Below are 72,089 nucleotides of genomic sequence, written 5' to 3'. Positions count from 1 at the left end.
CTTTGAGGAAAATATGATATAAACTGTATGTAGTGTGAACCTTTATCCCTTTTAAAAGGGAATTTCATGGTCGTGCCACTTGGGTTCTACTTCTGTTAGCTGGTGGATTAAGCAAATGAAATGGTCACTCAGTAAGGTATGAGGAAAGCAGAGCAAGCATCTCTTCTTGTACTGTTATATGTGTAGGAAGTCAGTTCTGATTTACAAAGTTGTAAGAAGGAAATATTTGGTGGGCAAATCTATTTCAGTCCACTCTGATTTTGAAAGTATTTAGTTGGCTCACATACCAGGAGTTGTTGCAGGACATACAGTGAAGCTGTGGAATATGAAATTACCGTATTGAAGGAAAATAAAGAGAAGGCCTCAACCTAGAGATATACTAGCTATTGAGAGTCAAAACATCTCCCCCTCCACCCCAGAGGAAGTAAATGCTTTATTGCCTGTGGCGGTAGGTATATTATAGCTTGCTGTAGCTGACTACGAATTGCATACGGGAAGGTCAGAGAAGGATTTTGGCTGGGTGAGCTACTGGGAAATGCAGTCATCAAAAGAAATTTTAATAGAAGATTTACTTTTAGTAGAAGATGAGACAGTGATTAGAAGAACTATCCTCTTACAGCTTTTCTTAAAGAATCAAGGCTTACACTGTTACAGTGTGTCTCTGTTTCGATTCCTGACAGAGCTGTAAAGATCTCAAGGATATTCAATTCCTAGGAATAGGTGTTCAGAAACAGCGTTGTAATCGCTTCAGGGAAAGGCTGCAGCAGAAGCGCAGTCTCCTGTAGAGACCAGAGACTTGCAACGGCTGAAGGGGTCACAGGTGCCCCCTCGGGGCAGTAACTCCAGCCAGCTCCACGCTCGCAGCTCGCTGTGCCACCGGTACCAGGGCCCAGCAGGAGTCGGCAGAGCCTGGAGAAACGTGGCTCGGCTAGTGACCTTGTTTGCACAACAGCTCGTTGCTTTTGTAGCGTGGTTCACTAGTTAGCCCTTCTAGCGTTTTAAAAACTCACCGTGAGATATTTGCCTTGCGATTTGGTAGAAATATGTGCAGATAAAATGTTTTTTCCTTACTCTGGGCATTTCCGAGTGTTTCAGTGTGCTTAGACCTTACTGGTTTTGGATGAAGAAACTGCTGTGCAGCTATGATGAATACTAACACTTGATACTGCGAGATGTTTTAGACTGGCCACATTAAAACCACCAGTGTATGCTTGACTCAGGCCCCGAGAAGTGCAGCTGGACTTCTTTTTGCTGGACAGGAATTGCTGTCTTCAACTGGAGAAACAGCAGCACTTCTGAAGAGCTGTAACTCCGGATCTGGCTGTAGGAAGGTCTGTTTTGGTTGGAGAGGTCCAACTGTGTGTGCGTTTGGTGTTGGTTGTCAGGTTCATGATTAATTTGGGGCATTGTTATACCAGCAGTAACAATGAAGGCATTGTCACCACTAATATTTTCACTTTCCTGTGTTGCTGCGGTGCTCGTTTAATTATTTTTGCAAAAGCGGTAGATTATGGGAACCTTTTCATGTGCGAACCGTGGGGAAGACGGGAATCTCTTGTTAAGAGTTGCGTACGTTTGTCGTTCCCATAAGCGATGGTAATGATGAAAACTTTTAAAATCGGTTCATTGGCGTTGGCAATCGGTACGTACTGGAGATGTATTATACTTCTCAGGATCACTTCCCCCAATCAAGGCAGTACTACTGTTTGGTTTTTGTTTGTATTTGTTTTGTTTGTATTATGTATTTGCTGGAAGGAGAGTGCTATTGTGTGTTTTTTGAGGGCGATTACAAACATAAAATAGATTCTCTTGAGAATGCTTTGTCTACACTTATCACAATTGGTAATTGTTTTGTGTTGTGTAAGACTTTGCATGCTGCGCTTCTTATTTGGCAGCGTGTGTGTGTGAACCTCAAAATGGATTCCCACCTCCAACCTTTTATCATTGATGTTTTAAAGGTGTATCCTAGAACAAAGCATAAAACTTCTCTGAACTCATGTATTGCCAGATGATGAATGTTTACCAGGTTAAGGCCCATTTTTTCAGCCATTTTGGAAACAAAGTTTGCTGCATTTTAATGGATGTCTTCTCCAGGTAGGACCTGGATGAGGTAATTCTCAAAAATGCAAAAAACCCCAATTACTTTCTGCATGGAAGCGGATTAAAATAGTATAGTTGTGTGTGAGGTGGGTGTCATCTTTTTGCGCCAAGTCAGCTTGCAGTGGTCGTTCTAAAATGCCAAGGGAAAAGGAATCCATAACCCTCACATATCCTATTAGCAGAGTGCCTGGAGGTAGAGATGGGCAAGATGCGTGGAAAACATGAGGCTTCTGCCAAACGTTTTCTTTGTAGGTCACTTATTGTAGTTGAAATTACAGGGCGCGTAAGAACAAGCGGTCTATTAGCAAAGCCATGAAAACAAACCATTTGCCACTTCTAACAAATGTTGGACAAAAATATGCTCCAAATTTTAAAAATAAGTGAAGACTTGGCGAAAAATAAGACTCAGGTTTATCTGCATTTCATCAGGTACATGGCGTCCTGGAACGTAGCCCACTGGCAAAAACATGGGGAGTGTTATCCTTTGCAGCACTGGGAATGTTCTCTGCTGAATTTGGCGCCAATGACCGAGCTTTGCTTGTTAGCTGAAGTTCACACAGACTCCTTGCCAGGCCTGCCCAGAATGCTGTCTCCTCTGACTTCCTGTGGTCTTGCATAATATTTCCTTGCTTCTTGTATAACTGCGGCTTGATCTGGTCACTGCCCAGTTTATACGGTTGACTTTTTAAAAGGCCAGTCCTGCAAACGTGCGGCTGAGCCATGTCAGTGGCAGGAGGCGTCCCGGCGGTGACGCCAATGGAAGTGCCCTTCCGTGGGGAAGCCACCGGCGGCGGGGGCGTATGGCGATGCCGACATGTCTGAAGGCAATAAAGTTGACCGCCGCAGCCTCGTGACCGAGATAAGCGCGAGGCACGACTTCGAATTGACTGCGCCTTTGAAATATGCACCGCCGTTGCTCTAACTTCTGTAACAAATATAGGCGTTAATTAAGAGGGGGGGAGGCAGCACCTCGAGCGGTGTATTGACGAATGAGCACGTTTTCAGAGCACTGTGAAATTCTCACCATTGCTAGTAGTCACTCAGTTAAAAGTCCTTACATTTGCCTTGAAAATGTGCTCCAGGTATCCCGAGTATTAATTTTAAGACAAGGATAGCAAGTCAAGGTGTTTAAGAAAATAGTCTTTTCATTCTGCTGATTTTTAATGCTTTCACACAAGTTGTTTCTGCAATTGTCTGTTGTTAAAATGTGCATTAATTTAGCATTACTGTTGAAGCAAACGTATTTATTAAGGTTTACCATTTATTAGCCTGGATTATTTGTATATATGTTTTGGAAGTGAATTTCGTAGCAGTTTGTGCCACGTAACTCTGCATTTATACTGATTATCTTTTAAATATTTGTGTTTGCGCCTGTATTTACACATAACACTGCATGTAATTACAGAGGTTTGTCAGTAACTCATTTTCAGAAAGACACTCATCTGACATGACACTTTCTAGGACCCCCTTTCTAAATGCAGTTTTCGAACTGTTACTCATGTTCTTTGGCAACCCCGTTCTTGGCTTTGTTTTGAAAAGCTGAAAAGCAAAGATTACACAATAGTCGCTTCAGTGTGTTTGTAAACTTACTCAATAGACTTTACCGATTTGTGTGTTACAATTCTCAGATCTTGTGTGATCTTCCCGTTAAATGCTATCTGCTGTGAGGAAACAGAAGAATCATTTTAAGGGAAAGCATTAGAATTTACTTAGTCATCACAGTTATGCGGGATTTTGTTTAAATCATCTCATACTGTCATCTCTTCCATGAATCCAGGTTATCCAGTTGTCATAGTAACTTTGACATCAAAAAGTTCGTGCTGCCTACACATGACTTGTTGCAACACTGTCTATTAATCTGATTAATTTAATGGAAAATACACTTTTACTGTTTAATGTGTTTTGAGGCAGCTTTTCTGGTCATTTAAAAGTGGTTTATTACCTTGTATTCTTAGGAGCAACATTTTAATGACTGCAGTCTAGCTAATATAATGCTTGCAGAATTGTCAAGGTAATACAGTGGCGATACTACCGACATCTAGCAGACCGTTTTATGGTATTATGAATACTAACACTTCTGGGGGGCGTGTATTGAATATACTGCATTTTTGGCAGATGGATGCAAAGCCAGAGTTCCTGGTACGTTCACCTCAACGTGGTTTTTCCGGTGATGGAGAAGCCACTTTATGTGCCAATACCAAGCTTGCTTCTCACTGTTGGGTTTGGTGTCCTGGATAAGCCATACAAATGTGAATTGCACGGTAGGAGTAGACTGATGCTGGGTTGGCCCTAAGATTAAGGAAGAAGCGTAAGAATTACAACAGGTAATGGGCTAGGCATCGCTTAGCCAGCTAGAGAACACAGTTCGTGGTCAATAATGAGGGATTTCCCCTCTGAATGGAAGCAGTTAGAGAGAAATTTTAGGACCCATCAGTCTGTTTCTTTTAAAAAAATATTTGCCCCTCCTGTAAATCATCTGAGCAGTTTTAAAAGATTTCAGAAAAAAATATTTTGGCTTATAAAGTCACAGAGTTGGAAATTTATTCAGCATGTAGTATAAAGAGGTTTAGAAACTCTTGGTCAAAATAGATGGGCTCAACCAAGTAAAGAATTGCAAGCCTTGATTTCTAAGTGAGCTGTAGTACGTGTATCGGCAATGTTAGAGAGGCACACGTGCTCTCTGAATCCAAATGTAGCCGAGGGTTGGAAAGGTCCACAGTCAGATGGTCATATCCTCCCTGCTTTTCTTTTTTTCTTTTCTTTTTCTATGATGATTTAGAAGTGTGCAAATGGGCGCTGCAGAAGATTTAAGGGTTTATCCTCAGCTGCATAGGCAGACACATACCCGCTGCGTTCAGTGGGAGTTTTGTCTGAATAAACAGCATTGTGCGCTTGTATATGTGTCTAAATATGGATCTCGGTCAAGTAAACAAGCGTGTAGCTGTACGTAGTAATCTACTTTCGAAGCTGGGGAACACCCTGTGTTGCTTGTGTGGCTGAGTACACGGCCACGTCTCGAGCTTCATGGGAGCTCGTGTTAAGGACGCTGATCGCCAATCCACATGTGTCTCGCCACAGGAGGGGAGCGATAGATATCTCTGAGGGGTATAGCAGCCTCCGTCACTCCGCTTTTGGTGCGGTGAGATACCGCTCTCCTTTGAAGGACGTGTTAGGGCAGATACGCACTTTCAGAATGCCTGTGCTCACAGATAAAGGCAGAAGGGAGCAGCTTGCCTAGCGCTGGGTGTTTTCAGCCCTACACGCCTGCCCCTTCCTGAAGTTGAAGATCTTGCTCAGTGTTTCTCAGGCTGACCTTTTACAGGAGCAAGAATAAACTTCTTATCTGCGGAAGAGACTGTGTAAAGACTAACTGGAAACACTAGAAACGGGGTTTTGCTTACCATGCCAAAGACCATTAGAGCATTTTTCGTGAACTGCATTCTGCAGCTGGCAAAGTGGACGACATCTGTTGTGCAGAGGGGAATGGGACATGCTTCTGAATTTATTTACATACTCCTCATAAGGGTATCACAGTTGAGAAAGAGTTGCTGATATTTACTTTATTTTCTTCTTATAATTTTAATTTTTTTAATGAACTTGCTTTTTCAGCAGGAAAAACCAAGCTTGTGACATCACCGCAAAATGCGCCACGTCTCATGCAATATTGTGACTTGTATGCTGTAATTAGGGAGCTGTGCACATGAGGGGATGCTGTCGGTGTATAATAACAATTTTATTGTACACAATAAAATCCGGTCTTGCTAAGTACTGAGGACCTCAGGAGTTTTGGAACAGCTTCTCCTACTGTCTGAAGTAGTAATGCAGTATACTTAGCCTCTCAGAGGATAGATCTTAATAACAACAATTACTACACTTGTGTGTTTAAGTATGCTTAAAAAGCTTAAATGGATGTGGTTTGAAAAAGTGAAATGCAAACTGTAAAATTAACATTAAAACCCAGCATATGCTATGTGAGGAAGTGTACTCTTAGCCATATTACAAAAAATAGAGATCTGAAAAGCTCTTTGGTTGTCAGATCTGCAGAACAAGCAGAAGTGAATAGTAAAGTTACTGTCACTTATGGTGCATCGGTTTTTGTTTGGTTTTTAAAAGCATTAGGGGATGATGGGGGAGGGGGGCAGAATGAAATTATGAAAATGTACCTTTTTGAAATGTCCACAAAAAAGTCCCAGAAAGAACAATGACATCTTACGCAGTTTTCACACTTCAGTTTCTCTAAAAAAAAAAAAAAAAAAAAAAATTTCTGTTTCCTTTAATAAGTAAGGACAGGAACATTTTTGAAACAAAGCCAAAGAAAAGCTTAATGCAATGGGAGCCTCGACAGAGGACAAGAGGTACACTTTTCTTTTGCTGGTGCTAGGGCTCCTGCAGGCTTGGTGAGGTTGTCTTTAGGTGGAGGTGGCATATGCAGCACCAGTGCTGCCTGGGGGCTGGGAAGGGACAAGGGGGCTCTGCCCTTCTTGCAGAGCCCTGTTCACCAGCACAAATTTCTCCTGATGAGACTGCTGTAGGTTACCTGCTACGTGGGAGGGCTGGCAGGACCAGGACCATGAGCAGTGAAGAAAGCTGATGAGCAGTTTCAGCTCTGAGTGTCATGCTGGCCTTCCACAGCATGTAGTTTCAGAGAGTTTTGCTGAGGCTTGGGTATATGCTAGACTTCAGTCATCAAAAGCATCTGTAACCACTAGAGGTTTCACTGAACTGGTCTTCTTGGGGACAGTACTCAGGTGAAGGTCTATGGACAAGCGTGTGGAGGCTGGGAGAATGTTTTGGGGAAGCATCGCTCTGCTTTCTGTGTCCTTCTGTAGGTGCCTGCTGATTGGAATGGACTGATGGGAAGATGCTGGGCTACCTCAACCCCTCACCTGGCCCACCAGGGCTGTTGCTGTGTACTCCTCTGTAGACAAGGATACCCCAAAAGGGTAGAAAGGGTTGAAGAAGCAGGGGCACAAATTCCCTTAAGAGGCAAACCAGCTTTACTTTCATTCTATCCAAATCGTCAGCAAAAAACCCTCCTGCTGATTTCAGTCGCCATATATGCTTTTTTTGGGCAGACATCCTCATCATTGTGTATCTAACATTAATATGTGTATGAATCAACTTTCAGTCTGATGGTTTATAAGGGCTCTTACAAAATAAGTATTTTTGTTGCTTTCGCTTTGCTTGTTTTGCAGGAAAATAAACACTTGCCACTAGCAACCATAGTTTTTCCAAGAGTTATTCCGCCTTTTCTCCAAATGGCATGTATTTTTTTCCACAGCAAAGCACATTTTACCCTTAGCACAACTCTAGCCTTGGCCTAACACTAAGGGATTACAGAGATAAGATACTAGCCATGGCTAGCATCATCTCCTGATAAACTGGAGCATCATTAGTGTGCAGAGTTAGAGCCTTGGAAGGCAGAGAAAACAGCATTTAGGGCTCTTTGAAATTCTTGTTTTAGGGATTGAATAAGAATCATGAACAAACATTTTTGCAAGGATTATGGGGACCCTGTTGTTAACTTTTGCAACAGTTATTGAACTCCTTTCTTGTTGCTTAAAAATTGGTGCTCTCATTTGTTTGTTACTGTTCAGTCAATGGAGTGAAATGCTTGGTAACAAATTGCAGCATGAGGAAATAGTAACATAGTCTATTTCAAGCAACATTTGAATACTGCAGACAGGTAAAATGAAAGGTGAAGGTTAATGATTTAATAACAAGGTCCCCAGGACTGTACCTTGTATATGGAAGGCAGTAATTTGCATTTGCTTCCTGTAGGGTGACTTTACTGAGGAACTGAGGGCATTTAGCATATGCCGATGCTGAGACTCTTCTATGCATCTGTTACTATTTGGAAAGTGTAAAGTCTGTGATGGAGACTTGTAGGGTGTTGCAGGAGGAGGAGTGAGGCACTGACAGGCAGGAGAACACTGGTGTAGGCAGGGAGTGAAGAGGAGAGGAGATGGTGATGTGCGCTCCAAAAAGCTGGGGGTGCACCAGGGTAGCTGATGGGGAAATAGGCTCTGTTTAAGAGAGGGATGTTTATGTGCTAGATAGAATTGCATATACAGCAAATAGCCTTAAATATATTTTGCGGTTACCACTACTTATATACAAAGCAAAACCGTAATTACAATGCTGTTCTTGTTTTTGAAACATCATCGTGTGCCAAACAAGTTTGGATATTTGTAGGGCACAGTAATGTCAAAGATCGCCTGAGTGTGAAAAGGATAGGTTTACAGGTACCAACTATATTCACAAAACCAGCTGAAGCTAAATTCTCATTCACATTGTACTGTGAAGACTTTAACCTTCAAGTGTTTGACGATGGCTTCTGCAGCACCTGCGTGCCCACAGCAAATGCCGCGGGGGGTGGGTGGCTGGAGACGGGGTGGCTGGTGGAGCAAGAGACTTGCGTCCTCAGGCCCTTCGACTCTTCCCTGATCCTGGTCGGGCTGTGCAGCACGTGCAACAGCATCATTAATGTCCCTTTTTTCTTTCCCAATGCTGTATGAACAGCTCGGGGCAGAAAAATCTCCTTAAATTGAGTTTGCTGATGATGACAATGTCTTGTGAAACTCAATATTTCTCTTTGCCCTTTTGATCGTGCCGGTAGCTCCTTCTGGATCAATCTCCAGTATATTGGCTCTTTGGTTTTTTTAAGTGTTTCAAAAAGTTCAAGGAAAAGTTTATGTTATTGGTTGATTGGAGGCAGTTTTAGAAGAACGAGTCCTAACTGCGGTTGGAATGACGATTTCCTAGACAGTTCAGCACACTCGTTCAACAGCCCTCCCTCTCCTACCAATTTCCCTGCTGTTGTTTTAAGATAAATTATAGACGTGGAATAGCATACAGGTCAGATGCCTGGCGTAAGAGCCAAAGGCTTCAGCTTTGGTGGAGTGGCCAAGCTCCCACCAACTGTACGTCCCCAGGATTCCCCCAGGTTAGCCGTAGGGTATTGAACTTGCTCCTCCAGTCCAGCTTGCAGAGCTCACAATCTCAAATTACTTAAATTATTCATTGGACCTCTGCTCAAAACAAAAAAAAAAAAGTGAGCACCCTCAGTCCCTTTGTAATGCTTAATCATTACTAATCATTTTAATACATTAGAAAAAAATGCACTATTTATGACAAAATATCTGTATGTTTGCAGTAAAGGATTTGTTTTGTCATCCTTTCACAGCATGTTTTAAAGAGCGTAAGAAGCACTAACTTTTGCAGGCACGAGTAAAGAAACTAATTGAAAATGTGGAGATTTCATGCTTTTGCCTGCCCTGCTTATGCCCTGTTCAATACTAATGGGACTGTAGGGGATGTAAATGGCCACAGCACTTTTGCTGTTATAGATAAACTAAATTTGGGGAACTTGTAGTGTTTGTTATGCAAACCTCTGGGAAAGCTTCAACCTTTAACCTCTGTAGTGGGTTATGACAGGGAAGAATCATAAGAGCTTGATTTAGACCCATCTGTGGAAAGCTGGTTAAAAATATTCAACTACCGCGTTCTTCCTCCTCCCCCCTCTCAGTAAAGGTCCTCTTAAAATACATTCTCTGTGACTTCATTTTTATCATTGCTTTGGGAGCCCTGTAGCCAAGCCTGCTTGTAAGGAAATGATTAAATTATATTCATGTTTGTGCTTGGAAATTGCCTTGGTGGTAGTCCAAGAAGTATTTTCTTGCTCTTCCAAATTTCCATGTGCTTTAATAATAATCTATTTTCATCAATGTGGCCTGCCCCAGCAATAAAATTTGTTTGTAATTGGTCAGGTAATGATTGCTGAAGGGACATAAAAACTAAACTAAATTTATCTCAGGCTTTTAAAAAACTTATTCTAAGAAAAATTTTTATTAGAAAATGAAATGGCATTTGACAGTATCAGCGGGTAATTTGTCACAAAACTGAATAGTCATTAAAGAAATTATGGTAGCAGAACTCTTTAATTTTGCTTTTATAAAGTAGAATATTCTTTCTTTGAAATACTTTGTCACTAGCTTTTAATTTTGCATTATATGTTAATAAATGTTTATGCTTGGGTTGTGGTGGCAATTTCAGACTTAACCAGTAATGACATTATTTGTTGCCTTTGAGAAAGTACCCTTTTATGTGGTCTGTATATCACAAATTAAAACTATCCCACATATCTAGAATTAAAGATATGTTTATTTTTTTTAATGATAGCACAGGCAGTCTTCGAAGCAAGCCAGAACACCTGGCTGTCTGTTCAGACTTTGAAATTCTGTTTTGCCAATATGACTTTTTCGTTAAGTAGGGATGGAAGGATATTTCATGCAAGAACAGAAGTGACTTCATTTCTTAGGAGAATGACTATTACTAAGGACTATTAGTTGCATTTTTAGAGCAGTTGATAATATTTTGTTGTTTTTCTTACGAAGTTGTTTGTAATCAAAGCCATTATACTATCACTTAAATGGAAAGGCCACCATTTGCCTAGAACGGCTGTGTAGTTACATTAGCTTCTATAAATAAGTTTATTATTTTAGATGAAAGTTATAAAGCAATCTGTTTACCTCTGTTGAAGTAAGTAGAATAGCTGAAAACATGCCTTAAAACAAGGATGAAGAGCAGCATTGGAACAACATAACATCCTTCAAGGATTCTTTATGCATATTTAATATTTTAATCAAACACAATTTCTCTGTGGTTTTGTGGTCTTAAGAAAACTGGAAAGAAGGAAAGTGCTATTTCACTCTTCAGCTGACTGAAATGTAGTAATTTCCTTGTTTAAAATATTGATTCTCCCCAGTTGCCCTGAGATGTTTTTGGAGGCAGACAGAACTGAATGGGGAAAAAATATGAAATATGAAAATACGAAAACTTCCATTAACTGTGTGGAGAGAATAAAAGCATTAGCATGCACTCTGTTCGCCTTTAGAAACACATATTGGTTAGATACAGAGGTTTCAGTACCACATATGCTGAAAATGTGGTCTAAGAGCTTTAATTTACCTTCGTCTGTCAATGTTAATGGACAGAGCAAGTGCTGGAGCTGCTGTAAAACAAATCTGTTTTCCTTTTGTCTGCTGTGCCAGATAATGAAATAAAAGCTAAATTATCACTGATAAAAGTAATTTGCAGAAAAGCAGTGATAAAAATATAACAGCAGAGCTTGCCATTAGCAGTTTAAATAGATAATGTTTGCTAGCGCTTGTAACCTACTTCTATCTCTGGTTTTTATTGTCTTGTCCCCCTTCCCATGCTAGCAAGGGCCTTTTCAGTAGAGGCTTAGAGCAGTAAAATTATGGGTATGCTAAATCCCGGCAGGGGTAACTTTCTGAGGGATAACTACTATTTTTTCTTCTTTTTCTGTACTACAGTATTGCCAAGGCAAAGCATGTACGCAGTCTGAAGTGCTGTTATCAGTATAATTTTATCCATCCCAACTTGAGGAATGTACTTGCTAATGATGGAAACTGAGAAAATGGTTTATCTTATTGCAGTGCTGGTAACTCTTGTAAATTTATCATGAGTTATACGATATTTACTGTGAAAGCCTTAGTTCTTGGAGTCATGTGTTTAGGTGAGACTCATACTTTCCTTTCTGTCTGTCTTTCTGTCTGTCTGCGTCTTTTTCTTTTCTTTTTTTTTTTTTTAATTTAATTTTTTAACTCTAAAACTTCTGGAGAAGTTTGAAGTCATGTCCCAGTTGTTCACAAAAACTCAGCAATGGGAAGGCAAATGTACAGGCTTCTGAGCCCCGTGTGTTTGTGTGTGTGCATGATGATTCTAATGTGTGCATGTATAAATGTACACACACATGCACAAATATTTAAATCTTATAATTTCCTTGTAAACCAACCTTATCTGTCTTGAAATTGAGTCATCATTTTTTAAATGCTTGGAATTCAGATTACTTTTATGACGGGAAGCCAGCGTCCAGAGTAAAACATTAGCCATAGGGTACTTGAAGGATGATGGGTTTCTTGTAAGAGCTGGACATGCTCATTGGTACATTTGTAGTTCTTAAAAGTATTTATTTAAAGACATGCAGTTGTGAATGACTGAATAGGGAACAACTGCTAAACTCTAGCTGCAGTACCTGGAAGTATTCTATGTTTACAGCCTGGATGCTGCTGTGCAGCGCTTGCCAGTTTGCAAATGTCAAGGGCAGTTACCCTCTCACATTCCTAAATGGTTTGCCTCTGACCATCCTTCAGAAAACCTGCCCTTTCTCCAGCTCTCCTCCAGCTATTGCTGCCAAGTGTTGTTTTCCTGTGCGGCTGCAATGGCTGTAATCCATCCTGGGAAGGCCGGGCCTTGTTGGCCCAGGTGATCTGGGAAGGCGCATGAACTCCCGCTCCTTGCCCCCAAAATAAGACAAGGGCACCTTGAAAGCTGGGGTAACTCTTTTCATGCGTGTGGCAGTGCAGAGTATCCGCTAGAGCACACAGTCTTGCTGCTGCTGGTCAGACAGTTTCTTGTACAGGCTTGTATGAGGTGCAAAGCTGCTATTGTTTTAATATTTTATTGTGCATTAATATCTTGATTTTTCCTGTGTAATGTAGGAGAAAATATCACATGTATGAACTTTCTAAAGTACTTTTATCTGACAAAAACCTTTGTGTTAGTCTTGTAAGTGAGGTCTGTATTGTTCTGAAGTGCTTTACTATTTATTGTGGCTGAACACTGTTGTTATAAAAATAGAACGTTATAATACTTTGAGCTTTGTTTCTGTGTTACGTCCATTCTGTGTGTCATGCTTTATTCCCTCTGCAGCTTCAAAGTGTTTAGAAAAGAAGTGTGCTATTAAAAATGTGTTTGTAGCAGAACAGATAATTAGGTTCTTCTTTTGCAATACTGTTCAAATAGGTGAAAGGTGCCTTCAAAGATGCATTTAGTGGCATAATAATTAGATATCAATACAATGGAATAATAATGATGCCATAATGGAAGAAAACCTAAATTTTCGTTTACTGATATAAACCCAAGTTTATGGCAGTAACCTGAAGCCACGGTGGCAGAGGTGTGCTTGCTGGTGCACAGTAGCAGCTGCACTCTGGCTTTTAACAGGCAGGCAGGCACAATGCGATGCACAAGCTGATTCTGTTTATGGCGTGTTAAACACAACCTCAATGAAGTAAAACTTTGATGAGTAACATCAAAGCTGTATCACCGTAGCTGTTTACGTACTGGTTAACAAAAACATCAGAGAACAAAATGGAGTAGCAAAACTGATGCTCATTTAGAGACAAAGGCCAGAGCGTGAACTCCAATGTACAAGTAGAAATAGGGGTAGCTCTACTGTTTGTCATATCTACATACATATGTGTGATCTTCTAGGTACAAATGGATGTTGGACAAAACAATTTCGCTGCAGAAAATGGTCTCCTATTCCCTGATGACAGAGTGAAATAGAGGGTAGACCACAAAACTACAGCCAAAAGCAGCATGAAACATTGAGAGCTTTAGGAAAATGGTGCCTCTGCTGAAAACTCGGTGTGAAATACAAGCACGCTACCGCATAATTGAATCCTGTGAATGGCTGGTCTTAGACTAAGCTCTTGTACTTTCCATCTATCTTTAGGGAGGAGGTTGCAAATGCTCAGCACCTCCTGGCCTGCAATGTGATGGCCGGAGACAGAAGCACACTAGAAAATTAGCCATTTTAGGTAGTTTAGGTGAGCAGTCAGACCAGAGATAACGCATGTAAGACCTGAGGTGTTTGGACAGAGAGCCACGAAAAGTTGTTTATTCAGGCCAGAAGTGGAAGAGACAGTGCAAAGGGCTTTTCAGTAAATGAAATTGTTGCTGCTTGAAGGGAGAGGTGTCCTCATCAGGAGAGTGTGTCCCTTTCTGAGAAGGGCTAGGAGTGGTCTTGAATGTGCAAGTGCTAGCATGGGGCTCATTGACCAAATAATCATGGGAGCTTGGCACGCGTGAGACGGAGCAAGTTGGTGGGCAACAGCATGGGGAAAAATATTTGAGTGAATAGAAAAGAGATCCTGATGGAAGATTTATTCTAGATTTTTTTCAGGACTGAGTTGTATCTGCACAGTTGTAGTCATATATGTTTTTATGAAGGTACTGCTTAATAGTGGGTGTATTTTTATCCTTTTTATAAAGTTTTTACGCAGTAACTCTTTTTTACAGTATCCTTGTGGGGATGAGAATTGACTCCTCCTTTAAGACCACTTCTGATCTACTAAGTCTGGATACATGAGGCTGATGAAGCTACTGGGCAGCCTGGGCCCTTTTGTTCTTAAAAGTGTTATTCATGGAATTAAACAGAATTAATCTTTGTCCTTCTACTGTTCTCAAAGCTTGGTTAATTAAGATGATCAGTGCTTGCATAACCGGGACTTAACAGAGTCCAGATGTTCCTGTATTTCAGCCACACTTGCACCCTTTACCCTGTGTGAAGCAAGACACTTAGGGTGAAAAGTTCTCCACTTCTCTCTTTATCTCATTCTAGGTCTGCACTTGGAAATATTTTCCATGCTCTCTAAGTCTTTCTACACCCATGGGATTTTTTTTTGGTTGTCTGCTTTCCCTTTCCTCTCCCTAAATCTGCTGACAGCACTCCCAAATCTTTCTCCCATTTTCTGAATTGTGTTATCTACTTCCTCCAGAGATGGTTTGATAAAAATCTGGTTTCCAGTTCTCTCCATGCTTCAGGCCTCTGTGTGGTAGAGAACATCATTTAATGAAGCTCTGTTAGTGGGCTTTCTTGCTTTCCTTAAAGTGGTATCCATTTCAAATGGTCCTCAATAATTTTTTTTTTTTTTAAATGAAGTGTAATTTTGTTGAGACATTGGAAATTCTATACCATAAACTAGCTAGACATTCATTCTTTCTTGGCCTATGAAATTATGTGAAATTTTCATTGCTTTTTGTAATAGACTTGTAGAAAGAGTCACTTTTTCCATGCAGACCCCTTGTTTTGTTTAAACTTCCCCCAAAAGTGTTGTTTCTACCTACTTTCTTTTTAAAAATCTTTATCCTCCTCTCTTGGCAGCCAAGTAACAGAACTCTCATGGAAATTTGGATGTTCCTTCCCATGCCAAAAAGTGACTGCCTACTAGTAGCTGGCCTGGTGTAAGGAGTGTGACATGTCCCAGGAGAATCTGAGAGCAAAGTATTTCCTGTTTATTGGCATTGACGCAAGACAAGAAAACATAAAATATAACTTATTTTGAAAAGCTGTGTTCTGATCTCCCATCCATGCAAGTCAGGATAACTTCTGATTTAAGTTAAAGTAGTGAGGTGAGAATTGGACCGAGGGACAGGCGTGATGTGATCCCCCAGAGGGAGACTTGCAGAGAGGAGACTTTGCCTTTAGTAGCTGCAGGCTAGTCCTTCATCCTGGGCTCTGTTGTGTCCCCATTGTGTCCTCTTCCTTTGTACCGCAAGTACCATTGTTCAGATGGAGTTTCAGATGGTTTTTGCTGTCCTTTGTGTGCTTGGGTTCCCTGTCTGTGTGTGGAGGTGAGTGTTACTACTGGATCCCTGCTCTGAGTTGGAGTTTGGTGGGGGGGCAGGCATGGGACAACCCACTCCCCACGTCAAAGATGTTTTCCCCAGTCATTTTGTTGCTGTTTTGATTTTAATGCTGAAATGAGGAAGTGAGGAGTTTAACATTTCAAGATGACAATTTACATAGCTGCAGCTCCCCAAAACATGGGAAAGGCATGTTTTGAGACTGGCCATGCAAAGCTGTTTTGAGTCAACCCTAAATCAGAGGGTATATGCTCCACGGCATTCAGTCCTTCCCATGTAAACACTGGGGAGAGGTCACGCAGCAACAGGCTTTGCAGCTGCTGCCTGTAGCCACCCTTCGGTTTTTAGCATCCAGAGCAACTCATCTGTAGAAATACTCACGCCAGACAAAGTTGTGTGATGGTGAGTACTAGTGGACAGTGTAATTCTAAAAAGCACTTAAGTAACGATTTGCTGTGGCTGGTACATACGTAATGCAGAAAGAGAAATAGCATTCACCAGAGTAGACACGAACACTATTTTTTGGGAACTGGGCCGGGGTTGTGAGGTGTTTGTGCGTGTGGGTTTTTTCTTCCCAAACCCCATAGCTTATCTTGCTTGTTTCTCTGTCTTTCCTCTCCCCTCTGGCCAGATTCCAGTTTGTAATTCTGCATTCTTTCCTACTCAGCCTGAAGTTTTCTCATGTTAAATGTTTGTTTTGAATTTGCACCCTGTTTCTGCACAGAACATATCAGTGATGCAAGACCTGCTGGTTAGGAGATTTTTCAGCATATAAAACAGAGGCTGAAAGTCAAGTGGTATTGGGTTGGCACGCCTATGTGCCCAAAATACCTTCAGACCTATAAAAATAGGTAGTAAGAAATTAATTCTTACGGAGGGGAAAATAAAAACTGTGCAAATATTTTGACAGTGAAGGTGACTGACCAGTAGAGCAACCTACTAAATGTTACAGTGGGTTGGTTCTCCATCCCTGAAAGTTGCTTAAATTGACCGGATTGTTCTGTTAAAGAAATGCTCAGATTCAAACTGTATTAATTCAAGCAAATCCTGCAACCTCTGATTTACAGGTTAGACAGGTTGTTGGCATTCTTCCTTTCTGGGCTGATGAGGTTTGACGCTGTCATTCATCCTTCTCCCAGAGCTGTTAGTAAGTCAGAGCTTCAGGGAAACATGTCTTCCTTCAGGATTTTAATAAAACATGCTATAATCATAGTGAATAAAATCCCTGCGTTCTGCAGAGGCATGGGCCTACACCCTACCTCCACTCTGATTTGAAGCCTAATTAAAAATATAGCAGATCAGTGGACTTTCCTATTTCTTGTCACACTGTGGGTCAATTTTACTCACTGTACTTTCAGAAGGGTTTCTTCCAGCTTTTGTTGGTTAAAGCTAAACAACCTCTTCTCAGCTGTGGTAAACATTTATTGGTAGATAATAAAGTTTTATTTAGTATCATTGATGAAAATCACCTATTTGATTCTTAGTCAATGATCTGAGATCTTGGACCCCTCTAAGTGGAGAAACTGTGGTTGAAACGTTCACCCATGTGGGTTTGTTCTTCTAAAGACTATTGTTCTTTTAGAGCCCTTGGAGATTTTTTTTTCCAATGTTTTCAAGTTTTCTTTGAAAGACTAGTGGAGGGTCAACAGAAATTGGTGGAAGTCCAATACGTGTATGAGGAAATGATAATAAGAACGAGGGGGGAAAGTTGATATTGGTGGTTGTTACATACAATCGTGAATAAGACTTTTTTTAAAAAAAATTTGGAATAAAATAAATAGGATGTACATAAAGTGTATTCCTCTAAGGCTTGTTATTTTATAAATGTGCCATTGACTAAAAACTATGTTAAATCAAGTTTAAATCGTATTTGTACAATTTAGATTGACTCCATTAGGTGTGCTGTGCTGTGCCTTGCTTTTTAATTATTACTGTTGTTTTCATACACATTGCATTATAAAGGTTTCTTAGTCTTAAACATATTTCACAGTAGCATCTGGCTGTTCCAGTAGAAGAGTTAAATATTTATTCATGTTCTGTATTCTGTATGAAAGGACTTTATCTTTCCCCCGCCCCCGCCCTATGAAGGGATAAAAATCTTTTTATAACTATTCTTGGCCATAGCAGCATGTTTTGTACAAGTGTAGCTAACTATACTGGCATACAAATACAATTCAAAAGAATACGTTAACTCAAGAAGCAAAGTTACCTTTTGGATTCAACTCGTATCAACACGGGTACATGGTGCTCTCTGCGCCGGCCTCATCCCTCTTCTGCACTAGCGTTTGGGGTAGCGTTGTGGTATGATTGTTTCTCAGTGTACCTCATCTTTGGCCTCTGTACCATCCCAGTTGTGTTTTCTAATAACAAAATCATCAGTTTTAGCAGTGAGTGCAGCTTCTTTTCTTTTTTTTCCTTTTCTTTCTGCTGCTCCTGGGAAAGCAGTCATTTTTGGAACAATCATTCAGTTCAGTTGATTAAGTTACCTAATTTAGGAAAGGACAGGAAGAATAAAAATTGCATGTGCTGTAAGGAGGCACAAGGTATGTTTACAAAATGGTGCTGGTAGTTATTGAGACTCTCCGCTCAAAACGGATGAGAGCACCCTCGCCCCTGCCTTGGGAAGCACCATCTGTTTGTGTAACTCTTGTGTCCCCTTATGTGTGTACTGATACAGTTGCATGCATTTCAGCGTGCATATCTTGGGCTTTTTTATTGGAAATTTGGCTGCTACACAGTTAGAATCAAAATAATGAAATATCGAGGTACCACACCCTGACAGATGCAAAGTTCTGATAGATGTCTAAGACCTGCCTGGTTGTAATGTGTCTCTTGTTAAGAGAATGCAAGGGAGCTTAATAGTAAGCTGACACTTGTGAATTCTATCGAATTAAACAAAATTTTAAAATCTAGCTTCTTTTCTGGAAGAACTGAATTTTACCTACCTCCTTTTGTCATAAATAGAATTTATTACCATTCTTGGGCTCGTACCTCCTGCCCTCTTGGGGTGATGGGACCGTGATGGAGATGAGAATCGGGCCTAATATATGCATATGAGCCTTGTTTGCTTAACTTTAAGGAGAATAAAAACTCCATCAGGAATAATGGCAAACTACGGATGTGTTAATTGATAGTTCTGAAGTAAAAACTAGAAAATACAGAGAAAGGTGGCTATGTGAATTTGCCTTTGTATACACACCGAATGCTTCCCAATTTGGTGCTTCGCATTTATCATCTTCTTTTATTCTTGTCTAGAGTAACCATCCTTTGATTGTAGATACGTAGAAGTTTAAGGAGTTAGTAGGCAATAGCAGGAAAGGAAACAAAGCAAGAAGCACCAAAAGAGAAAGACTGCATCCAGTTATTCACTTTGTATTACAACACAGACTGCCCTTATATCAGTTCCCTTTGAAAGTTTGTGTTTAGCGAGTAATTATTCAGGGTGATGCGTCAGAAGAGCTAGCGGCCATTTCCTGACAGAACCAAGCCTTAATTTTTAAAATATTTGAAATACTGCAGTTTAGTGTGGAGAGGCCACAATTGTTTCCTCCTTGAGTACCAGAATTTCAACATCCCTCTGGCTTCTGCCGCGGCGGTGGGTGCTGAGAGGCAGGTCAGCAGTGAGAGGGCTCCTCAGGGCTTTGCCAGCAGCCGAAGGAGTCTTTGCCAGGAGCTGAAGGTGTCTGTCTGTGTGGGGGTAGACAGAGAAGGCACTGATTGCCCCCAAGTTACATCACTCCAGCCTTTGATTTTAGCTGTAAATTCAGCCTAAATTTGCTGAAGTGACTGCTGATTTTCTGGCCAGGTAGCTGAAGTAGCCTGACGCTTTGGTTCAGTCCTTTCCCCCATAGTAAGAGGAAAATACAATTTACCACAGCTCAAGCTACTAATCTTTGATTTTTATCAACTTAAACTAGTGACAGACTTGAATACTAATGAGAGATCAAAATCACAGCATGCAGAGTTATCAGTATTCCAGCTTACCTGATGACTGAATTAAGAGGAGACGGGCAATTAAAGAGCTACTGTATAAAATAACAGCCCCCCGAAAAGAAAGCAGGAACTAAGAATGAGCTGTGTCCCAGGATGTTTGTACAGACAAAACTCACACCCCAGAGGGCAAAAAATGTGGCCTGGCTCTCAGGATCTGCACTTGATCGTGTTGCAGGAAGTGGAGGAAACTCTGTTACATGGAATGATCAAAATTTAGAGCGTCTGTATTGTTATTCTCAAGAATTATTATTCCCCACTTGCCAAAGAAATGGCTGTTTAATCTGTCTTTCTGGACATCTATCTTCTTACTGTGAATAGCTACAAGTTGCCAGGAGTCAGAGAGGGAGAAACCATTAACTTCCATCATAATCGAGCACACATTAAAATGATTAAGGTCCAAAAAGTAAAGAAGGGTCAGCATTCTTTCATAAAGATTTTGTTGCAAGAGCTGTTTTCTTAACTTTATTATTAGAAGATCTGATACTTTGGAAGGACAAGGCATGGCTTATTAACAGGCAACGGCACAAAGTAATTTTAATGATTGTTTCGAGCGTTTTCTGAAGGAGAGAAAACATTTTCATTTCAAGCTGGTGTGTGTTACCACTGCAGTCTCTAGAGCATCCAACACAGACCCTGTGCTTGAAACAGTGTGACACGAAGTGGCTGAATTTCCTTTGTAGATGCTCTGCTGTCTTCATATACTGAACTCGGGAGTAAGGGTGCTGTAGAGGGCATCATCAAAGGGCCGCCCAAAGCCTTAGGAGAAGAAGGAGCGCTTTTTGCATTCCCAAGGCTGGGACGTTCACCTGCTCGATCTCGGCTCTGTTGGTAACCTCGCTGACTGTGATGGAGACAAGCCTATGTGAGAGCATGGCCTCCATACCTTCAAAGACTGGCCTCCAGTCTTTGACTGTCTGCTGATTTCAGAGACCCATTTCATTATGGATTGGCTTTATTGCTCCTTTTCTGTCTTGCAGCTGTTTTATCTTAAATATTTTATTAATTCTAGCTACTGTTTTAATTGGCAGAATTAGCCCCCCCCCCAAAAAAAAATCACAGCTGAAATGCATTGTGGAGGGCCGTTCACTTATATAGTAATTTCTTCAATTGTGGCAATATATTTACTTTATGATGCCTCTAAATGCTCACTATTGTATATTTACCAGCCGATACAGTTTTAAATTTTGATTACTTTACTCCAGAAGTAAAAATGTCTAATTGAGTCTGCTTACATAGGGAGCTTGGAGATGCGTGAGAGAAGAAAGGTGGCGGGGGAGGTTTTGGTAGATGCTTGCAGACCTCTTACATGGCTCCGTTTGGTGAAGATTTCTGTGTCTTTATGGCTTCCTTTTCAGGGGTTGGAGAACCTACAACATATTGAAAGGTGGGCTGTTTATTTTCCCTGTGTTGTTTTTATGTACTGAAATATTGTAGTGAAAATAGCTGGGTGGGGTGTAATGAATGTTTTCAAAGACCTTCCTTTGAAAGAGGCTTTTTTCCAGCCCTTGGTGGTCACCACCCATTTTCCTGTGCTGTGCGCGCCTCTCTCATTGTTCCTATCCACAAAGGCCCCTTGTGTGAACCTGTCAGCAAATGTGCCACGAGTGCGACGAGATAAAATGTCTTGGGATATTGGTCTGAGCCTGCCGAAGTGCCAGGGTTTTCACCTGCAGATGTTGGTGGGTTTTGCCCAAGGTGTAACACAGCGTTAGATCTTAAAACTCGGGATTTGGCAACAGTTTTCGGCGTGACTCTCTCAATTGTGTATGGTTGAGCGGGTTTGAGGCTGAAGCATAGGTACGCATACCACCGATAGTAAAGTCATGTGATGGCAATGTTTGTCCCTTAGGCTTGAAATAAAGCTTAATTGAAAAATTGTCCTCGTTTACCTGCAGTTGTGCCATCTTGATAAATGATGCTGGTTGTGGTTTGGTATGGGCTGGGATGTGGTCAGTGCCCCATCTGAAAAATGAGGTTGGTTTTGAGTTTAACTTCTGGGCCCCCCCCCTGGCCTGCAAATTGCACTTCGTTCACCTTTAGCTTTAACCCGCTGGTGAAGAGATAAAGCACATCCTTTGGTATGTGTTTTTTAGAGTAGGTAAATAGTTGGGTTATCTGGAAACAGATCTTAGCAATGCCTGCTGAGCTTCTGAGCAACAATATGTATAGACCTCTAGATTAGCTGTCAAAATTGACTGATTACTACAAGTAATGCCACAAGATAAGGATCTGTAATCTTTCAAACACAAATCATTGATAGAGATCTCAGGTTGTGCATTGTCATAACCTTATCCCCGCTGCTGCAGTGCAATTCCAGCTCTAGTTGTGCTGCAGGGACTCTTGAATGTGTAAGTGGAAACTATGGGGAAAAGCAAAGTGGTACATTTATCACCCCCCAAAAACTTGGCTGGTATCAGAGTTGGTTGCCACAGGGAAGGAATCCATGATCCCGTATCTTGATGCAGCAGAGCAGTGCAAAACCAGTCTCAGGAGGGAAGACTGAGTTTAGATGACTTTGTGCTCCTCTGATTGAGATTTGACCATGTGCTGGGCTGCTTGTTTCTCTCCAAATTTCCTTCTTATTTGAGAAGATGGAGGAGGTGTTTCACTGATCTGTTTTAAGTTTGGGCTGCAGCAGCTTTACAAGGGTGATCCAGAGCTGTCCTGACCCTTTCTGTAACTGGCACTGGGGCTTGCTGAGCACGCAGTGACTTGGAGCAGGAAACTGCTCTGCCTGAAGACTAAGCCACAAGAAAAGTCTCTCTGCCATCTAGCCCTAATGCAGGGTATGGGTTGAGAAAGGCAATGCCTCTGTCTGCTCTAACTGCTGACCAAACAGCAGCCTGGCATCTTCTCTGCATGGCACGGGCCTCGCGCAGTTCCATGGGGCTGTGCCTTGCCCCAGCAGCAACGTGTTCGGTACATCCTCCGAGGTACCAGGCTCGTGCTGGCGTGGTGACTGCAGGACGGGCTGCACTCACAGCATCGTAAAATAATCCAGGACCAGATTAATGGCTGCTGAAATCCCTAATACTTATCTTTCTGGTTCAAGGTACTCATAAAACTAGAGAAAAAATGGTAGAACATAAATCCTGTAGGCGTTGTTTTGCTTACTGTGATTAAATTTATCAGACTCCGGTGACATACTGTGAGCCTAAATGCTTTAAAAAAAATGTAAGTGCTCCTGCAGCCTCAGTAAGGTTTTCAACATTGAACTCCCAAAGTACTATTTAGTTGCTGTGACAACTTCAGTATTCACAATGATACTTTAAATTGCAGGTGCAAAGTGTTTTTTCCTTTTAGTAGCTGTGTTAAATGCAGCTAGTGGTATAAAAAAGATGCTAGTGGTATAAGCATTTTAAAACTGTATAGTTGTAATGCTTTTTGTCTCAGCACCACCTTTTTTTCAGAAATGTTCATGAAAATAAAGAAAATACAAATCCAGTACAGCTTAATTATTAAGACTAAAGGTACCACCAGAGCTTCAGACATTGGAGAAGTTACAGTCTTGCATGTGGTTTTAGAGTTCGTATGAAATTTATCCTGTATGAAGAGCTGATATGTTCCCCATTCAATAAAACATATTCCTGGCTGTGTTACTGTCAGCTGTGGTGGTCCCAGGGTGACGTGGACTTAGTGAATCATAAATATGCTCAAAGACACCAAAAGTTTGGTATTCACTTAGACCTCATCTCTTGATACTCTAATCGTACTAGCCAAGTCCCCTATCATTGTGCCAAGCATCCTTTGAAAAGGCCTTACGAGAATGGAAGGGAGTTCCTCACCCTTAACACGAACTCCTCCCTTGTCTGGCCCTGAGACACTCGTATCTCTCATTTTCCTCACTCTCATCTAGCCTTTGGTTTTAAACCTGGAGGAAAGAATTGCATCACATATTGATAGGGCAGTAGGTGCCAAGCTTTACTGAACTAGCAGTGATTTGTTATTTAGTGGGTACGTACAGAAACACAAGAAATCCCCCAGTCAAACCAAGGAGTCAGTGGTGAGTTACTGTAAGTTAGGGCAGCTTTAAAGGAAGGGTGGAAGGTATTTCATTTCCTTATTTTTGCAATAGTCCTTTCTGTTAGTAGCTTTTCTTGTTACCTTCGAACTCTCATTTCCTCTATTAATGAATTCCCCATTTTGGCGTCATTTGTGTTTGTTTTGTCTGTCTACTGAGTACCATATCCCAATGTGCAGCAATGCTGCTTTAGCACTTGCCTGCCATGAGCACTCCACGTATTTTCAAACCATTTTTTTTCTCCGTCCAAGAATAACTGCATCCTTCCCCTTCCTGTCACTGAACCTGAGCATCTGGTGTCTTCTCAGACTTTAGAAATAATTATTTTCACTGGAAGGAGGTATAAGGAGGGATCTGTATGGCACCGTGTATGGGTTTCATTTACAGCTTTCATAGTTTGGCCCAAGTTCCTGGTGAGCAAGTAAATTGCTGTTTGTAGCACTTTTTATTTACTGATGGTCACTTTTATTACTTTAACGGAGGGGGCTTTGAAAAGCACAGCATGCCATCCAGAATAAACTGCTTGTCAGGTAGAATGGTTACAAATACTTTTTAAAGGAATTTTAAGGCTGAGTAAGCATGACTGCTGGCTGCTTGGTGTCTGCAAGCACACCTCTCGGCTCGTCAAGTGGTGTGGTTCTGAGATATAGCTATGGGAGTGCCTCAGAGTCGGCGAAACTCCTTTTTAGATATTATCCTGGTTCAAATCATCTAGGGATTTGCCGCGCAGAAGGTAAAGCAAAATATAAACACGCAGCAAAACATAGATTTGCTAGTTTGAAATAAACCTTTGTTGTTATTTAAGATAGTACTGCCTGTTAAAAAATTTTTACTGAGTTTTTACTGGTTTGAATTGGAAAATCTTTTTTATGCTAAGCATCTGATAATTTTTTTCATTTATCTGTACTGTAAAATATTTTCTTATGTTTGCATCCTTAGAATGTATTTTCCTTGTTCTGCAAGTTAGCATTTGCAGCTTTAACTCTAAACCACTCAGAAATGAGCATTTACTACAGAAATTTCATGTGACAGCTTAATTAACTGTGGATTCTTGACCTTTAAAGTGCTGGAGCTAGAAACATTTAATAACCAGCCATTGGATATAAAGTAATATGCTTGTTGTTTTACTAGCTTGCATACATGGCAGTGTGAAGCAAAGTCCAAGGGTCACCAAAATCATGAAGTAAACTCAAGCGATTCAATCTGAACTATGTATTTCAAAGTGTTGTACAAATGTGTCACGCAGTATGTATGTATGAGTGAAGGCTACCAGGTTACGTATAAGATATTTTTATGTGAGGTGCGGATTACGATTTCTCTAAAAGCTTCTGTGATCTGGACCTACAAGGTGGGAGTGTAATTCAGTGCAATTACTGTGCTGCCTAGTCTTAAAGAAGCAAGCGTGTGTGTACACAACCGAAGTATCAACCCACACGGACTTGTGAGCAGCGAAACCCTGAGCAGAAGATTGCTATCTTGGCAAGTCCCCTCCATCAGCTTAAAGGAGGCCACTGATGTCCTTGACAGAAGGGAGGATCGCTGAAGGTGACCACCAAGCACCGTCGTCAGCTGAGTGGGTAACAAGGGCTTTGAGGGGGTAACTGGGTGCGGGAAGGACCAGGGAGATGTACGGGTGGAGGTGGTGGGCAGGGATTACTGGTGGAGATGAAGTACTTGTGGGATTGAGACTGCAGAGAGGGTCACAGCCAGTGGAAACAGTACCGAAACATCAGGTCAGTCTCTCTCTGCTGAGCCAAGGAGGGTTGTGTGGGCGCCTAACCCTCCTTCAGACCAGTGAGTGACCCCTATGCCTGCGCGTAGGCTCCTGTGCGGGGGGTGGTCTGTTTGCCCCAGTGTTGGTGGGGCTGATCCCTGCTGTGTCTGGGTCGCAGGTACTTTCTGCGGTTGCCCGGGCAGGGCAGGGGCAGCAGCGCAGCCCCCGGCCCAGTGCCCCAGCATTTCTCCTGGCGGCTGGAGTCCGGAGCTGTCGCAGCAGCGAGTGCTGGGAAGACAGTCCCTAGGCTGACATGGTAGTTTTGCAAGGTTATTTAAGCCGGAGCGGTTACGTGGGGCTTCAGGTTTTGCCAATAAGTTGCCGTGCCTGGAGTTTCCAGTCCTGCAGTAAGAGAGGCTTCGGAAAGCCAGATTATGATCTTCACCCCGAGCAAGCGAGACCTTTGTCTGCAGACATTCCCGCCGATTTCAGTGAAGCTGTGTTGCAAGGGACCGTCAGAGATGAGCAAGGGGATAGGAATCTGGCTCCCGGGATCCGTGCAGGCCATTCCTACACCCCTTCGGATGCTTCCGGTGGGTGGGATCGTGTGCCCTGTTCCCGAGCATGGGTGTACCCCTGGGACCTGTTTGTTGTTTGGGTTATTGGGAGAAGCGCGGAGAGCTTTTGCTCCCCAAAATTCACGAGCTTCACCTGAAAGGGCAAATACGTGCCGGTTGTTTGTCATCTTTGCTCACACATGTTGGCCCGTAAATTCTATTTTCAGAGTGCAAACTAAACATGGCTAGGAGGGAGTGGGAAATCATGTAAACAGCCATCCTGGGGGTACAGTGCCATACTTGTGTTCTGTGGCAGGGAACTGCCTGCGCTGCCTTAACTCTTCCATTCCCTATGGCTTGCACGCGCATAAGCGCTGCGCCCCGGAGCGTCGCCCGGCAGCTCTGGGAGAGTCCATGCTGGGGAGCGCGCCTTCCTTTTCCTTCTCCCTGAGCCTCCAGACCACCATCAGCACAGCCCAGTCCTGAGCGGAGTCCCCAGGCCCGTTCCTCGGCTCAGTCACCATGTTTCTAGTGGAGATTTGAGCGTCTCCGTTCCTTTCCTGTTGTTTGATAGGGAAGGGTCATGCTGCGATTGCAATGCGAGGGGGGGTGTGTGGCCGAGCGGGGCCTTATCCTGCCGAGTCCCGGGACTCCTGAAGGAGCGGGCGTTGGGGAGCTCCCGGGAGACTTCCCTGCAGTGCCTCCGAGCCTCGCGCCAGCGTACGGGTGGATTGATTTCTGGTGGCTTTCTCCTCTCTCCCCCTCTGCATTTTAAAAATCCCAGGTTTGGGTGAGTGAGGTTTCTGCTTCTGCTTGCGTCACTTTCTCCAAGCAGTGACGCACACGTGTGCTCTTTTTTTGCCACATAAGTGGGTGGTTTATGTGCTGGGAGGGAATGATTCATAAATTAGCCAGAGTCTGGGCCTTTTCTCTACTGCCCTAATGATGTGTGAGGAGGATTCGGTGTCGGCCTTTCTTCCTGGCCCTCAAACAGGCAGGTGGTTGAGTAGTTTACATTTTCGCTCTCCAGCTGCCTCACCCGCGGTAAAATGCTCATCCCGTGCACAAAATGGGGGTAACTGCAGAGAAAGTTAATGGCCTGCCGCCTGCAAATGAAAACCGTGAAAACACTGCTTGTTGCAGGATTCTGTCACTGGACTGCAGTTTTTGGAGGCGTTTGCAAGCAGGACGAGTAAGCACAGAATGACCGTCTTTGACACGGGGCAGGGACACCAAGCAAGCAAGATGTCTGCTGGGGGGAAGCCGTGTGGGGCAAGCGGCGTGGGGCTGCTCTGGGCCGCTGCGTGCTTGTGCGGGGCTGGCGACAATAACAGCGCAGCGTGAGGGTGTGCTGAGTGAGGGAAGAAGAGGAGGAAAATTGAGGTGCAGGAAGCCACAGGGGGAAATGCTTAACAAGCAAATTGTTTGTTTATTTAAAATGATAATGGGTGAGCAAGAAAGTCTTTTGAAAGCAACCAGCCGGGCTGATTCCTCCCCTTGTTTTCTGATGTGAGAAAGCTCTCGTGTGGTGTGTAATGAACGGCGATGTCTCTCTGCAGAGAAACCGAGCACGACAGTCAGAAGCAGTGTTGAGGGAAAGCATCTGCAGCACAGAGGAGAAAAAAAAAAATTCTCTGCTCATAGCATTAGTTATTAGAAACCTTGAGCAACCCATGGTTAATGAAACCAGCTTGTCTTATTAGCCACACTTCAAAATTATATTTACAGAGGTTAGCAAAACTAAATATTTTTCTTTGTGGCCGGAGTGGCGTCATGAGAGACCCTGTCTTATACAACCCGTTTTTACTGCATGAATTGCGACACGGCTTTGGCCTTGGTTCCCAAAGTTTCGTATTTAAACGAGGAGGGATTGGATCTTGTTTTGCACAAGTTGCTTCTAATGTGAAAATTGTGGGCTCTAGATTTGGAGCAGAGCCTGAACATTTATGGTTCAAGTTAAATTTTCTAAGCTGCAATTGGAAATTCTTGCAAATATTGCCACGTAGTTTTTGTTCTGTTTGGTTTTGTTTTGTTTCTACTCTTTTATTTCATTGCTAGAATTAGAAACTGAGAAGATTTGTTCCCAGTCTGGCATCTTTATAGGCACAGTGTATACACATTTTTCTTTAGAGAGCAAGACACACCTCTGAAAGAAGCATCGGTGTAAGTAGTTCACATGGCTCTCCCGTTCCCAGCGCCTGCCCCGGGAGGACACAGGGCATTTTCTGTTGTACCTTCTCAGACAGCTGTACGAAGGGACTTTTTTTTAGGTGGGTGTAGTATGACTCTTACTTGGTAAGGAGTTAGTGTCACCTTCTGAATATCTGATCCTTTTGATTCGAACTTGGGCGAGTCGGTGTTCGTTCCAGCAATGCCCCTGAAGTCATTTCAAAGTTGGATCCTGCCCAGATGTACTGAAATGTGTGTAGGTCTCATCCCGTGCGTACCTCCTGTAACAGATGCCATGTTAGAAAATATTCACCTCAGGCAAAATAATTGTGAAAGCGGTTTGCCAAGGGCTGATCATGGATCTTGAGAAGATACCGTAAGCATTTATGAGGCCCCTTGCCCTGTTAGCACACCCACTGGGGAGCACCTCTCTGATCCCTAAGTGTATGCCCAGCTTCACGTGTTTTGCAGCACGAGGGCCCTACTGATGTGTTGTGAGCACATTTCTGCTTTGGACAATGATGTTGCTGGGCCTTGCCCGGCAAACACCTTACTGTAACTTTACTCTTAGCATTTAACATGCACCCTGGCTATTTTTCCTTCTTTCTAATTTACGAAGCCACCTGCGGCTTCCATGCTAGAAGCTTTTGCAGGCAGTCTAGCTCTTCTAGAAATGGTTGTCTTCTTTAGAATACATTACTGTGTATTAATACTCTTTTTCTACTTTATGCAGTTTTGTATGAGACCAGCCATGATTGTAACAGTTTCTAGGATTAAGCGATGCAATTAATGTTTGTTTTCCTCATCATCTTCACACAAGAGAATACATTTATCGAAACACCTTGTTTTGATAGGATTTTTTTTTTTTGGTTGATCCATTTTTAGTTTATAGACTCATTATTTTATACTGATGTTAGAAAAAGCAGGTTATAAGATGCTTCATTTTTAGGCGGCCTTGCAAATGGAGAGCTGCCACTGGTGATTCTAGAAATGAATGTGCAGCCACAACAGCAAAAATGGTGGGGCTGTTGTTCTCCACACCCTGTTCTGTGCTCATCCAAGCTGTGCTGTTTGCACTGGTACAGTATTACAGGAGTCTGCCTGAAAAGAAATATATTCTGTGTTGGCGTGACTAAGGTGCAAAACCTCAACTTGTGCAAGTGAAGGAAACTTGTAGCATCAGCAGAGCTACATGGAGTTGAAATAGCTGATGGTTTTGAATGGATTCAGGTTCTTCATGTTCTGAAATAAGAATTGTACTTTATAAAAGAACCTTAGAGTCAGTAAAGTTCCCTCTTAAACTGTCCTATCCCAGATCCATTACAAATATAGCCCTTGTGTTTCTTGCATGTTAAATTTCGCTTTATGTCCATCGGTGGCTTGATTTTGCATGCTTGCTTCATAAAATGTCTTCCCCTTTGTTATTTCCTGCTTTTCTATTCCCTGCGGAGTTCGAAGGAGGCTGACTCTATCAGTTATGTTATTTTACTGAAGGAGGAATCTGTTTTCATAGACAATGGAGAAATGGTGATTTAATTAGAATAGTTTCTATGAAGGAGGGGTTTCTTGCATGCAACAATATTTTCTTTCCCATTTTGTATCCTTCATGGTCAGGCAAAGGTGGTTTTCCAGAGTAGTGTCGGGTTAAGAGCTGAGACAGTTGTATATACAAACACAGTTTGTTACCCTATTATTACTTTATGTTTTTTAATGTGGGGAACAGCCATTGCGAGTCATTATATCTGCGACACAGCCACATGCACTGTAATTGTTCCAGCTTTAAAATGGATTGTCGCCTCATCCCAGAGTATTTTTCAAGTGAATTAATTTAGATTGAACAAACAAAATTTTTATTTTTAACATTTCCTGAATCCCAGGAATGATAGTTGGCTATTTCATTTTGAATCTCTTGCCTAAGGCAGATCTTGATCCTGTTACACTCAATGGGGATTCAGGGGGTCCAAAGGCTGACTTCTGCAGAATCAGAGCCCTTTCTAGTTGTGGCACCCCTCTCCTAATTCCCGTTTTAAAAGGAGCAAATGGATATTAATGGCTGGTCAATTGATTTAAACCAGTTGACAGAATGGATTCAATGCTGAGAAGATTTGCTCTTGTAAATGCCTCTCTCAAGTCATGAATTGCATTTCAAGAAACGCTTTTTCCTTTCTCTCCTTTACCTACCAGGAGCAGTTCAGAACGGAGGAAGGAGAAATCAAGAGATGCAGCAAGATGCAGGAGAAGCAAAGAAACCGAAGTTTTCTATGAACTGGCACATGAGCTGCCCCTGCCCCACAACATCAGTTCCCACCTGGACAAGGCATCCATAATGCGCCTGGCAATCAGTTTCCTACGCACTCACAAGCTTCTGTCTTCAGGTAAGATCTGGCTAAAAGAAGTTGTCAGTGCTAGTTGATGGCAGCTTGGTAAGTGTGCATGTTCTTTCTTCCCTGAGTACTGGGTCCTAAGGTGAGAACAGTTCACAACTGCTTGTGGTGTGAGAATACAACTAGATTTAAAGAGAGATTGGTGGGTTTTTTTCATGAGGATTATGTATATTTTAATTGGGATAGAAAAATCTGAGTGATATGAGTCACATAAGGTCTTCATTACCAAAATAACAACTGGTGCAGTTTTGCCTCTCTAGAAAAGCAACTTTCAAAAAATTCTTGAATGTGGTTTATTAAGCTCAGTTACAAGATTTTAAACTTTTAAGAGTTTAATCAGAATTTAAACATACACCTTAAGCTTCCATGCTGAAACAAGTAAATTTTGATTTGGCATGGCAAGCATGTTTGTGCCAGTGCATTCAAAAGGCAGCTGGGAACTTCTGAAGGTCCAATACTTCATTTGAAAGGACTAATTGTGCTATATGCCAGCAGTGAGTAGTAGGTAGATTGTTTATGACAAGGTAGACTAAGATAGCTAAAGCAAACAGCTTTTAAATACTCGACATGAATGGATTCTATGTAATCAGAATCTTGCTCATGTTGGACTAGTAGGAATGTGAATCAACATCGTTTTCATAGACTGTGAAAACTGATAAAATTAACAGTGTTCTTATTTTGCACCTATATTTGAATAATCACTTTGATGGAAATCTGTGGTTGGAGTAGCCAGTGAGATCAATGAAAACAACTGATGTTTCTGGGGGAACTTTCACACGGTGACCTATAAGTGTCCAGAATACGTTAACAAAACAATGCCTGCATTGTTTGTGAAAGGTAAACCCATAATTTCATCTTTTCCTTCATTAATGGCAAAACTCCCAATAAGGTCACGATTGCACTTCCTCTCTTTAGAAAAGTTGAGTCATACCATAACAATTACTTTAATAAATGTTACTAGGAAGCATTTCGTTTTGTCAAAGAGCATGCTGTTGGTTTGTTGCTGGTTAGTCTGAAAAAAATGACAAATTCAGTTCTGCTTCTGTGTGCTTTGTAATTTTTATAGCTTTTTTGGGTTCTGCTAAGACTGTTGTATAAAATTTGGGTATTTTCATCTTAGCTTATAGAATGTGGTTTTAACATTTACTTCTGTGAAAAGAAAACTTTATTTGCTGAACAGTGTTTGCAAATCACCTCTGATTTTGTCATGTAATTAATACTTGAAGAAGTCGCATAAATAGGTAAATGTTCTTAAGCATGCCATACACCAAGCCAATTTGTTAGTAACTTTCTCATAAAAACACAGCTTCAGCTTTTCAAATGTTTATATGGCATGAACTAGAGACCGTCACAGCATAGGAAAAGCAAACTTCTGAAGGGCTGGAACAGATAATATAAATAATGCATGTGTCTGTGAAACTTGACATGAAATAGTTTGATGCTGTCATCATCCAAAAAATACTTTTGCTTACCTGAAAACTGCAAAGTTTAAAGTGAAATTGTCAAATACATATACATTTCTCAGTGAGGAAAAAAACTACAGATAAAACATTTATTTAGTGCTTGTAGTGTTGAGACTTAGGCTTATATAATTTGATAGTGATGACAACTCAATATATATATATAATATTCATACAAACACATACATATATGATTTTTCTGTGACAGTGTTTGAAAAACAATGTGATTCATGTAGCTGATTTACATTTTCTTGAAGTACCACCAGGACCCAGCAGTTAGAAAGCATTCTGGAAATGAAACATTACAGTAGTGACAGGCTGCAATTTAATATTTCAGGCTTTCTCTATGTTAGTTATTTGCTTAGCCTTAAGTCTGATGCACTTCCCCAGCCTAAATATTGACTTGGAGTAAGTCCTCTCATTAAAATTTGTGGTGTTAGTCAAATGCAGAATTGTCCATCGCTGCATCTTTAGACACTGGAGATGTAGATAAGGGTTTTAAAATCTTTAGTGCTTCTATTCTGAGGAACGTAAGGTACTTTAAAGAGACTGATTTTCTGGAAGAGCTGGGTATTATTTTCTGACAATGAGAATACACTGAAATGAAAGAACTCAAGCCAGAAAACCACTGTTTGTTTGTAAAGGCCTCATCTGCTACTTATATTCTTCTGAGTATAGCTAACATTTAAATTAGCCAAGCTAAACACATGGCTGAAAATTTAAGCCCTGAATATTTGAAAGATAAAATTTATCAGGCATTGGAATAAAGTGGCATCAGAGAGAGAACTTTCATTATCGTTATCAGAATAATGACTTCAGAGTATTATTTCTTCCTCATGCAATTGCCTGACAGTTTACACTTGCTGAGACTCCTGAGATTCACAGGTGTAGAGTATTGCTCTGGCCAAAGTAAATCTATGTCAGGTTGAGAACTGTTTCTTGCTCTCAGGAGATAAGGCTGGAAAATTTTGAATATAAGCATTTCTGGCAGGTGAGCTTTGTTGAAAAAATACTGCCTTTCAGGACTGATTAACACCATTGCCGTACAATAGCTGCTTAATACAGCTAATATTTGACAGGTGCTGTTTTTCTGATCTGTTCCTGCAAAAGCAGAATTTGAGTCTTTGATGGTGGGCTTCTGAATAATGTCAGTCTTTATAAGGACACTGGCTTTCACTAGAAGGCCATCCAATTTAACTCAAAGCGGTAGGTTTTCGATACAGCTTCTGGCTCTCAGATGAAGTAGTTTGCCGCTCATCGCATTTTGACGAGCGTGTGGAGCAAATGGGCTTGTGTGATACCTGTCCAGGCTCCCTTCTCGCTTTTGCTCTAAACCCTTTCTGAGCCCCAAGCAAAGCTGCCCCTGTTTCACAGGCGTGTTTAGCAGACTGGAATTTGGCCATTAATTCTGCGTTGCATTTGAGCAGCCTGATTCAACTGACGGGAGGCACAGGGGTTACTGTGTTGTCTCTGACAGGTGAACTGGGAAATGGGGAGGTAGAGAACTGCAGCATGCATGAGAATCAAACGCCTGCGCCGGTCCTCAGACCACCCCTTTGCTTTATGTTGTCTTCATGAAAATAGTTTTGATTATTTGGGCTAGACACTTAGTGTAAACTGGAGTTAAGTGGGAGTATTTGTTCTGTCATTAATTAGGACATTAAAATAACATTTACTGCATTTATATATATATACAATGTCACTAAAATAAACTTGCAGTGCAGCTTGAAAAATGCTTCAAAAGATAATAAAGAAAAAAGTACTGCTTGATTAGCATTTTTGTTATTTATCATTTATTCTATCAAAAAATACTGGAACACCAGATTTTATTTTATATTACTGTTTGTGGGCACGATTCTCAAGCGTGAACACATCTCTTCGTTTCATGGCAGTTTTGCTGGGAATGGAGAGAGCAAGGGCCTTCCCAGGACTGCACCCTCATCTTTCTGCAAGCTGATGCTCCAGATGGGATTTCAGAGATGGCTGTAGGCAACTTGCCAGCCTCAGTCCGCTGGCATTGAGTGTCTCATGCCCCTTCGTATTATTCCCTGACTTGGAATAGGGCTTTTCACTTGTGTAACTCGGGCTGTTTTACTAGCTGTGTCTGCATAATGATTATTTATCTGTCGGGAAGCCAAGACCTAGGGAAATCTATGCCCACATTCTTCCAGCAGGTGAATGGCAGAGCCCACGAATCTGAGCCCTCATTGAGAGCTCTCCCGCTACGTGCTTCCGAAAATCGCGGCTTCTGGATTGCAGGGTGCACGTCTCCTGCAGGCGTTGCGGGGCCCGAGCTTGGCCCTTGTATCCTATCATAATAGGAAATAGCTGGTTGTATATCTCAGAGTTCAAAAGGGTAAAAAATACCAGGTTTTGCTTTATAAAAGTTGCTGCTTTACTTAGTAACACGTTTCCCTTTGATTTTCACAGTAGGCAATTCTGTGTGGGAATGTTGGAGAGGAAGCCTTTAACATTTAGAAATGCAGGCTGTTCGTCTGACGGCCTGATTGAGATTAGTATCACAGGAAGCAAACTGAAACAATAGCTTTATAATACTGTTTCCACGTTCTGCACAGAACAGTACACGGTATAATTGGAATGCTAAGTAGAAATATCATTTAATTATGATCATCTTAAATATTTTTCAAGATGTCTCCTAATTCTGTTGGCACAATACATCTTTGCCATCATCGCATTCAAATGTTTGGGATAAATTTAGAACCAATGTTTGTTCATTTCAAGTAAAGGTTTTGATCCCATAAAGTTGCAGCTGAAAATAGACTGTTTGATGCTTATCAGTAGTGGAACTTTTGGATTTGGAATCTGAAGTCCTTTAGTATAATCAGAAAAATCGATAGCAGTACTCGTCCTCTGTTATTCTCTAATACAGCTAGTAAATTAGCCTAATGCTTTTTTGGGGGGTTAATAGATGGCAAAAGAGAAATAACTCTTTTGCTGAAGAATGGCTGTCTTGGTTAACAGCTAACATTGTGATAATTGCTAAGGCTGCCTCAGACAGTGTCTTTTTGTCTGAATATGAGGAAGAGAATCCACTTCAGCAAGCCTGTATGGGCAGTATTAGCATGTGATGCCAATAATTTTAAGTGTTTATTTGGACCATGCCAATACTAAAGGCATTACAGGACCCAGAACTCTTTGGTACCAGTGAGTTTCTGTGTGTCAGGGCTGGAGACTTTTTAGTCAGGCTAATCAGGCAAACACAATTTTATCAGCTTTCTTTAACCCCATCCCAACTGTGTGGTCACCCGGGTGTCTTTTCTGTGCAGAGATCCAGCAAAGGAAACTGGATGGGAGTTGCTCCTGAGCAGGCAGACAGCAGCAGAAATGGGGAGGGAACAGGGAAGCAGACGGGAAGTTGTTTGGGAGAAGGGAGGCCACGAGGAAGCCAGTGTGAAGTTGTTTCAAGGGAGGGAGACAACAGAGCCGGAAAGCCAGCAGGGAGCAGAAGGGAAAAAATAGCTTTTCTCTAGGCTTTTAAGGGAGAGGACAAGCTGTAGGGAGAAGTGATGTGGGCATTGTTTTTGAATGTCTGGACAAGCTGCATCTAATCTCAGACCATTGTGGCATAAAACAGTGCTTTAAAAATAGCATGTCAACTTGTTTGCTTTTATTAAATTGGAAAAATAGTTTTGTGCCAACCATGCTGCTAGGAATGAGAGTGGAGCCGGGTGCTGAGTGGTTCAGCTTTTCTGGGAAGGTGCACCAGAAGGTCCCACGGGGCTCAGGAAGCCTGGCCTGATGGGTGCTGCGTCCCACCGTTCAACACCCATGGCTGCAGGACTCGAAGCAGCTTCCTGGGAGCAGTGTCTGAGTGATTTGGCTAGATACAAACTCTGCAATCAAAACAACACTAACATAAGTGTTTTCTTTATCAAAGTTGCTTGTGCACTTGGAGATAAGAGACCTTCAGGAAGCTTCAAGTTTAAGAGTAGCTTTTTCTTGATGTATCTAAATTGAAAGCTTTTATTGAACACATTGAAAATATCCCCTTGAACAGGATGTACTGCCCTGTCAAGACAGAAAAAAAGAAAAAGGAGGGGGGAAAAAAAAAAATAAGTTGCTTTCCTTTGATGCAAAACGAGAAACCGGGAAGAGACAAGGCATCAGGCAGTTTTTACAACCCTCCTCAGGAGCAGCAGCTATAGCATGGTGTCTGTTATGCACAATATCCAAGCAACTTTCTGGTAATTGTAGGATCCAGGATTAGAAACAAGGCCATGAAAATTCTGTGGAGGTGACGATGTGACCTCCAGTAAAAACCTTTTTTATCACTCTCTACCTCTGAACTGACCAAAAAGGCCCCTTTGAGTCAGATCAAAGGTGTTGAGAGTATAGGCTGTTTGCTAGGAGGTTGTTTATACCTGAGCGGTTATTTCTTGTAAGGAGAGCCTGATTTTTGAGCCTTCAGACTCATTCCAAGAGGTTGGACTGAAGGAAATGAGCAAGCATCTACGGAAAAAGTGTTCTTAAACTTGGGAACAGTGCATATCCTGACAGTGGGAATTAATCAAAGCTTGTTTACAAGAGCTATTTTTAGCATAAAAGGCTATCATAAACACTGCAATAAGCATTTGCCATTACAGTTCAAAGTTTCTTGTTGATGAATAAATTCTACTTTGGTGGTTAGAAAATTTTTCAAAATAGAGCTGATTAAAAAATATTTATCAAAATTTGATGAAGACTGAGAGATGGACTGAAAAATACTGTATCAAAATTTGATGCAGGCCAAGAAATACTGCCTTGGGGCAATATGAACAGTGGATGACCCATCAAACTGGGACATGGGACACGGTTGCTCTGTTCCTGGTTCTGCTGTAGCTCTGATAGTCGCCCCAGGGAGGCCACTGCACTTTTCTATGGCTCTCTGACGTGCTTCAGGATCTCTCGATCTCAGCTAGACAGAGATTCTCCCTCCTTTGTAGGCTTCCCAGTGCTACATGAGCACAATCTTGGCTGGGATCCATAAATGTAACTATAATATGAACAATAACATTACAGTACTTCATTCTGCTGAATCTGCTATTAATTTATAGTTAAACTGGCATATTTGCAGTCCAGTCTCCCTACTATACTGTCATGGTGCCTGAACTGAGATACTCCCATTAGGAGAGATGGAAAGATTTGCAGGAAAAAGTAAGAAGCACATCCTTATTTCAAAATTTAGTTAGCAGCTATTTTGAAAAGCAATGCTGACAACAAAACCTCTACGTAAAAATCAGGGTAAACTGAATCCATGGTTACCTTTCTTTAAGACCTGGAAAATTCTGGCAAGTCTACATGGGGTGCCGCTACCTGGATAAAGTGACCTCAGACCTACTGGAAACCAAGTTCTGTCCCCATCTCCTCATGCTAACCTCCTCCCCTCATTTGGTCCTGGCTTTCTCAAATGTTTTCCATCTGAAGCTGAAATTTGTTATGCTAAAGTGAAAGACAATAGGGATTTCTGGGAGCAGCTTGCAGTAGCAATGGCTTTATTTGTTTTTCTTCTGCAAAACTGATTCTTTCTAAAGCAAACCGGATTTTTGCTAGTGGCAATAACTGAGTTGCTTCTGATGTATCAATCTCCTAATGTGTGTATATCCTCTGTGTATTAGTAGCTAGTGATTTTCACAGGAGAAAGGGAATAAGCTATAATGCTGTAACTGCAGCCATATGAGGGACTCTTATTTATTATTTATATTACTATAATTATACTAAGTTAACCTGATACAGGGCATACCAGGGCCACCACAGTGATGCCCAGCATATTTCTTTGCTGCGGTAGCTAATATGCTTCAGAGGTTTAGCCCAGATGACACCTTCTGGGACTGTGTGTTTGCAACCACCACAAAGAACCTGGACACACCTTTGGTGTGTCTCCCACTGCCTGGGCCTCCCTGGGCAGGCTGCCGGCAGATGCTCATGGGGGACAGGCAAGGAATAGATGGGCAGCAGCAGCACAGTGGCCCCTGGAGGTACTTGTCACCTATCTTTACGTGCCTGATAGTGCCTACAGTTTTCTTGTTACAGCTGCTCCGACTCTGAAACGTGAGCATGCCCTATTAAGTACTGCAAGAAACCCGTATCTGCCAGCTCCCCTTGCCTGCTGCGGCCGGAGCTGCTAAGGGGGAAAGAGGGGATGCAGTGGGGTTTATAGAGTTACCAGGGAAGCTGGAGGGTGTCTGCAAAACACCTTGGTTGTGCTTTTGGGTTATGTGAGAGGGGATGCACAGCAGCACAAACCCTCTTCCCTCCCTCCTCCCAGTCCAAATCATCAGATGTCTCCAGCTGGACAAAGGTAACTTTAATGAAAAAAGTTGAACTCTGATCCCACAAAACCCTGTAACCGCGTGCTTTAAAGCTGACTATATCTTTAAGTGCTGTGCTCGGCTAGGACGTTAAGGGTTTGAACCTGCAGCCCTGATGTGAGTGATCCTGTGTCCTCTGTGTGTGTTTGTATAAGTAATATAATTTATATACATGGAAAAGCAAACTTAATCATCTGATAATACAAGTAAAGTGTTTGTCTTTCACTGTTGGAGGCATTTAAGAATACAAATGCTTTGAATAGCCTTCCTGCCTTTGAATGGTCATGTTTTGTTAATGCAAACTTAATGAGCTGGGAAAAAAAAATGGAAAGGAGGGTCTTGGGTTAGAGCTGAAAAGTCATTTTTTTTCTCTGAACCCACACTTGGCTGATTGTCTTGGGCTATAGCCATGATCCCTGCTGAATAAACCATTTGTTTGCTTCCGGAAAAGTAAAAAAAGACCCTTGACATTCTTTACACAGCAGAAACAAGCTTGGGAGCAGATGGTCACTTACCTTTTTTTTCTTCCCCTTCCCTAAATGTCATTATGGTCAAAGTGCATACTATTCAAATATATTATTGTGTATTTTCTGTATTTTAAATGCTAGCCCTGATGTAATTTCCTGAAGTCAGTAGCTTTGTGCTGAGGAGGAACTGGCCCCTGCGTGTGTAGTTTGAATTGCAGTGCAGGCACATGAAATGATAAATCCCCAGCCTGTGCTGGCCATCCACGGAGAGCGTCTGCTCTTCCCTGCTACCAAATGATCACGTTGAGAAGCAAAGGGTGATAAACTAAGTCCTTCCAATAGCTTTGGAGCTGAGACTGTTCATTCCTGTGTTTGCACAATGGGTAATGGGCTGCTGCCAGGGAGGGATGTTGAGGAGCAGGAGAAGGATGCGGAAGCAGCAGCCAGCATCGTTTTTGTCACCACTCATTTGTTCCAAACAGTGGCTCAGTGGGCTCTGCGTTGCAAATGCTCATCCCCTCTGCATTTGCTCACTGACCGTCCTTAGGCACTAGCAGATGCAGTTGCAGCAGGTATATAGATCGGACTTGTCCTTTAATCATAACTCATTAATACTTCAAAGTTAAAACTGCATTAGTTTGGCTCAGCCTCTTCCCTATCCAAAAAAATTCCAAACCCAAACCACTTCTATGGGCTCTGCGTTGCAAATGCTCATCCCCTCTGCATTTGCTCACTGACCGTCCTTAGGCACTAGCAGATGCAGTTGCAGCAGGTATATAGATCGGACTTGTCCTTTAATCATAACTCATTAATACTTCAAAGTTAAAACTGCATTAGTTTGGCTCAGCCTCTTCCCTATCCAAAAAAATTCCAAACCCAAACCACTTCTAATAATGTTTTACAAAGCAATACCTTTCTGCTTCTAGACTGCTTCCAAAAAGAGTATTTCAAGAAGAAACATGAAGGGAAATGATGAATGTGCTGTTTCAGGGAGGAAAAGAACAAAAAACTGAAATACTTTTGACAAGTGCTAATAGAATGTGTACCAGAAAACAAAAACTGTATGCTGAAATTGCAACATGAAACCAAGAAAGAAGAGCAACTTCTCCAAGAAACTCGTTTAAGAGTCTCACCGTTCTTGCAAATAAGGCTGATGCAATTACAGCTGGAGCCTCTGGCCAGCAAAATTGGTGGTAGGGCCTGTCCTGGAGCACTCTTGTGCCACCAGGGAGGGGCACAGAGCAGCTCGCTGCAGCTCCTCTCAGATCATCCTTGCTGCCTCGGGCTATGGAGCACCTTTGATCTAGATGGGACTTACCCATAGCCTTGTATCTTCAGCAGTGTACGGCTGGAGTTGGTTATTCTTTATTCTGAGACAATAAGGGGTTTTTTGTTTGTTTGTTTGCTTTTTTCCCCTGAGTTCAGAGTCTTACCACTACACATATTTGCAATGACTGATCACAAATGTGCAGGCTGACAAAACTATAAAGATAAGCTCACCACAGCATGTCTGAGACCAGATGCAATATCTGTAAATAGTTTTATAAAAAAATAATCCCAGAAGTTTCATATAAAACATGTCAAGAAATTAATGGGCCAGCTCCTACACAGAAATTTTTTTATACTAGTCATCTACAAATCATCTCCTGCAGGCTTCTTATTCTTGGAGCTGAAACATGCTTAAAACTGTAGAAGGGAAGGCAAGAGTGCTGAGTGGACACCTGGGTGACTGGCATTAGGAGGAGCAGTGTCTCCCTCTCCCTCCCTCCCCGCCTCCGGCTTTGCCTACTTACTGCCTCCATCGCAGGAGATGAGCAACGTGGAGCACACACAACGAGGGCATTGCAGTGCCATCAGTTGTCTCTACAGCACAGCCAAAAAGCAACAGGAAAACGAGTAACCAAAAAAAATGCTTTCATAAATGTTCTAGCATGGCCTTAGATTTCAGCACAACAGTGGCACACCTCCAAAAACGGGTAAGATGCACTGGGTTCATGAATCTGCGGCAAACATAAGGGATGTAAGTGGGGTCTGAGGCTCTCCTCCTTGCCGGACAGGAGGAGCGTAGGTGGGTGATGAAGCTTGTCAGAGTTTGGTGGAATGGCACGTAGGGAGTTTTGACGTCTGCAGATGAAAAAGCAGGTATTGGGTATTGGTGGGATGGATCTGTGTTTTTCCCAGGAATACTGAGGTGTATGGGTTGAAAGAGAGATTTTCCTGAAAGGGCTTCAAGGAAGTGTTTCTTCTACTTTTTCTACTAAAGGTAGTGTTAATTAAGGGTAGCTCCATACCAAGTGGAGAGGTCTATTTAGGCACGCTTCATAGGAAAAGTATTTGAACTTCTTAGAAAACTTGACCTGATAGAAATGTCTTCTTAGATGTTTGTTAGGAATGCACAAATTTACTTACCTTCTGTAAGATTTGCCCTATACTTTGTGCCTGTTAGGAGATATAAAGGTTGCATGTGGCCAAAAGAATGCGCACGAAGAAGATGTGCTTCAGTGTCTGGGTATATAGGTGTTATGTACTGAAAACACATCTTTCAGAAACACGCTAAAGGTGAATAGAGGGTCTGTTGCATTTGCCAAAAAGTTGAGAAAAATATCTTTCTAGTGATAAGGATGTCCCTTTCATACACTGTGCAGACAGCTTTCTTCTCAAGGAAGGCCCCACCGGAAGGGGTTTGTGGAAAGGAAATTCTAACAGCAGAAGAATATTTTGTTGCCTTGTAACTGGACGTGCTTGCGTTGAAAAAGGCTGGCTAGGGTGCTGAAGACTTTAGATGCTTTTTTTCTTTTTTTCTCAGTATGTGCTGACAACGAGAATGAACTAGAGGCAGACCAGCAGATGGACAACTTGTACCTGAAAGCTTTGGAGGGATTTATTGCCGTGGTGACACAGGATGGAGACATGATCTTTTTGTCAGAGAATGTCAACAAATACATGGGTCTTACCCAGGTAACTTGTTCCCTAACATTTTCCTGTCTTTGTAATACAATTCCTAGAAACGAGTCCTATGCCTAAATGCAGAAAAACAGCTGCGTGTCACTGCAAAAAAGACTGGAAATAAAATTTCTTATTTCTTAGGCAGGTACCCTGTACACCAGACAACAGTGTGGTGTTTTTTTCCTTCTCCCTATCAAAGTTGTAGTGGTTTTGGTGACTGCAAACTTGCCTTCCTAGATATTACCATGGAGAGGAAAATGGGCATTAATTCAACTTGTGTCTTAGACTATGGGACAGAGGGGAGAGAGCTGCTCTTTTGGGTCCCCCCTTTTCTTTGTTGGTTGGGGCATTTTCTCCTTCTGTATTGAAAATAACTGCTGGTGCTGACTGTAACTGCACCATGTAAATGCAAAGATAGGGAATTGTTTTGGGAGAAAATGACAAGTTATACATACAATAAACAAAGGAAAGGTCACTGGATTTGTGTCTGTGAGCATTGCTGGATCTCAGCAAACAGAGCAGATGGGTTAGGGACACTAGAAAAATGGGTGCAGCTTTTGTGGTGGGAAGGTTGTTCTCCTGATTCCCAGTCTGCGTCCTCTCACATCTGGACTGGGATGTTGTTAAAGACAGCCAAAATCTTCAGAGGATTGTGGTTGGATATATGTGCACTTTAGTGCGCCCTCATGAGTCACCAATTTGATGTGGTTGTGGAGTCAAGGTAAACAGGTTAAATACAGGACAAATTATTGATAAAGGAGACTGAGTCAAACCTACTCTGACCCACTGCACCCCACTGATTAGATCACGGTCAAATTTGGCATCTTTGATTCCTCTTAATTCCTCTCTGAAAAATCCTGGAAATGAGTCCAAAGCTGCTGTTGATGCACTTAGTTCTAGTGACCAGTTTCATCTGAATAGGTGGTATTTGAAAACAGATAAATACTATTAGTTGCTTTTATTTGGCTAAATATAGTTCTTACTTCTGCTCAGGTGGAATTAACTGGACACAGCATTTTTGACTTCACTCACCCATGTGACCATGAAGAAATTCGAGAGAATCTGAGTCTGAAAAATGGTAATAATGAAAATAGAAAAGAGTCACTGTTTGCTTTTTAAATAACCAAATGAAGTAATTGGCTGGCAGTAGAGATCTGTTAGTCATGGTAAAGGGAATTTTCATTCCTAGAGTAATCATTAACTGTTATTCAATACTTTGCAGATTTGTTTTGTTTTGCCAAATATTGCTTATATACGATAGCACTAAGAACTGTTTGTTTAGTATTTTCCTTTCATCAAGTTAAGACAGGCATAATGTTTTCAATTATAACACTTTGCAAAGATTTATGTGCTGCAAGCTAAAATACAGGTTTAAATGCACAAAGTCCTATTTAAGTTCCACTTAAAGTTTTAGGTCTGAGCTCTACAAACTGCTCTTGAATGGTCCATGCATCTTTGATGGTCTCTGCAGGTAAATTATCTGAGAATTAGTCTGTTATTTCTATTGAATCCTTCATGCTTATAAGTAGAAGAAATCAAGAAGCAAAACTGAGAAAACTCATTTGCCATTTTCTTTATACAGGTCCAGGCTTTGGAAAGAAAAGCAAAGAGATGTCAACTGAGCGTGACTTCTTCATGAGGATGAAATGCACCGTTACCAACAGAGGCAGAACTGTTAACCTCAAGTCTGCCACATGGAAGGTACCATATTTGAGACATAATAAGTGTTTTTGTTTTTAAAAGGCATTTTGGCGTGTAGAGAAAGTACGTTCTAAGTTAGTTTCTCATTCAAAATTCATTATTTCAGGTTTTGCACTGCACTGGACAAGTTAAAGTGTATAACACTTGCCCTCCTCACACTCTCTGTGGGTATAAAGAGCCTCTTCTCACCTGCCTTATAATAATGTGTGAGCCTATTCAGCATCCTTCAAACATCGATATCCCTCTGGACAGCAAGACCTTCCTGAGTCGCCATAGCATGGACATGAAATTTACCTACTGCGATGACAGGTAAACTCCACTGATTTTTCCTTTCCATGGGTGTTTCTATCTTCTTGAACAAAACAAGCGGTCCTTCCAAATATCCTCCTGTGTGGACCTGGTAAGCAAGGACTAGAAGAACGTGCAGTCTGTTACCAAGACAGCTATTCAGTGGCTCACTTAATCCATTTCAAATCTCAGTTTAGGCAAAACAATACTCCTGCTGTATTTCCTCCACCTGCTCAGTGAGGAATTCAAGTTCACTGGCAGGAGATGAGGCAACTTAGAGCCATAAGCATTAACTTCTTGGGTTTTAACAAACTGAAGAGTATGCAGGATTTCTGTTCTCGTTTTTTAGAGAACGTCTCAAATGACATGCCTTACGGACCTTAGTCAAGGACTGTCTTATGGTTGGTTTGGCCCAGGATGCTATTATCGGTTAGCTGGAAAGTACTTTATGCTCTAGATTAACTAAGGATTGCTAAGGCATCCAGACCATCTGCAGTTCTGAAATGGGGTTGCAGCCTCTTGCTCAATGAAAAGCAAACGACCTTTGCTGGTTACCTATCTGCTACTTTTAGTGGCGAAATGAAGGGGAGGGGAAGATCTTGGGTCAAGCAAGGGGCTGTCCTCCACTCCCCACATTCCCCTTTGAGTGGAAAAATGGAGATCCCCCTTGTCTCTGCCTGCCTGATTTCCCCTGGGATGTCTATGGCATTTCACACCATCTACCTCTTCTCCCTGTCTACGTATTGTGGTAACCATCTTCCCTGCGTGTGAGTGAGCCAGACATCCCTTTGCATGAAGCGTCCTCCTGTTCCTCGTTTCCCCAGAAAGTCCTGTCTACTACTGTGGGTTTGGTGTTTGCTTTGGGTTTTTTTAAGTTTATGAGATCATCCCTGAATTTAATATGAAGTCATTCTGTCTAATGAAACTGGTCTCCAGAAATTCAGAGATGGTAGCAACCGCTGTGGTCTGTAGGGTTATCAATGGGATTATACGTATGCTCACATTTTACGCAAAAACTCACAGGATTGAGATCTTGGTTATTTTCTTCATCCTTCAAAGGTTTTTAAAAAGTTGTTCTAAGCAAGATTATTATTTTAAACAATGAAGCAACCGTATAAACTAACAGTGTTAGCAGTTGTGGATGAAAGCAAGATTACAAGTGTGGAACTTGTGACTGACCTTCTTCTGACCTCTCTGAGAATTTAGCAGCAAGTGTGCTGTAACTAGAAATGTCCTCTGATGTAACCACAATAAAACAGATCTTTTTTTTTTTTTTTTTCCCCCTTGTTAATACTTTCAGGATTAAAATATTGAGATATCAATAGGATTTTGCTGCTGGGGAGAGGGGAAGCAACAATATGGTAGTGACTCATTATTAAAAGCAATATACCTCTGAATTATGGGGCCATTCAGTGGCAGGCTAGAGGAGAGTAACAGAGGATTTTGCTGTATTGCAGCATTCTCATGTCTCTGGCAGACTTGATGCATAAGCAATTATAAATGAGAATTAGAGGGACTGATAGTATCCCATTAAAGATACACATGCTTATTTTAAAAAGAATGAAATATTATGCAGTGTCTTAAATAGTGGGAGTTGATTTACAGGGAAAACTTTCCACATGGCAGTGAAATACAACAGCTTCCTCTGGAGGATTTAACTTGTAAGGAATTTCAGAGATTTCTCTTTAAAACCAGGCAACAAAACAGCATGTCTTTTACTAGATAGTTTTGGTTGGATGTTTCATTCATGTTTTATTGAGATTACGATAAAGCTGTAAAAAGCCAGCCAGACCAGAGAAGGAAGAGACCTCACGCACCTTTCAGGTTCTTCCCAGCAGATCCTCCTGGCTCTTGCTTCCCTCCCGGAGGGATGTTGATTTCTCTCCAACAGGCGACACATCACTAGACACATAAAAATGCAAAACACTCAGCTGTTCTTATCAAATTCAGTGCTGCTAGACAAATTGTATTGAAGGAGCAGCTTATGCCAAGAATGTAAATCCAGGCTGAGGAGTGGGGGAGGAAAAGCAGCATGTGCCAGTCAGATGCCTAAACCCTTTTCAACCTGGTCTGGCCTTTCTGCAGTGAAGCAGCAGGGCTGACACAGCTCATTTCTCCATAAGAGATTGCATCTTTCCATTCAGGGCCGGTATCGTTGAGGGCAGCGTGCCGCCTCTAGCAGGCTTCTGCAGCGATCTGAGTATCCCCTTTGCAGTTCATCTGGTGTGGACAGGTCTGCTTCCAGGGAGCATTAAGTTTTTATTTTTGAAACATTCCATTAGAGAAACTTTAGGATTTCTGAGGAAGTACCTTAATGAATGGCAGCCATGCTGGACCTTAATCATGGAAGCACCCACCTTCAGCGTGAAGCTCAAGTGAGTACAAAAGAGACCTGTCCTTATACATGAAGCTGAAATTTATCCTTCTGGAAAATGAGGATCACAGCTGTCATCTCCTTAGCAAAGCTCATAGTCTCTGTCTGTAACAAAGCAACACGCAAAATATAGGCTGGCTACCTTTCACCACTTTTTAACAAAAACTAGTTGGCTGACATGAAGTACCTTGATTCTTTTGGCTTTTCCTCAGGAGGGTACGCAACAGATGCAATATGAAGCAGGCAAGAGCGGCCTTCCCTCATTTAAAATGTGTGAGACACTAGCCCATATATTTTGCCTTCCAAAAATAATTTATATATGTGGGCCTATGACTTGCCAGTGGTTAGGTGGGATATATTTGTATTCTTAAAACAGCTTTTGCAAAGTGATGAGCCTGTAAAGAAAGGTTTGTGAGATATAAATATCAAAAATAGGTTGTTCTGTTAAATGCCTGCTTCAGCCATTCCTGGAGAGCGATTTAAAAATGTTCCCTCACTCCACTTACCTTGGCTAAGTGGTTTACAGGAAGGATTATTTTAGCTGTAATACGGAAATGCTGATCAGTGGTACAATTCAATAATCCAAGTGAGGATTTAGTTCAGCTGCACAGTGCTTTTGTGTCGGGGAAGATCTCCACTGAGGGTGTTTTAGTCGGGAAAAAAAGGCCAGTCTTTGTACAAAGGCAATTTTGTTACTTTGGTGGTAACGTATCTTCCTGTGCAGGGCCACGGGGGCTATGGGTCGGTGGTAACGTATCTTCCTGTGCAGGGCCATAGAAAATAGCATAGAAATAGCAGTAATATGCTTCTGTGGCAAAAAAATTCACAAAATAAAAGTGAAAACAGTATCTGAATTTGATAGAAAACCCTGAAACTACTTCAGATGCCCCAGCACATGCAGTCTCAGCCTTTTTGTTTTATGCATATGCTGTGTTTTGGAGGGGGCCAGGGTTTTGAAAGCATGGAGGGTAATGTGGCATTGTAGGTGGCGTTGGCTTTTCACCTTCATCCCTGTGACCTCTCTGGGGTGCTGGGGAGGGGAGGGAGAAGCGGTCTTTGCCCATAATTCCGTGGGCAGCATACATGAGAGAAGGCTAAAGAAACAAGTCTGTTCTGCCCGGCTTGAGATGTGCAGGCGGTGGCTCCAGAGGCTGCGTCACAAACCAGTTCCCTGGCACCGGCACGCTGAAAAGCGTATGTTCTCCATTACTTGGAAGGCATGGCTTGCTTTGGGGAATTGTATGTTCCTGGTTACAAGAAACCCAATTAGTTATAGTCTTTTTTACTTTTTCTTGATTGGAACATTTTAATGGAAGAGTTGAAGAAGAAAAAGGAGCGAAGAAGGGTGTATGGTGATTCAGAATAGGATGGTGCAGGAAGATGCAATGCCGATAGTGCTGGTCCCAGTTGGGTTTCTCCTAATATGAGTGTACATGTGGGATCCAGGCTGTGCCCAACTGAGAGGAAACTGAGTTGTATTGTGCTTCCAGTTACGTCTCTGTAAAACAGAAATATGCAGACACAGGACCTCATATGAGGGTTTAAGTCAGTTTGCCATTTGACCTATACTTGGGGAATGTTTTTAAATTAGGTGAGAATGCAAATAAGCATTTGAAAGGACCTTCTGTCCCTCCATCCCTGCTCAGAGCAAAAATGCATTATGGAGACAATAGTGAAGTGATGATATCTGAAGCCAAAGATCCGCATTTGGCAAAACTGGCTTTTGGTATATGCCATATTTAAGAAAAAACATGACCAACTTCTTTTATTAATAATGAAACTTTGATTTAGCTAGACCAAATGAGTAGGACAGACAGCGTCCTGGTGAAGTTTTTGATGTACCCATCTAATTTTTCTAACTAGCAGGGCAGATACACCTGACCAGGCCAGCCATCCCTCTAAGAAGTGGACAGGGGTCCCAGGATTTGGCATTTTATTTTTTTCTTTGGCCTGGGTTAGAGTAGAAGCAGCCATGAATATTTTCAAGAGGAAATGTGGGTACTTGGCAGGACTGCCATGCTGCCCTGCAGCCTGCTCTAGCAGGCTGGCAGAGTGCTTTACCCAGGCATAGTGGCTGTGTTGGGCTTCATTTTTTTTTCTTTCTTTCTTTTTTTTTTTTTAAACTCATTCTGCTTTAAGTATAACTTTGTTTGTTTGTTTGTTCCTGTCAAGACCAATTTAACTTCAATAACTTGGTAAGAGTTTGAATACAGAAAGACTTTGTTAAGAGATCCACACCCTCACGCACACAGTCCACACACGGCCCGACGAATATACACCCAGCTCTTTTTTTATAAGCAGTAAACATTACAGCAGTCTTTCACAAAGAGCCTGACTTCTCAGTGCTAACAGTTCTTATGATACTATTTTAACTCAAGAAATGGTATACAATAAAAAGCTTTGTACTCCTATAAAGAGACAGAAAAGCACAATTTTAAGAAAAACCAAAACACTTGAAATAGCTCATCTCTTAGGAGATGCAGCCTTTGAAGCAGTGAGCTTTGTTTGCTTTGCCATGTCTCAAAGAGATAAAGTGGGGCAAAGTTGTACAAATCTAGAAATAGGATTCAGATCGCTTGTTTCTCCATTGTGTACCCGAAGCCCCAAACTTTGCCTTTACTCCACATCCCAAGAAATGGGTATATTAAGAGAAACTGAAGTAGTGCTCAAAAAGCATTTAAGTAGCGGTAGTTGGGACAGATCCCCTACTGCGGAGGGCTACTGCCCACCTCTTTACTGTGTTTTCTGAGATTTTGACCTCAGTACATCATGGTGACAAGTTTAGCTCAGAAAACTGAAGTGCCAGTCTGGCAAAATTAAGATTCCCCTAAAGGTATTTGTGTTTTCAGAAACGAGTGGTTAACGGGAGAATAAACAGCATCTCAGCCCACCTGTCATCTTCGACAAAAATTGTTATCCTTCTAATTAGCACCGATTTAGCTTTTACAAATGCAAAGGAAACCCAAAGGCTACCAAGGCGGGAATGCCATCCAAAACCACCATACAGTTTGTTTTCCAGTTTTGTCATTCCACAGCTTGCACAAAGAGCAATTTTCTGTCTGGTGTCTAAGCAAAAGTAGGAGTCTTGTGTTCTGGACTCAGGTTTTGTAAATGACCCTTTGTTCCCATGGGGCATATACATTTCTGTGACTCTCTTAGTTATGTAGTCCTCCTCCTCATAGCTCCGTAGGATGCTTTTTCCTTTGCACTTAGTCCTCTGTGTATTCACCTGGCATTTCGTATTGCTAAGAGGCTCCTGTGGAAAGCATGCGGAGTTTGGAGGGTGCACCTCACTGGCAAAGTGATGCTCAAGTGAGGTCAGTGCAGAGACCTTTGCTGAAGCACTTGCTGCTTTCTGGCCCGGGTGCTGTTCAGGCTGTCAGCTGTGGCCAGTCTGCTTCCACGAATGTCTCAGGAGAGTCACAGGACGGGTGTGATGGAGATGGGGATAGCTGCCCGCCTCGGCCCTGGTGCGTAACGCAGCATGGAACTGGCTAATCCGATTTCCAGCCCTGCAGCCCAGGAGATTTTTTTTAAGCTCTTCAGAGTCAGTAGCACCAGAGGAGGAATAAAGGAGGGTGTGATCTGCCAATTCATGCACCCAAAAATAATACTGCTAACAATTCTTGGAGAGAGGGGTTTTGTTATAAAATAGTGGTATTTAAAAATGTATCTAGGAAACATGTCAGCCAGTTTTAGGGGTTTTTTTGGATGGGAGAAAGAAACATTCTATAATTTTTTAAAAAATCATTTCACTCCCAGGGGTGTTTAAAGAGAAATTTAATGCATCTGAATAGTGGTAACAGATTAACGGATCAGTTAACAAGAGCATAGGGGCTGTTTAGCCATTTATTTTTTTTTAAAGTAACTATTTTAAAACAATTACTCTTGATATTTCACTGTTACTAGGCGTGGGTTTAGAATTTGGCCAATGTTGTGGAGTTTGTGGGTAACTCTTTGATATCTTATCTTTTTGTATATTTTTTAGTTGTTGTAGTAAAAAGATATCACCCCTTGCTGACTTTCATCCAAGATTACATTAGATCTAATTAAATTTGACATTGTCACAGCAGGATCTCACCACAAGTCGTTCTGTGCCATGGAATGACAAGAAGAGTAATTTTATAGTGAGGACATTCATTGTGAACTGATCAGTGAGGCGCAATTTGAGAGGGGAATTACAGGACTGGGATAGGGATTTGGTGTAGAGATTGCAATTCCTATATGGTAAGAGTTAAGACATCCTCAGCCTGCTGTAACGGGTATTTTTTGCTTGCTATCTCAGTTCCACTGTTGACATCCATGAAGGCTGTAACGTGGTTTTGGATTTGCATTGGTGCTGCTGGGTACATGATGCTTCTGTTTTTTTTCCGTTATCGTTATTTCCTTGTCCTTCTCCCCGCTCAACCCCCACTTGGCTCTCAGCTCCCAGTGACTGGATTAAGAGGAAATCCTCAACTTCGTGAATTTTAAAAGCCTTCCCCTTGTGATGAGCTCCAAACTAACCTGGATGGTTTTATGATACTATGCCATTATATAACCAAAGGCCATAGTTTCTGTTTTTAAAGGCTGTATATTTACACTGGTCCTGGCAAAAGCCTCTGGCCACTTACACCAGTGTGTCCCAGTTGACTGCGTAAAGGCAAGCAGCAACTGTATTTTGGGAGCCTTACTTTTATTAGGTCTCCTTCTGTATTTTTTGTTTTCTCCTGATGGTTCAGCTCTGACGACCAACTCATTATGAGAACTTCTGCTTTTGTTAAAAAAGAAAAGCAATTATGGTTTCAGAGAAAAGTTACAGATTGACTGGGGTGCAATTTAAAAGCTCAGAAGCTTGTCAGTGAAGAGAGTCAAAAAAGCTACTCTTTTTGAAACCTGATTCAAGAATTTCCCCTTTGTCAGTCTAACTGTAAACATAAACAGAAGAGTAAGTCTTTGGGGGGAACCCAATAAAACCAACTACAATCTTTGCTCAACTAAACCATTATAAGCCCAGGTTCGTTCCATGGAAATCAGGACAGCGAGTAGTTTTCAGAGTGACAAAACCAAGGTGTCCCAGGGGTATGAGCTATACAGTTCTGTGGAGGCGAGGGAAAAGCTGACTCAATGCCTTGGCGTTCAAACCATACACAAAATAGCTCCGTCTTTTGTGTCTTCCTTGCTGGAGGGGGATCTGGGAGATGAACGCCATGCTCTTGCTCTGTTTGTTTTACAGCATTTACATGTCTGTCTTGTAAAGACATGCCTGTGTCTGGAGGGCTGGGCCAAGGCTGTCCTTCCAGGGAGTACGCAAACCTGAGGATGTCTCTCTTAGAAGTAGCAACGCCACTAATCAAATGTGGTGGTGGCAGATAAAGCCTTTCCAAGGGAGTTAGTTATGAGGCATAGAACTTGCACACTACCATTTACAGCAGTGACGTGCTGCAAGATGTGACCATTCCTCACAAACCTCCTGGCTTTTCAAGGTTTATTTTATGACAGCTCAGCAGTTGGTTTGTAGTTGTTTCTGCTACTGCTCTCTGCTACATTGCAGGTTGTTATTGCAGCTTAAACGCTAGGAAAAGTGTGGTGTTGACTTGGAAAACAGTAAGGTTTCCTTATTTTCCCAGAAGATATGATATCTTTGCTTTTGAATTATTTTTGTACTAACCGTGTTTCCTGTAAAGTTGTGTGTGATGGTATTTCAAACTGAAGTTTGGAAAAAAGAACCCTTTTCTTCCACCCCCTCATTAGAGAAAATCATCTGCACAGTTTGATGACCTATTTTCATTTATTCAGGAACTTGTGAGAAATCCTGCCTTGCCTGAGTACTCAGAAAGGCTCTGCAAAAAGTCTAGTTTTTGAGATCATAGCTTGCTTTGTGTAAAATCCTACTTAGTTTGTGGATTAGTCACCCAAGTAACCTAATCCACATGCTAAAGTTCTCATATAATTGAGAAACACTAAGTAGAGGAGCTGATTTTTTTCTTTTAACTGCCCTTAATTTCTCACTTTGCATTTTTATTTTATTAAATGCAATACCCAAAGTAGTGATTTAACCCTTTTACGTATGTTTTTTAAATGTACACGTTCTTTTAAAGCTCATGGTGCCAACTACTACCCCCTCACATGCATTTGATTTTGAATGATGGTAGTTGGGAGTTTCTGCATGTAATGGACAGCTTGAGAACAGCTTGTCAGCCATGGTTTTCCAGTTGAGACCTTCTGTAAGAGATACTGTGCACTAGGCCTGGGAAAATTTGCAGCACACGTAAAGACATCCCTAGGAATTTTTATTCCAGTAGTAGTAAAAGGCAATTTATTCTGAACATGGAAATATTTCAGAACGTGATCAGAAGTCCTCTACAGCTCCTAAGGTGTTTGGAAATTCAGAATTTCTCATATTATGGTTTTAATTTTGTTAGTGTAAGGACTCGAGCTGATAGCTGCCCTGCACATGTAAGCATAAGGCTAAGGCGACCTGAATTTTAAATATTTGTTTTTTTCTTAACCAAGAATAACAGAGTTGATTGGATACCATCCAGAGGAGCTGCTGGGCCGTTCGGCGTATGAGTTCTACCACGCCTTGGACTCGGAAAGCATGACCAAGAGTCACCAGAACTGTAAGTCTCATTCTTATTTTTCTTCATACAGCTTGCGGGTACCTCAATAAGTAGTTGAAAATGCAAATGCACCTTGTGTGTGTTTACGCTTTGCAAGAAAGCTTACAGGTTACTGTGCTTGTCCAGCTGAAACCTGCTGCTGATCTTTCCAGAGGGTCTGATTTTTGCCATAATGAAAACTAAACTTTTGGTAGAGAGGAGAATCGCTGTCTCTCTAAAGGATAATACAAGGATCAGCTGAAAATTTGAAAAGCTGAGTTAGGCAGTGCTAGTCTGGCAAGAAGCACATTTACTGGTGGTATTATCCTTCTTAGCAGGAAGAGCAGCTGTAAAGGGTAGTAGGAAGAGCTTACTGCAGTGTATTTTTTGAATGTCTTTCTTCTGCTACCAAATAACAGCTATCTTCCCCACCCAAAACAGGAGGAGGAGGAGACTTTCTAAAAGGTATATTCATTATACAAATTATATATACTGCCAGGAACAGCTTCTTCTTGTTATTCTTATGCCTATGTGAACTGTCAGTTTTAGCTGGTTTTAATGTAAAGTACCCGAGTACCCGAACCGTTCCAGGAGCTGAGATCAGAGCCAAGATCTGCTCCCTCTCTTCAGCGGGCCACACAGTTATGCTTCCTCTCTCTCTCACATAAGGTGTCTTAAAATTACTGAATTTAAATCTTCAGTCTCTGTCTCTAGAGTTGGCACTATGGCTGGAGACAGCATGGTGCACTAATGTACAAATGACATTTCCCACCTCTGCCTGTCACAACCACTGAACTAGAGCTTGGGAGAGTTCTCAGGAACGAACCACTAAAACTTCTGCTGCTGCTCTTTTTATTAAAAACAAAGCAAAGCTGCTAGACTGGAGTCCACAAGCTAAAAAAAACCCCACCTTTTAGTTACTATGATGAAGGTCTCTGTCCTCAGGAAAAAAGCCCATGACTTAGGTCATGTCTGTAGGGAACTGCCCACCAAATAGACTTACAGAAAGTATTTCTGTGCTTCCCAGAGAAAAGCAGCAGCAAAGAATAACTGTCTGACCTTAAGGGAAAAAGGGAATATGCATTAGCTCCAATGGCAAGGATTCAGGACAGCTTTGAGCTGAAATGTTACTTGAAAGAATGTTTGGCAGTGATTAAAGTTGTGTGCTGTAAAACAGTGTTGGTATGAATTATCCTGTTTCCAGAGCTGCTTTAAAAAAAGAAAAAAAAAAAAAAAAGAGAAAGAGAAAAGAAATCACACCATACTTACAGAGAGTTGTCTGGGAATGTATTTGTTAAAATTTTTTTTTAGGTAATATGTGTTCCTGCTTTTAGCAATGAAAAGGAATTAGTGATATTCATAGATAGGATGTCTGTGCCCTATGCTGGGCTATTGAAAGTCATCCTGAGAAATCAGTGGATATGCTGCCCTGTTGCTTTTGAATTGCTGAGTTGCATTTCTAAGAACGCAACTTGCATGCATCCCTGGGACAATGCCAGGGAGGGAATGAAATGAGAGCTGGCAATCTCTTTGGTAACAGGAGAGAGAGCGAGCCCTTGTTGGTTATCCATATCTAATTAATTAAATGGGACCACTGAGTTGGGACTTGTTCATGTAAAGATTTCTGGACAGTTTCTAGTAACCATCTTGACCAGGCATTGATTGAGGTAGCTCCTCACTCTAGCAATTTGAGTCACCTCATGTAGAGTACAGTTTATGTCTAGATGCCATTTGTGCCTACTGAAAAGGGCACATAGTGTTTCTGATAGCACAGCATCAACATGGATGATCTTTACCGTTGGAAGCACGGGACCAAACTGTGCTGTGATAAATGCTGTTGCCCACAACAGAACCACCACTTTACATTGCCAGCAAATTTGACCCTTTTAGGTTTCTAAGATAAATACTTCCCGTGTCTTCTGGGACAGTCAGGCTTCTTACCAACTCAGAGAACAACCACAAAGGCAAAGTGACAGCAAGCTGTGACTTGAGAAAACACACATAAGCCCTCCAAATAGGAAATCCCTAGGTTTCATAATGTGTGCTATTGAGATGTTTTCTAATGCACAGGGTAACCAAGCAGTTATATAGCTTATACAGAACTTACTAGTTCTTCCTAGCATGTAGCTATACAGAACTTACTAGTTCTTCCTGGCCATGGTCATTTATACATGGAAATATCCACCTCAAAATTCATGTTCAGCACACTTGTATTTATTAAACAATTATTTTTATTAGAAATATGCTATGTATATATTCATGCAATAGTGCAGTCATCAATTCTGACAGTGCCAACCATTTAGTGTTGTAAAGATGCATAGGAAATAGAGGAAGGAGACTGAAGTTTGAAGAGAGAGAGGGAGAAAAACCTCAAATGAGTCTCTTGGATAGAAACAGAACTCCTTCCCTTTCCTTCCTTCTAATTTAGTGATAAATCATGCTTATTGCAGTTTTACTGTACTGCAGGGTTGGGGTTTTTTTCTTGAAGTTAAATAACGACCTCACATTCAAGCAAGCCACAATAGCGTTTGTGTTCTTGGCTGGAAGTATAGTGCATATAGAGTACGAAAGTCTTAATTAGTCACCATCAAATGGATGTGCATTTGAGTGCATTTGGCAGTATTTAGCATACCCAGTTTTTCACATGTTACGCAAGCAAGATGAAAATCTCTGTCTTGTTACATAAATCTGCACAAAAGATTGACTGTAGAGCTATATTTTCCAATTCAGCAATTAATAATCTATAATCGCTTCCATTTAAAGTCTGGTCTTGTTACCATTAAAGCCAGTGGGAATTTTGCTATTGACTTCAGTGGGGAGCTGAATGTCACCATTTGGGACCTGCCACTTGGTAGTACGCAGCAGAAGTTCAACAAGCCTTTCAAGTGAATCATATTCTCAAGTGTCTCTCAGCAATTAAGAAACAAATTTTGTGTTCAATTAAATTCATCCCCACCTTCCCCCTTTCTCCACCCAAAGATAAGAAATATAATTGGACCCTATTTCATTGAGATGTTCTGTAAAGATACAGGTAACGTATATGTTAAAAAAAAAAAAAAAAGTGAGAAGTTCACTCTGAAGGCAGAACCTTAAATGTAGTGTTCATAACAAAGTCAGTAGTTATGGGTGTATTAGTAATTTATGAGATTACCCCACGGAGGGATTCTGCTGTACTTTATTATATCAGAACATGACATGCTTTGAATAATAATAATAAAAAAGATTAAAGCAGTAAAAAGCTTCTTTGTAATGTAACAGGCGCCTACACTGTGACTCTTATTGATGAGCTGATGATTAGGAAGCAGTGTAATTATGTTTCACAAGCAGAGCAGAACAGTCCAGTCACTAAAACACTTTGAAATGAAAGCCTTTTGATTTTGTTCCACCAGAAGTATTTAATCAATAAAAGTAATGTTCTACTTTGTCTAAATAAATTAAATGAAGGATGATTAAATACTCCTAGGAAGAAAACAAACAAACTTCAGAGATAGAAGGATAAACACAGCAACAATTATCTGCAAAACAGTTGTTGCATTTCACAGGCCTGGATTTGTACATTTGTATGGTGGTGATGTAGGAGAGATTGACAATAAATACCTTCTGTTAATGACCACATTCACAAGGAATTTTTCTGTACAAAGACTGCAGAATCAAGTTCCCAGCCTTACTGAGTCAAATTGCATTATTTTTAGGGCATTAGTTTGATGGTATACTGTCTTCAGGCATAAAAGCTGTTTAAAAGGAAAGATTGCCAATGCACTCAAAGGTTTAGTTGAGCCAGTTCCTACTTTTGCCACTCAGTGTGACTGTGTCTGCTTACAACTACAAACTCTTATTAGTACGAGTACTGCTTGCGTACTCCAGCCCTAATTTTATTGCCATTGATCAACAATATTTTTCCTCAGCTGACAACTGTGAATTGCGTGACAATATTCATTGCTTTTAGGAAAGGATTTACAACAGCCAGGACATCATAAAACTTCACATCTCAGAAGTCCAAAGCTCTATATTGAAAACTCATTCTTTTCAAATATTATAAAATACTGGGGGGAGGGGGTGGATTTCACCCTTCAAACATCTAGATGAAGCTTTAAACCCGAGTTGTACTATTGTCAGTTTAGTTTGAGAAACACAGGCCAGTTCAAAAAAACATTTTGAGTTAAATAAACATTATCTGATTTGTCTCATGAGTCTTAGTTCCTTCTAGGCTGCTAATTTCAAGCTATTGCAGACGAAAAACACAGTTCAAACAGAGAAATACAGTAGTTCAGCTTTATTTTTTCTCCTAGGCAAAACACTCCTATTTACTGTTCTTAATTTTTAAGAGTGGTATTACTTCCTGAGCCTCTTAAGACCAATGCTGTGCTAGTGACACCTTCACTTTATTTGTGGTGTTGATATTTCCAGCTCCTAATGCTAAGGTATAAAAAGAGATATCTACAGATATAAACCAGGAGATTTTTTAAAATTTTTTGTGAGTATAGCTTTTAAATCGTCTGACTCGGGCTTATCCATCACCTAAATAAATTCACTTTTCTAAAGATCAATTTGAGATCCTAAACCGAGGCACTTCTAGAACAGGGACTTTCAAGAAACATGCAGTCAGCAGGCATTATTTTGGGGGGCAATTAGGATCTCACATTAAATGCAAAAAAAGTCCCACACTCTGATCTGAATACTCAGACCATCTAAAGAACTCAAATGCAAGGTGTCTTGAGACCTCAAATTAACAGCCCCTTTTATATTTAAAATGGCCAAATTTTTCCAAAGTTAAGCATTCTTGATAACAAATGTCTTAGTGTAGTTTTGCATAATGAAAACTCAGAACAGGTTTATTTAAAACAAGTGTTACATATTGTGCGTTTCTGTCTTGCTGCATTATTTATATCTCTCTGCCCCCTTTTCTCAGTGTGTACAAAAGGTCAAGTAGTGACGGGCCAGTACCGTATGCTTGCCAAGCATGGTGGATACGTATGGCTGGAGACTCAAGGAACAGTGATTTACAATACGCGCAACCTACAGCCTCAGTGTATCGTCTGTGTCAACTACGTGCTGAGGTAAGTTCTACAGGACAGAAAAACCATGTATGGATTCATGTGCTGGAAGAAATGCAATAATCAGAGGAACTTTTGAAGGGTCTATTTATTCAGTGCTGTTATTCTGAAATCAGTTTAGTCATGTTTGTTCAGTCTTGTTTACTGATGTTAGACATCGATGAAAAATGTGGCATGCCCGTTCCCATACACGCTGTTGAAATACACCACCACAGCTTTTCTCTTCTGCAGAGCGGCTGCTCTGCTGATACAACACAGCATAAAGCCTGCACTGAAGATTTTATTGTGTAACACAACTGCTAATATGTTTTGGTTTTCTAATGCTGTGACAGAGGGATAAAATTAAGTAATAATTGTATCTTATGTTGCTAGGAGAAGCTGTTTTCCGCCTCAAAAATCAGGACCAATCAGGAGTTTTGCCTCTGTCTGGCAAAACTCAAGCATTTTTGATCCTAGATGGGGCCAAAATAGGAAATACTTATTTGAGTGATAGTCTGGGTCATTATAGCCTCGACTACATCCCTTTAAAAAGCAGAGCAACAAAGCCCTGAGTATTCCCACAGAAGTCCTGACCACACTCTCTGCGTCATCTGAGATGGTGGTGCTCAGCAACGCTGGAACTGTGCCTCGCCTGTCGAGAGCCTGGCATGCGACCGAGAGAGGTCAAAACGCTTGCATGGGCCCCAGCTTTAGAGAGTTTGTACTGCCTACATTACCCACATCATCTTTTTTTAGAGCGCAAAATACCTAAAACCTATTTTCTTGTTAGTGAAATTGAGAAGAATGATGTTGTTTTCTCCATGGACCAAACGGAATCGCTCTTCAAGCCTCACCTGCTGACGATGAGCACCGCCTATGAGAGCGGCATCCCCGGCACGGAGAAGAGCGACTTCTTGTTTACTAAGTTAAAGGAGGAACCAGAGGAACTTGCTCAGCTGGCACCAACACCTGGCGATGCCATTATTTCCCTGGATTTTGGTTAGTATTTGTATAAATAATTTTTGTGCAACAAAGAACCACATACGAGCCTACATTTAGAAACTTAACAGACAAGGTCTGTTTGCTGTGTGTACAAATCAGGAGTAATGGCTCTAAGACCCCACGTGCTCACACGAGTGGAAAATTTCTGTGAATGAGAGCAGAATCAGGCTTTCTTGCTGACTAAACAACATGCATTAAGTCTATGCCAACTTATTGTCATGGCAACTAGGAGCAGTGTTTACTTTCAATGAATAGCTGCAATTATATCATAACACAGCACAACCTAAAAGCATCGATTAATATTGTTAAAACTCCATGCAGGGACACAGAAGTTTGAGGAAGCCCCTGCCTTCACCAGTGCTGTTTTGACACCAAAGCAAGCATGGCCAGTGGAAGTGAAAAGCCACGCTGCTCAAGGTGAAACACTGACAATACCATCCTTTACAATGCCTCAGATTGCACCTGGCAGCAGTACTCCAAGTGCAAGCAGCAACAGTAGCTGTTCCACGGTAAGAAGAGCTTTTAAAAAAAAAGCATGTTACGTTTTGTATATAAGTCCCATCAATATATGTAAACGATGTTTTCATGTTAGCAGTTCCATCTCATTGCTTGCTAACAAGGCCCAGTGTATCTATATCCCTCCTGTACTGCATATATCTTAAGCATGCATAGCAAAAACATCAAATGGGAACTATATCCTGCCTTTACATTGCAATCCTTGTTTTCTCCCAGCTGTCCGTCAGTAATTACTATAAACTATAAAACAACAAGTAGAAGAACATGCTACCACCTTTCACGGAGTTAGCCTTAAATAAAAAGCCAATGTAAAATGGTGTGGTCACTAGCAACATTGCCCCAGACCCATATGGCCTCTTTCTGTTTCTTAACTAGAAGCTATAGTCTCTAGTACATAAACTTTACCTAACTCAGGCTTTTGAGAGCAGCTCCATGGAGTTCCTCACTGAAAGAATGAATGTGCTTTCAGGGCACTGCCCCCAAGAGCTGGAGCCACTCTTAGTCAGCCTTTACTAGAGGATGTCCAATTTTAATAAAGACATTGAGGTAGTGCTAAGCGTCTCCCTTCTTGACTCAAGTATTTAATAGTGTACATCTCATGTTGCTGGTCTGAGTTGCCAAAAAACCATTTAAACTAAGATGACAGCTAGGTTCCTGTATTGGATGCCTTTGTTAATCAGTATAGCTCTCAAACTGTGTAGTGACAAGTAATCTTGTGTTGGAGAAAAGCATATGATAGAAGTGGACAGTTTTGGGTTCTGAGGACACTATTATATACAGCCTGATATCATAGGAAAGATCTGTTACTGAATAGCACAGTATAAACTGCACGATGCTAAATCAATACTGTGGTTGTCGTGCTGCTTATAGCAAATTCTTATTTCTGTGCAGCCAAGCAGCCCAGGAGATTATTACAGTTCTGTGGATGAAGATCTTAAGATTGAGGTGATTGAAAAACTCTTTGCCATGGACACAGAATCAAAAAGTCAGTGCAACTCCCAGGTAAGGAACTAGTATCTCTTTCAAAAGCCATAAGAATCAGTCCCCTGCTAGCAGGTAGTACAGATGCAGATATAGTAACATACATGCAAACTGCATTTGCACATGTACACCAAAACTTTGATGCACAACACTAACAAAAATATACACTTTCAAAAGCTGGGGTGTAAATTTCTATCCCTAACTCTCTGAAGCAAGTGCCTTAGGGTGTCACTGTGGTAGCACTGCTAAGAAGAAAGAAGAAGCAGAACGCTTTCAGAATTTGGAAGCTTTTGTAGACTGGATAAGGAATATAAGCAGCAGCATTTTAAAATATGGCCTAATGACTAGCAAGTAAACATCCTTTCTAGAACAAAATATAAATAAACTAATTCTTGCAAAACCTCAAAGTGAGAAGGAAATGGCCCTCATAGCACATGCCTCCTTTAACTACAAAATGAAAACTGTCATTTTGGATATATTTCTCTTGTCTTACCTCTTGGAGGATTTCGGAGAGATATGACAATTACTCGCACATAAAGTAACATAAATATCAGTCTCCTGGATTCTAATCTGATTAGAAATTCCCTCTATAAATATCTCTCTTAATCCTCCACTATTATAACACTACATTAAGTGAATAAAAGGTGTAGGCCTGATTCAGCCCACCTAACTTTAGGTATTTAACTGAAATGCCCTTGTCAAGAGCTTATATTTCTTAATAGTTAAGAGAAAGGAATAGGCATTGCTGGCTGGCAGCTCAGACCTTACACCCATCTTCTTCTATTAATCCTATGGAAAGTTTGGGGTGATTTGGGCCCAAGTGAGGTCCCTCAACTTACCAGTGCAATTTGCAGACTTAGTAAGATACAGGTAGGCTGTAGTCCTTATCCTAAAGAAATTTCATCTAAGTTTGGACATAGAAACAGCAATGAAAGCAACAGAAAGAGTGGACAGATCGGAGGAAAATGTGGATCAGGATCAAACTCAGTGCAAGACTTGACATGTGCAAACTTCAGTTTTGTCAGACTCAGCATCTGCTTTCACAGGTGTGTCCCACCACATCAGCAGGTTTGTCTGGTGGGAAAAATGAGTGTTAGAAAAGTGCCCCTGTCATGAGCTGACTGGTGGGCCAACATTCATTTCCCTCTCTGTTCAGCTCTGGTCAAATGCCAAGAGAAATGAATTTAAATATGACTAGTTCTCCAAGGAAAAAAAAAACCAACAGATTTAAGTGCAACAGTGTCCTTCCAACTACATTTTTTAAAATTTTTGCATTTTTAGACACATTTTTTTCATGTAGCTGGATTATAAGAAAGCTGTGTTTTCTTTTGTAGCATGGAAAAGCCTGAGGTTGAACTACATGCCACATGTTGTAGAGTCTTGGCAGACAAGTTATTCAAAGCTTAATGAAACACAAGATGTACTTCAGATCACAGTGATGTTGCCGGCTGCATGCAAGCTGCTTTAGCAAATACTGCTTATCTGGAAGTTTTTTTTCTTCAGTTTGCTGTCTTACTTTGCTGATGATGATATGATGAACATGTATGCTAGTCATAGAAATAAGACATCTTTAAATAGGAACTGGCCAGTTTCATGTAGGTAAATTTGGCAGTGATTTTCTGGCTTCACATCTACTAGTATTTCATGTCACACTAACTGCCACAACTATTACTAACTTTTAGTTTCTTTATCAACTTAATTTATTTTTGTGCAGACTGACTTCAATGAACTGGACCTTGAAACCTTGGCTCCTTACATTCCTATGGATGGAGAAGATTTCCAGCTCAGCCCAATCTGCCAAGAAGAACGTCCTCTCTCTGAAAGTGCACAAAATACCCAGCAGAGTCTAAGTAGCATGAGTACCATCTTCCAACCCCTTGCTTCTGCTTCACAGAATCAGTTCCTCCCAGAGAAATATTGCCCACAGCTATCAAATAAAAACAATAACCCTGGTCATGGGTCCCTGTCATCGGTATTCTTCAACCATGTGAGTAGGTCATCACTGCTACCATACCACGACCAAGCCAGCACTCCCCTGTCTTCGATGGGAGGAAGACCAAACACCCAGTGGCCACCTGATCCCCCATTAGAATATGTTCCTGCTAAATGGAGACTCATGGATAAATACTCAGGATCCCTATCAAGTTCCCCTTCAGGGCCACCAATACATTCTCCCAGCATGCCCATATATAAAAAAAGGTAAGAGTTTTTGGGGTATGACTATGTATTTTACTCAGAAAAGATTTTGGGGGATGGGGGCGTTGTAATATTGAAAAATTCTTTTTTCTCAATTCAGCTGGAATAGTTGTTTTGATAGGCATCAGACTGCACTTTTGGGGAAATTAGTGTGGTGCTCTCCCAGCAGCAGTCAGTCTAGGGAAATCAGAAGTGGGCCAATTTTTTGCTACCTGTAAGGATGCATGAATGGATTTCCAGCTGGTTGGGTAAAGATTACCCAAGCAATTTTGCAAAGCCTGGTTGACTTTATGGACTTATAAAAAAATTCTGAAAAGGCTTACTGGTCCAGCAGTAAGCTGGGACCAAAGCATACTTTCTTAGTTTGCACATATTTTTTGCACAACAGAAAATAGGGGAGAGGGAGGGATGACAGTATGTTTATTGTTGGCACATGTAAATATTATAACTAAGATTTGAAATTACAGGGGTTTTTTTCTACAGCCCTTCTTTGCCTTGATCACCTTCTTACACATGTGAACAGTATGGGATGAGATGTGGATCAGAGGCTGCAGTCCTAGAAGTTTCCTATCATAGCTAGAAGTTTCTCTGTAGCTCTTGGGTAGCATGCAGAGTGTGGGTCTTTGGTGTTGGTCATGCTAAAACATTCAGGAAGTACATAAAATAGCAATGGTCATTTTAAAACATGAAGCCGTGCAGTTTACCTGCAGTTTGCTTTCTGGGATTTCTTGTTGTTGGCAGAAATACCAGTATCTGAATATGCATCTGGAAAGAGAGGGTTTGTCCCCAAAGAGCAACCTGTGTGTTCATATTTAGTATGCAAAGCAAGGGGACAGGTGTGGCTCTCAAAATCCTATCCTTAAAAATCGCATTACTTTCTTTTCCACAGCATTTTTGTCTGCCTGGAGATTCCTAGAGGCTGTTTATGCTAGACTTTCATTAGTCTTTGATCCCAAAAGTTTCCAAAGCTTGTGGGATGACTAACAAAAGGAAATAAAAACATTTGACGTTTAAGGTCTGTCCACTGTCATGTGTCAAAGACACCTTAAATGTCTTTAAATGAAAGAAGAATTTCTGTAAATGAACAGAATCATTTAGATTTGTCTCCCTGCTCACTCACCCAGAGATCTTTTCTCAACAGGCCCCTAGATGCTTTTGGGCAACGAGGCATAGATATAAACCCGGCAAGAATTGCTCTGTCTAACAGTTTGAAACTGAAGCGACAACTGGATTATGAAGAACAAGCGTTGCAACAGCTGAGTGGGGTAATTATAAAAAATGTGTCCCCTTCACAACTTTTGGACTCACCATGGTCACTGGTGTAATTATTTGTTTTGTTTTTCTTCGCATTCTAGGGAGATCCATCTGTCATTAACCCATCTCACCTAATGTGGAAGAGAATGAAATTTCTCAAAGGGGAAAACTGTTCCTTGGTTACAGAAAAGAAGTCTCTCAGCACAAGTGTTCTTACTGGTAAGAGAAAAGAAAGTGGTTTTGCAATGTTAAGTATTGAAACACAATTTTAAGACAGGTTGAATAGAAACAAAAACTCTTTGAAAAGGAAATGTAAATAAGCTCTGTAAATATTATACTAAGCTAAAATTAAAGATCAGATTGTATCACTAAGAGCTGAACAATTTAGGTACATTTGATAACTACTAGGGAGATGGTTTCATGTATGTTCACACCATTGCTTTGGAGGTAGCAGAGATTAGCTTAATGGAGATGAGTTTACCTCGTGCTGATCCAAGGTGCGGACATCTGAGAGCCAGAACTGATACTTTCTCTCTACAACATTGTGTTTCCTTACACAAGCATATCTTGGGTGCAGTACTACTTCCAGAGCTAGCGCTCTAGGACTTCCTTTGTGACAAGATGTAGGTATGCCTATGAAGGCTAGTGCTTTCTGGACTTCCTTTGTGACAAGATGTAGGTATGCCTATGCCGTGTGACCGAGTATCACTTTGCTTTGAATTAGTATTATCTACTACACTGGCTTAATTTAACTTTTTTTTTTTCCTCCTACTATGTAAATCAGATGAATTTGTCTGTAACTCAAGAGGTCTAAGCCAACCAATGAATCAACTGCAGCAGCAGCAGCAGCAGCAACCCACCTGTGGCAGTCCTGGTGAGAATTTGAAAGCAGGAGCATTTCCCCCTCCGTTTTACAGTTCCCATTATCAGGACTATACTGTCCAGCCACCACCTCATAAAGCGTCAGGTAAGAACTGTCAAATACAGAAATTGGAAAGTTCTTGGTATTTAGTTCCAGTACGGATTCCATGAAAGAAAACACTTAAAAGAATATGGAGGAGGATGATAAACCGAGAGCCAAATATGCATTGCTTCATAGAATGAAAAATTTATTCTGTTGTTTAGTGTGAAACTTTAATGTTTACGTTTGTAATATATGAAGAAAAATTTTTTTGCCCTTCATTTCAATTAAACTTAATACATTTTTACCTTGGAGGTCCAGTCATCCTCCATACATACTCTTGTCTTGTGATGGAATTGATTAAATTGTATTAAACAACTTCACTGCAGCATTGATATGGGAGATTTGTAGGTTAGAGTCTTAACACGTGCCTTCTAAAAGTTAAAATAAGTAATTAAAGGGGACATATATATGTCCCTTTTAATATAAAAGCGGAGTGGCTGTCAATTTAGAAACTGTGTTGTTTACTACAGCTTTCCTTATCTGCACCAATATAATTTTTCTCAGAACAGTCTAAATTGGGGGTGGAGGTGAAAAACTGCACCTGTTCGTGTGATGCATTTGCAACAGTTTAAGGCAGAGCGATGCATAGGTTTGCTCTGAAACCTGTAACTGCTGGTGGTTTGAGGCATATTGACATAAACACAAAATGAAATTATAACTGGTATAAGCAGAAGAGAAAGGAGAGGAAAGAAGTCTTCTCTCTGTCTCTCTGGTCTCAGCACCATGACTTACTTCATTAATCTCTTCCAGGTATGACCAGTCGTCTGCTGGGGCCCTCCTTTGAACCTTACTTGTTGCCAGAGTTGACAAGATATGACTGTGAGGTGAACGTCCCTGTCTTGGGCAGCTCTACACTTCTGCAGGGCAGTGAACTGCTCAGAGCACTGGACCAGGCAACCTGAGCGATCCTGCAATATTCCCTGGCCTATACTGTTCAAAACAGCTTCAGTTTTTGAATATATTTTTGCAAGTAGACAATTTCTAATACCAATACACTTTTACAGGATTTTACTTAGATATTGAACCTGTCCACGTTACCAATAGTGGCCTTTTGAAGTTACTCACTTTATTATTCATATTAAAGAAATACATCTACTGTATTTTCTCTATTGCAATTAAAGTGTTGTTTAGAGAGTTTGATTACCCTTCCCCTTATCTCATTACTTGTAATTTATACTCTGAAATTTTCTTCAAATTTCATGCTAATAAAAAGCTGTGGTATAAATGCCTCATCATGTGATACTTTGGCTGCAGTACAGCAAAGATTTATTTTTATTGCCAAAGATGAATGAAACAAATTTGATCTCCAACCACAGGTTTTTGTTGATCTGCCAAATTGAAATCCCTTGAGTCTTTCTGTTTTCCAGCATTTATCGTATTGTGACTTTCATAACTTTTGGAAAAGCATACTAAGGAAAAATCCCAGCCTTCCGCCACTCCCCCTTCCCTTCATTTTTTACACACTTTGTTGAAAGAAATGTGAAGGGTGAACTGCAATGTTTGTGGGTATCTGTGAAAGTTGCACGTTGTAAGCTTTTTTCCTCAGAAGCAGGCCACATTCTCAGCTGCCTTAACCTGGCTTAGCTCTCCAGCCAAGGGAGTCCTACAGATTTACCCCAGTGGAGGATTTAGACCTGTGGTTTCGTTTGTGTTGGGGTTTCTTGTTTTGTTCTTTGTTTTTGTTGTTCCCTTTGTTTTTTACACAAAATAGATGATTTTTTTTTTTTTAACTTCTCTCTGGGTCAGTTGTTAATCATCTCTTGGTACTTTTGCTATATCTAGGACACAACAACTTTAAGAGCTGTTTCTGCTAGAACTAGTAGTATTTGTTATGGTGTTGCTGATATTTCAGGATTCTGACCAGTGGCCAGTTCTAACACCTCTGATTAATGTTACCCTTTTTCATTTTGCATGCTAGCTAGCAATATAATTGCAATGTTGAATCATTAAAACTAAAACTTAAAGTACTATTTCCCAGCATATTAGGCTAACTCAGTTATAAGTAGACAAAAAGAATTAAGGATTGTGTAGTGAGTTGAATAGCTGGCAGGCAGGGCTCTATCATTTTTACTTGCCTTACATTAATCAGTAGCTGAAATATCATTAAAAGGCAGCCAAACATTTTCAGAGCTCCTTTCCAACTATCATTAGTTGTCATGCACATATTTTAAAAAATAAGGCTTTGAATGCTTTCAAAGGCAAAGAGATTTGAAAGTTTAAATTACAACATATTTAAACAGCAAAAATGTTAAAGTAATAAAAGGCAGGTGAACAGTTCTGACTTTAAAATACATACAGACCTAGGTATATGTTGGGATATATCATCTTGTTTCCTCCACTGGTATAAATCATCGTAGCTTCATTGAAGAAAATGGAACAGTGGCAATGTACGAAAGGTAAAAATCTGGCCTAGAAACTTAGAACAAAGACATATTCTTATGAGACTTCTGATTCTGCTGAAGCCTGGTTTATAAAATTGCTTTATATCATGCACTGACACTTGCAGAGAGGGAGCCTTGGATCATCGAGCACTTCCAAGTTCACTGTGTTAAGTGAGTCTTAACCACACATACTTAGAAGATCTTTCGTTATTGGTACATAATGTAAAAAAAAAAAAAAAGTATAGTCCCTATTGTAGGCAATCTTTCAAGAGTTTATTACCAAAAATATATTGTAAGCATCAAAATCTAATGAAAATTGGCAAGCCAGACTTGACAAATTTGCAGTGGCAAGGACTTAAAGGCTTCAAGGATTAAAGACACTTGAATACTGCTCTTCTGTTTCTTATTTGTGTAGTTTCAGCATTAAAAATGTTATACCCTAACAGTTTACTAAAACACTCTGAAAAAATATTCCATGTCTTAATATTAATCATACTTTTTATCATAATTATTTCATAATCTATATTGCTGAATTCTTATTGACAATATTATAACTGTATGGGAACTTTAACTTGATAAGGAAATGTATTTTGACACTGATACCTTATTAAAGTATACTGATCCTAAATTCTTTGTGACTCGTTTGCTATGAATTTGTTATTTGTTGTATCATTGTAAAGCAAAAAGTATTTATTAAATTATTTATAGAAAATAAAGGTTTGCATTGATCTTTGAAGAATGACAGCACAAATAAAAGGTACCCATATTTGAGAGCTGGGAAGTAGCTTGCCAAAGGTCTGTACCACCAACCTTTTTGTAGAGTTTAGCCAGCTTTCCTCCAATGGAGAATTAATGCCCTGCAGACAGCCCCTCTGAAACATGTCCTATGGTTCAGGCTGCTGCTTCCTTTTCAAACGTGTATTTCTGTCTGAGGAGCTGAGGGTGCCTCTTGTAATGCTACCCTTTTTAAAAAAAAAAAAAAAAAAAAAAAAAGTTGACAAAATGACATTTTAGAGGCTGAATTGCCCCAGCTCCCCACATCAGTTTTTCTGGCAGTAAAATAAGCCATCACCATCATATTCTGGCAGTCCTGACAAGCCCATGAGTAATGGGCTTTCCCCCATCCAACCCTGTCCTTCACCCACCCAGTCCTTTATCGCAATGCTGTTGTTAAACATGCCAATCCTTTTCCATATAGAAGTTGCCAGTTTTGCCTATGTAATAACACTGGTCACGCTGTAGGAAGACAGACACATTAAGAAAGTCATTTCCAAACATGCACTTAAATTCAGACTGGACTGTGTGGAAGCTGCTGGTGCTTGACCCTTCTGATAAGTGCCTTTGAAACACACCGTGCTCAGACACCGTTGACCTTCTCAAACAACGGCGAATCTTCTGAATAATCTGCATCAGTGGGCTATCATCGCCTCCTTTTCTAGATGGGATGCTCAGCAGGCCTAGAAAGTAACTCCTTGCTTCTAAATCTGCTATAATTAACAATAATCACGCAACATCCAGCAGTGAGGAGTGAATGGTGGTGTGCCTGTTACCCTCCCTTGTAAAGCATCCCATTGATCTTCAGGACACTTGGACAAAGACTAACTCAGCATGTCAGATCCTTATCCAACTGAGGGTTGAAAAAAAAAGCCAATCTCTTAAGTATTGAGATCAATGTCTAGCTTTCAAAGGTTGTAATCGCTAACTGCTACCATAAAATAGTGCAGCTAGGCACTATTGGGGTATCTCACACTCATTCCGAAGAAAGTCAAGCATTCACCACTCCCATGTTAAAGTGGCTGAAGGAACTAGTAGTACCTTTTGCTCCCCCTCCCCCCCCCGCCATCCCCTTTCTACTACAGCTAAACACATTTCATGTTAGTGAGTTTTCGTGGAGATTTCCCCCCCCCCAATGCATATGAATGTCCTAGCTAGCTAAGTTCTGACATTGCAATTTATGTACCCAAAAGAACGAAATCCTGGCCAGAAACATAATACCTAGATTGCACAATAGCTGAGCTTTGTGCTGCCGAACAGGGGTTTATTAATTACAGCTTTTTAAATACGTTGCGTGTTTTTTTTCCCCAGTAGGCCAGCAGAAGTGCTTAGAATTAAGCGTACGTCATCTTTCACTGCCTAAAAGCACCGTTTCTTGGCATCAGATCTTGCATCTCCAACAGCATAGCCAGAACTGATCACAACTAGGTTGTTCAACACTCACTGTGTTCCCCTGAAATATCAGGCAGTTTTGCCAAACACTCATGAGTAGGGCTGGTCTCAGTCTCCCACTGATTTTCAAGTCTATCATCTTTCTAACGTGATCAAGCCAACGTTTTTCCTAGACCATAGATTTCATGCAGGTTAAGATTCACAATGTTTATTGACCAAATGGCTATAACAAAATACTATAAGAAACTCTCAACATCCTAGTGTGTGTGTGTGTATATATTTTATGATTACCAATAAAACTGCAAAAAAAAAAGCCCAGATAACTCAGAGCAAAGTCCAACTATCTTTTCAGTCGAGACACCATCTCTTAAGCAATACTGAGATCTGTGGACAGTAGGTCCTTCATCACACTTGCAACAGTAGGCAGAGCACAGGAAAGCACTCAGTCTAACACACAACCGCTCTGTTTCTAGATGGTTAAGGTTTCATCTGTTACTTCTCCCTGAGGAGCTTTATAAAGCTATTCACCGATTTTAGGAGCTATAGTGGAGAACTGGAAATATTCACCTTTCTTTTTTCTCCCCAACTCTCCTACTATAGGCTTCCCAATGAAAGGAAGAAACCATTTCCAAGAAAAAAGAAAATCCTTAACAATATTTTCTTAGGACACCAAAATCTGTCACACGTCCCTGTTCTGCTCCCTTGGCGCAAGCCAGCACTCAGCACAACAGCCGCCCTTCGGTTATCTGGGGCTGCGTACGAGCCCTGTGAGCTCACCCTCGCCTGCAGGGAAGGCAGGCGTGGGTTCCCGCTCCCTCGGGCTCTGTTCGTTGTTGTTGCTTTCCTTAGTCAACTGAAGCTACAAAAGCATCATAGGAAGGCTTTAGCAATTGGTATGTACCCCATTTTTGGGTGTTCACATTAAAAATGGCTTCAAATTAAAAAAAAAAAAAAAAAGTGAGAAAAACCTTAGCTACTCAGTTTGGAAGCGTCACTGACATTTCTTTTGTCTGGAAGCCAGCCTGCACTTTTGGCAGCTTGTGATGTGCCTCAAGTCTCACATGGAACATTTTCCTTGAAGTCCTAAATTCCTGTAATCAAGGAGTTACTTAATTCTCTTCAGTCACGCCTCAATTCGTAATGTGGTGGCACGTGGTTAAGATGTCCGCATCTGGGAACAGAAGCACAAGCGTGAACCTGGCTTGCAAAGACTACCTGCAAGCCAGCTGGTACCAGCTACTTCTGCCTTTGACACCGGACAGTAACAGGCAGCTGGAGGCAACAGCAGCGGTGAGCCCCTCGTGCGCTATCTGCTATGGGAATTGCTGCATCTTAACCACTGTGGCTGGAAGGACTGCTGAGGCTTGGGTCGCATCTCAAAATCCCAATTCCCCTTAGCTTCATTAAAAAAAGAAAAATAAGCAACCCCCCAAACTCCCCCTTTGAAAAGTCTGTGTTTAGGTCTTGGAATTACAAAGCTGGCAAGCTAGATTCTCAAAGGCACCGGCACCAGAAAACAAGAGTGAAACCCTTCAGGTATATCTTTTAAAATTACATTTTAAGCTAATGATTTGGGGTCTGACTCTTGGTCTTCGAAGGACTGGCACTGGCTGGGTTTTGCAAGAAAAAGCATTATACCCACAGCTCTAGCGACTGAAGCCCTGTCTCCTCACAGTATTGGCAAAAGCAAAGCGACAGTGAAGTCTCTTGTGGCAGAGGAGAAACCTACCTCAAGCATTACCTCCTCCAGGCATATCTGTCACTCTCCAGCACGTAGTTCCAGAAGGACCAAAGGTCCTAGATAAACCACAGCAACACAGGGCCGGCAGCTTGATGGCTTGTTCATCCATCAAACATGCAAAGTCCTCCAGTCTCTCAACAGCTGAAAGTGCTTCTTGGCTGCAGCAAGCAACCTTTATTGCTTAGCCTTGATTCCTGGCCTTTCCTCTAACCCCGATCCCACTTCTCCTCCTAGCTCCTAGTCCTTACCTGGTTTCATCATTCTGGTTTCTGCCTCCTGCTGCCATCCCCTTCCCCAGCTCATTGACAGGTTGACAAGCCTGCTCCAACCTGCCCATCTCTACATGCCCCTCGTTGCAGGCAGCAGTTTTTACCATGGATTCAGGGACTTCCAGTATAGGCTCTCTCTGGTCATGCCCTTGCTTTGGCCATGTGTTTGATACAACTATCAGCCAGATGCCCAACCCTTTTTGCCCAGACCCTCAGGTTCTGCGGTTCTCGATCTGAGTGCATGTTGAAAATGTCCAAACCCCATTCCCGCTCTAGCTGCTGGGCATGACAAACCACAATCCTTGCCCTGACATGAAAGCAGATTTAATGCTTCAAGTCACAGGAGGCTGAGAGCTGCAACAGCACCACCAATTAATTTCAAACATTTTCCTTAGCTATTATATGGCTGTTTCCATTTGCTACTCAAGCAAGCGATGGTGGGGTGTGGATGAAAAAGGTTCTGCTGGCTCACAGGCTGTATCTCTTTCATCATCCCCTTGACGCTGTGCTTCGAGCAAAATCCTAACAAATTTCAGACGTACATATAGTTTCTCCTGCAGTTTTGGAAATGAGAGCAGAATTGAGCAATTTCTCCAGATGGCTGAACCCTGTCTATAAAGCCAGAACAATTTCCCAGCTGTAAGAGGAGCAGTATGGTTTTGCTATTTCAGTCCTATCAGCACCATAGAGCTAACACTAGTGGGAAGAGAATCCATATTTGCCGTTCCCCAAACCTTTCCCCACACAAATGATTTTGTGTTCAGGACAAAAATTAAGCCTGAGATAGAGGTGCATACACTTGATAGAGCACTTCCAGGTGCTGCTACGTGCTTGACGGACACCAGCAAGCTTGCTTAGGGTGTGATTTCCAAGTCCAGCTGTGTATCCCCTGATATTTTCAGCCCTGGGCAATCCTTATGCACTCACTCCAGAGTCTGGCCATTCAGAACTTGGAGAACTCCAGGGTGCCCTAGAGGAGAGTGATCCACGGGGATCTCTCTGTCCGGTTATAACCCCTAAGTTAGGAAAATCAAAGGTTAATGCTCCTGCAGGCAAACGAAAACC

General features: G+C 41.3%; 1 protein-coding gene across 1 annotated transcript; it reads left to right on the top strand.

Moving 5' to 3' along the window:
* Window positions 1–24,224: 24,224 nt before the first annotated feature.
* Window positions 24,225–66,251, top strand: EPAS1 (endothelial PAS domain protein 1). Its single transcript, XM_009578482.1, has 18 exons — window positions 24,225–24,244; window positions 30,197–30,397; window positions 35,528–35,545; window positions 40,927–40,933; window positions 41,476–41,589; window positions 42,571–42,655; window positions 43,166–43,278; window positions 43,385–43,587; window positions 52,436–52,542; window positions 57,431–57,578; window positions 58,345–58,553; window positions 58,878–59,065; window positions 59,964–60,074; window positions 61,768–62,252; window positions 63,391–63,514; window positions 63,605–63,722; window positions 64,288–64,470; window positions 65,218–66,251. The coding sequence occupies exons 1-18, from the start codon at window positions 24,225–24,227 to the stop codon at window positions 65,367–65,369; spliced, it is 2,586 nt and encodes an 861-aa protein (XP_009576777.1). The 3' UTR covers window positions 65,370–66,251.
* Window positions 66,252–72,089: the final 5,838 nt, after the last annotated feature.

The sequence above is a fragment of the Fulmarus glacialis genome, unplaced genomic scaffold, assembly GCF_000690835.1.
Source record: "Fulmarus glacialis isolate BGI_N327 unplaced genomic scaffold, ASM69083v1 scaffold32535, whole genome shotgun sequence".
NCBI lineage: Eukaryota > Metazoa > Chordata > Aves > Procellariiformes > Procellariidae > Fulmarus > Fulmarus glacialis.
The sequence above is the reverse complement of the archived record's forward strand: the minus strand, read 5'-3'. Positions and strand labels throughout refer to the sequence as shown.

Excerpts from the sequence above, each read along its gene's own strand:
- EPAS1 (XM_009578482.1), top strand. The coding sequence starts at position 24,225 with ATGGGAGTGCCTCAGAGTCG. Across the intron at positions 60,075-61,767 it reads AAAGTCAGTGCAACTCCCAG|ACTGACTTCAATGAACTGGA; the intron begins GTAAGGAACTAG and ends ATTTTTGTGCAG. Across the intron at positions 63,723-64,287 it reads CAGCACAAGTGTTCTTACTG|ATGAATTTGTCTGTAACTCA; the intron begins GTAAGAGAAAAG and ends TATGTAAATCAG.